This window comes from Pinus tabuliformis, chromosome 1_2, assembly GCF_031772625.1.
Source record: "Pinus tabuliformis cultivar Carrire ecotype Pingquan chromosome 1_2, CPIR1, whole genome shotgun sequence".
Classification (NCBI taxonomy): Eukaryota; Viridiplantae; Streptophyta; class Pinopsida; order Pinales; family Pinaceae; genus Pinus; species Pinus tabuliformis.
This window is the reverse complement of record NC_142298.1, coordinates 220,974,171-221,046,259: the sequence shown is the minus strand read 5'-3', so window position 1 is coordinate 221,046,259 and position 72,089 is coordinate 220,974,171.

Here is a 72,089-nt window from a genome sequence, read left to right as displayed (position 1 = left end):
TTCAGTTATGAAGACCTTAAGTCTTATGACACCAGCATAATTCAACATAAGAAACCCATCAAAGAGGATCTTAAACCCTTTAAGAAAAAGCTTAGGAGAATTAATCCATTTCTTATGCCATTCATTGAAAATGAAGTAAAAAGGATGTATGATGCCCAAATCATAGTTCCCAGTAGATATTCAGATTGGGTCTCTAATTTGGTCACTACTAGGAAGAAAATAGGAGAAATATGACTCTATGTTGATTTCAGAAACTTGAACAAAGTCTCATTAAAAGACAACTATACTCTCCCAAAAACGGACCACATTTTTCAGAGGATAGTAGGCTCATCCAAAATTTCATTACTTGACGGATTTTCTGGATACAATCAAATCTTAGTTCAATAAGAGGACCAAACAAAATCTACATTTACTACTCCTTGGGGTACTTTCATGTATTTGAAGATGCCTTTTGTATTAATGAATGCATGAGCAACATTTCAAAGAGATATTAATATAGATTTTGCCAAAGAAATCCACAACTTTCTAGTTTTTTACTAAGATGACATCACAATCTTTTCTAAATCAGATAACGAACACTTAGATCATCTAAGAAGAGTTTTCATTAAATGCAGAAAATTTGGTATTTCCTTAAATCCCAAAAAGACACTCTTTGGTCTAGAAGAAGGTAAAATCTTGGGACACATAATATCCAAAGATGGAATTAGAATAGATCCAGCTAGAATAGAGGAAATCTTGACCATCACTCATCTTAGAAACATCAGAGAATTACAATCATTTTTAGGCAAAATAAATTTTCTTGGGAGATTCATTTCTAATTTAGCAGAATTAATTAGAGAACTGAATAACATGTTAAGGAAAGATTCAGCACTTAAGTGGACAATAGAGGATAAACAGTCTTTTGAGGCAATCAAATAAGCCCTTACCAAAACTCCAGTCGTCATAAGTCTGAATTTCCAAAAAGATTTTATAATTTTTTCTTTTGCTTCAGAACAAATTATTGGAGTAGTCTTGTTGCAAAATAATGATGAAGGATATGAGCAACCTATTGCATTTTCAGTAAATATTTAAGAGATGCCACACGAAAGTACAGCATAATGGAAAAAAAAAGCACTAGCTTTAGTGAAAGCTATTAAAGATTTCAGAGTATACATATTGTATTCACACATCATTGCTTATGTTCAAAATTCATTAGTAAAGGACATTTTGATACAGGATGGGCCTGAAGGAAAGAGAGACAAATGGATTGCCACTATTTTGGAATATGACATAGAAATAAAGCCTACAAAACTTATCAAAAGCCAAGGTTTACCTAAGCTCATGGCTGAATCAAACTGTCAGGCCTTATATATAAATATCATTGGTGCCCTAGATGATCGGGAAGAGATGATGACTCCACAGATGAGTGAACCTTTTACAGATTCACCTTGGTATGAATATATCATATTTTTTTACTAAATTTACAAGCTCCTCCTGCTTTATCTAGAACTAAAGCTAGATTTTTGAAAATGAAATCATTGAAATATTGTATCATAGACAATGCTTTATTTGGGAAAGATAATAGTGGCATTCTATTAAATTACTTATTGAAAGACGAAGATGACAAAATTATGCAAGAATTTCATGTAGGAGATTGTGGAGGACACCTATATTGGAAAACTACTGCCGACAAGATTCTAAGGGAAGATTTTTACTGGCCCACCCTTTTTGCAGATGTCAAGAAACATGTGACCTCCTATCATAAGTGCCATATATTTGAGGGTAAAAGGAAGCTTTTACCTTTACCTCTCAAATACATCTCCACAGAAATTCCATTTCAACAATGGGGTTTAGACTTCATTGGGCAAATTCACCCATCCTCATCAACACAACATAAATGGATTTTGACATCAATTGATTACTTTACTAAATAAATAGAAGCCATCCCTTCTAGACAAGCCACAAAATCTGTCATTATCTCATTCCTTGAAAACAATATCCTTTCAAGATTTGGATGACCCCAAAAGCTCAGTACTAATAATGCAGCTTCTTTCAAATTAAAGAAAATGGTAGACTTTTGTAACAGATGTCACATTACCCTTGGTCATTCCACTGCGTATTACCCTCAAGGTAATGGAATTGCAGAATCCTAAAACAAAAGCCTTGTTAATATCATTAAGAAACTAGTTGAAGAAAACAAGAAGACATGGAACAAAAAGTTGGTAAATGCCTTATGGGAAGGCATACTAACTACCAAAAAGTCCATTGGTACATCTCCTTATTAGTTAGTATATGGAATGGATGTTGTCTTTCCATCCTCTTTAGGAGTGCCAGTGATGAAGACAATTCAAGTGTTGCAGGTAGAACCAGATAATATCCAAATGAGGATAAATTAGACAATAACATTGTAGAAAACCAGAGAAGAAGTCTATGTCAAATCACAAGTGATCCAGGATAAAATAAAAAAGATTCTTAACAAAATACTAAAGCTGATGATTTTTACATAGGTGACAAAGTACTTAAATGGGATTCTAGAAGAGAAAATAAGGGCAAACATGGAAAATTTTATTTCCTATGGCAAGGCCCTTATATCATTTATGGCTACAAAGGTAATAATGCATTTTTCTTGAGAGAGTTAGATGGAATAGATCTACCACGAGGACCTATTAATGGTAGAATGTTGAAGCACTACTTATCCACATATTAACACTAATTCATTTTAATTTTCTCATTGTACATAACATTGCAGAGTTTAGATTGGATTGGATGGTGTTATAGGGAAAAGTGTCTATATAGAACTGCTCTATCCCACTAAGGTGTGACAGCTACCTTAGAAACAAACAAAGAAAAGCTACTTTCGTTTTTCCTTTATGAATTATAGATAGAGAGGAACAAAAAGACCAACCTCTGTCTTGCGCTAATCTCCTGATTTGATTCCCCTCTTCTTGGATAGTCTTTAGCTACTTGCTCCCTTGCACGCCCAGCTTCACAAAGTACCTGTAAGATCATAGAAGCATAGCACTATACAAAGGCATGGATCTATAATCATAAACAATCTAGGATCAGATGTAAATTGAACATACAAATGTAACAAGCATCAATGACACAAGAGCATGGAGGAAAACTTGAATAGGTTTTATTGATAAAACAAGAAAGAGCCAAGAGGATTTACAACCAGTTGTTCTGACCCAGCATCAACCTCCCAGCAAAGAATCCCCTCTTCACCTCAAACAAAGCTTAGATCACCCAACAATCCGATGTTTGCCTCAAGAAACCAACAACAATTCCTTACAATATGCAAAATTCCAGCCTCCGGATCTCTAGGATGAGGGATCTATATATAGATGTCTGTAATGGAGATGAGTCATCTCATGATTTGATTAGTGTCTTCCCTCTGATAGTTCTTGCTTCCACTTGGAGATTGATGGTCTCTTACTCATCCTTGGTCGAATTCAGTGAGGCAAGTGTCACAGGAGAAGATTCTGGAAGCTTCCATTGCCTCTCCACCTCGCCGAATGATACTGCCATTTGTCATTTCTCGCCCATCGCACCCCACAGAAGGGATTTCTGAAATGCAACGCACCCTCACAGTGTATTTAGGTGAGATGCAATGCACTTGGCCAGTGGAGCAACTGAAATGATCCTGTTTTGACCAATTCTGAGCAGTTTTTCATAGAGAACTTCTGGGATAAGCTGTAATCTGTTGACCTTATTCCTTTAGGGGTTAGAACAACACTTTTAGGGACTTAGGAGCCCTTGGTTTATGGACATTTCATGCTTGGGGTCGTAGGGCCAAAAAATGTCTATAACAGTTGCCCCCTAAAGCATGAGGTCGTTAGTCTTTTGATGTCAGGTGAAATGCTTTATTATGAGGATCCGAAGTTCTTTCAATGCTGGGAGGAGACCTGTAATAAGATACAATACAATACATTATATTCATAATATTTTCATGATCTAGCTGAGGCGGGCATTCCCATGCTCAGCTTTATAAATTCATTTTCATGTACATAGGGCAGACAATCGTCTGAGTGTAGACTGATGATTCTGATAGAGCCATCATCCTTTTGATTGGATGATTATCTGTGTGGCAATGATGTACATTTGATGTCTTTATTTCCCTGAATATATATCGCAGCCCAGATGGATGAAACTAGATCCGGGGTCTTCAATCTCGTTTGATCTTCACTCAAAGTACAAGTCGATCCATGTGAAAGCTGTTCTGGAGTCGAACATGGAAAGACATCACCTGATTACCAGCCAATGATGTAAGCTATTAATAGGCGCGAGAGGAATCACCGATAATGATAATGACCCTCAAGGTACTGCAGTACAATTCACGTGGTGTGAATAAAGGACTTGGCGTCGAACACCATGCAAAATCTTTTGGTCGAAGGCCATTGATGTAAACCTGTCGCCGGAAGTGAGAAACTTGCCATTGAGGCATGCAAGCTTCAAAGTACTGAATGGGGTGTTCCTAGATCAACTTCTTGGATAATGAGCAGATGTCGACAAGAAGTGATATGTCACAGGAGGGCCTTAATGAATCCCACATCAATGACATGGAACGGAGCAAATTATTTTAACGGAGGTGAAAACGATCTGGTGATATAAGGTTCAGGGTGGCGGTCATGAAAGAATGGAGTATAAATGTATGGTAGTGGGTGAGACACAGGTGAATTCTCTGAATGACTTCTCTTGAACATATCGGAGACACTGATGTGATGGATTGGTAGCATTAACCCCAAATTTGGATGGTATGATGGGACCATGGTGATGTGACGGGTGAATGAAACAACCCAACCCGACTCGGACACGGAGTGGAAGTGTCATGTTCAAGAGTGACTTGCTACCAACAAAGTTTCTTTAAGTTTTCTTCCCAATTTTTCTCGAGTCATTGCTGACCAGTACCTCTTTATTTTTGTCAAGCTTGAGGAGGATAACATATGCTTGTTCTATAATTTTCCCTTCGGGCAAACCCATCGCTATGTTTTAACGAGCCTAGTGATAGTGAAACTCGTTCTCGTCTATAGACAAGTTTGTCGCTATTAATCTTTTTAACGAGTTTAACAACAAAGATAACTCGGTCCTTTTCAATTTTAGAGAGTTTGAAAAGGAACGTAAAGGTAACTCCAAAATTCCTTTTTCGTCATCTAATCCCTTAAGTCCAAAAAAGTATAAAACAATACAAAAGGGATGAATTTTCGATACTTTTAACGAGCTGAACAAAACAAGCGCTTGATATTTTTCTGTAATAATCCCTCAGGTCCAAAAAGATTAAAATTTAGAGGAGGGATAACACTTCCTGTCCCTTTAACGAGCTGGAGAGGCCAATGGCTCGGCAATCTTTTCATACTTTATGAGTCAGTTGAAAAGAGCTTAAAGGAGACTCATCTTTTGAGGAACGAGTGATAAAATGGGTAGCAACTGATTCCAGGTAAGGTTTGGAATTTTCCAATCATGGCAGTGTTACAAGGATGGCTAGTGAAATCACTCTTCGCAGCTGTTCCTCAAAATGGGTAAACAATCAAATGGAGGTGAATGATTGGCCAATGCAAAAGTGGAGGTGATGGTGCAAACATGACCAAGGCTTTAATGGCTAAAGTATTACATTCACGATGGTTATTTACCGGGGAATAGTTCATTTTTTAACGAGCTTAAACATGGGGGGAAACATTTGCTCATGGCTTATGTTTATTTTTTAACGAGCTTGAACTATGTGCTAAAACTGCTCGATGCGGGTTTATTTTTTAACGAGCTTGAACCTTGTGGTAACATTGCTCGATCGAATGGTCTCTTTTTGACTTTACCATAAATAGCTTTGTTCTTTCAAAGATTGTACTGTATTTTCAAATGCTTCATCAAACTAGTCAGAAATGAATAATATATGCTTGAAGAACGAGTTAGAACACTAATATTTTACTTTGAACTACGTAAAAAGTAATGAAAAAGTGTTTTTACCTCTCATTTTACCATTTCATTTGAACTTTGGTCTGTTGGAGCTTTGGAGGTGCTTTCCCCCTTTGATTTTCATCAGATGATTTCGGGAGATTCTGTGGATGATTATCGGCGCCGTCTAGACCAGGTAGGAGCTAAACCTGAGCTCTTTCATTTCATGTTTTCCATTTTACATTCTGAGCTTGATTCCTGGTTTTTCTGAGCCTCTGGGTTTGAAAAACTCGTTCTGCCTTCAGCGCACCCTCTGTGTATCGAAAGGTGTGTTGGATTTTGGCCTGTCTAATGGACATCTGACATGCAATGCACCCATAGCACTATTGTAGGTGCGATGGGCGCAGAGAAGGAATTCTGTGCACAGATTTTAATGGAAATTTTTCCTGTTTCTTACCAAAATCGGGATCTAACTCTTCTCTTATTTGTTTTTCAGAGATCTTTGGAGTAAGATGACCATTACATGGCGAGAACATGAACATGAAGAAGAGGACATGCTTTCCCTACATGATCCGGTTACAGTAAATGCACTGTGGAACTGTGGCTTGCTGAAGCTTTTCTGCATTTCTAGCATGAGACAACAGATCAACTTACTGCAGTATTTGCTCGATGCTTGGGATCCTACCAACCAGGTTTTCCAGATCAGGGGAAAATCTATCCCCTTGACTGTAGTAGACATCTATTTCTTGACTGGCTTGTCGAGGCAGGGTGCCCCCATCTCCTTATCGGGTTCGGTCCGAGGAGGTGACTCTGTGAGAGATTATGTTTGCCGGTATTACAGGGAGGGATCTTAGTTGAGTAAAGACGGCAAGATCATCATCTGTGATGTCACTGACAGGTCCCTCAGGACTATTCTGTTTACTTTTGGTAGGATGGATGGTGGTGCGGCTCTTCATGTAGCCAACCGATCTTATATGCAGTATGCCTTGGAATGCCTCCAACCGAAGGTGTTCAACTGGTGCGACGCAGTACTTCTTGTGATGAAAGAACAGTTGACCAAGATAAAGAGCAGGAGCTTGAAGAACTTTGGGTATGGTTCTATTTTGACCGCCTTTACCTTGGAGAAGATACCACTGATGCAGCCGCAGTATATTGCACTCGATTTACCTTCACCTACTGAACCACGTATGTAGAGATGGGTTGACCATATGTCTAGGCATGCCAGTCAGTCTCAGATTTCATTTTCTGATACCTTATTCAGGTGGTTTGATCATCAGGAGATGGTTTATTCCGAGTATCCATATGCTGGCATGGATTTCCGGGGTGATCCAGATTTAGTACTGCCAGATGGCGAACAGTGGGGCGCCATTGGTAAAATCTTTTGACCATATTCTTGTTTATCGTTTTTCTTTTATAATGTCCTTGTGCTTTATTCTATCAATACTTTAATCAAACTCATGTGTACATGCAGATGTTGGTCTTGTTCGGCCCATAGCATGCCTGAGAGTGCCAGCGGCCACCCCAGCAGGAGAGGCTGTTGGAAGGGCTATCCTTCGCGACCTCGACGTGGCCGAGACTCTCACAGCATTACAGGAGCAGGTTGAAGGCCTCACTCTTGGTATTCCAGATGTGAGGACTGACGAGCTGCCCTTGAGGTTGCAGCGGCATACTACTGGTGTGCCAAGACGATGGACTCGTCTCTTGCGCATGATCGCATAGGCTGTGACTTGCTATCACGAGCATCATTAGACTAGGGTGCCCCCTATCATTTTGAGTTTTTGGTCACTTGACCAATTTTGTCTTGGTTACAAAACATTATGTGTAAACCATAAACAGTTATATATATTTTTTATTTTCGGAGTTTTATTTCGGTTAAGTTACATGATCCAAATGCAAACATTGATGGTATGTTTCCTTTTATAAATGTTGCAAATGTCTATCTAACACATAATTTGCCAATGAGTGAGTTAATGTGTTTAAGTTTTTGGAAATATGTTGATATTGAATAAAATCAAACTGTCTTTCCAAAATCTTAACCCTTAGGAACATGCGATAAATAGCTGGATTTCAGACAGAATAGATACCAGTGAGTTGTAGTATTATGAGTTGTGAGTCTATCCTGACAATTAGTCAGCCTATACCATGTGTGATGGCATCTGAGAGAAGTTCTACCAACGCGCTATATTCAGCGATGTTATTTGTTGATCGACCAATACATACCCCTCTGAAACTTACTAACTCGCCGCTTGGATCCAAAATGGCCCAGGCTGCGGAAGATAGGTTCCGCGAACTACGACTCGCTCCGTCGGCATATCCAACACATGACTCCAATGGGTTTGACATTTGCAACAAATGTAAAAGGTGGATTACTTGACCAAAATAAACACTTTAGCGAAAACAAAAACATAACAAAAGCATATAGGTTACCATTACGCATAGTAACGCTTGAGGTACAACCCGTTACGAGGTTGCGCCAGTGGAATTCCGTCATAATCCATTAACTCATAGGCTCCTTTTGCTAACACTTGTTTAACAATATAAGGGCCCATCCATAAAGACTTAAATTTACCTGCTCCTAATTTATCGGATTCTTGGTCATAAAGCAAGACCAAGTCACCTTCTGAGAAGGCATGGGGTTTGACATTTTTGTCGAACTGTGTTTTGACTCGTTTCTTATGGGCTTCATTAGCCAAAGCGACATCACGACGGGTTTCATCCAATTGGATTAGTTCCAAGAAACGAGCTTCTTCTTCTGAAGTTCCGGGGAGGAGATCAATTGCAAGTTTGAGAGACGAGATTTCGCAGTAGATTGGTAAGACTGCTTCCAGGCCATATGCCAGTTGGAAAGGTGTAAACCCGGTTACATTCCTTACCGAAGTTCGGTAAGCCCACAAAGCTGAGTACAGGATTAGGTGCCATCTTCTTTTGTGAATTCCAATCATCCTTTGCAGCATGCGCTTCAGGACTTTGTTGATTGCTTCAACTTGTCTGTTGGCTTGCGGATAATATGGAGTAGAGCTGTTGTGAGACAACCCTAGTTTGGCAGCTAATTCGACCATCATGTGATTGCGAAAATGTGATCCATGATCTGTGACTATAGCTTATGGTACGCCGAATCTGGCGACTACATGATTGAAAAAGAAGAGGGCAGCTGTTTCACCAGTATTATCTAATGTAGGCATCGCCTCGGCCCATTTGGTAAAATAGTCAACTGCGACTATGATATACCCATGCCCCCCAGTCGAGGTGGGGTTACATGTCATGAAATCGATGCCCCATTTGGCAAATGGCCCAACAGCAACTATTGGCTGCAGAGGTGCGAGTGGTCTTCTGGTTTTGCTATCGAAAATTTGGTAAGCATGGCAACTTCTGACTGCGTTTATGCAATCTTTAAACATTGTTGGCCAGAAGTATCCTGCTCGTAAAAAAATTTGCGCTGTAGCATAACCGGATTGATGCCCCCCACACGCCCCTGAATGGCAATCATTCAGGACTTTTTCAGCCTCCTCATGGGTGAGGCACCTTCTCAGAACTGTATCGATACCGCGACGGTAAAGTGTATCATCGACGATCATGTAGTTTTTTGCTTGGTATCGAATACGTTTTTGTTCGGAGCGTGAGGTGTTTGGCCTATATTTTTGGGTTTGGAGATAAATGATTATATCCCCATACCACTCATTGCTTGACGATATCAGAAACAAACTTTCGTCCACGATTGTTTCATCGGATGTTTCATCGTTGGACGACGATGGGAGATCGCATACTAATTCTGTGAAAACCAGAGCTTTCTTTGACTTGGATTTTACAAATTCGAGATCAAACTCTTGTAGGATTGCTATCCATTTTGAATATTTGCCCCCCAGCAACTGTCGCGACAATTTATAAGTCATGGGGTTGCAATCTGATAGAATGGTAGTTTTTCGAAAGAGGACATAGTGTCGAAATCTCTGTATCGCTTGAACAGCTGCGAGTGCTAGATTTTCAACATAAGAATATTTGCTTTCTATATCATTTAAGTTTTTACTTGAATAATATATAGGATGTTCAATTCCATTGACTTCTTGAACTAAAACCATTGCGATGGTCGTATCTGCTACAGCCAGATACAGGTTAAAATTTTTTTGATAATCAGGAGCGTACATTAATGATGCTTTCATTAGGGATTCTTTTAAAGCATCAAAGGAAGCTTGCACAACCTGATCCAAGACAAAGGGTACTCCCTTTTTCAAAAGATGCGTATAACCTTTAGCAAGTTCGGCGTAATTTGGAATGAACCTCCTCAGAAAGTTTGCTTTCCCTTGGAGTTTCTAAATCTGAAGCAAATTCGAAGGTGGAGGAAAATTTATGATTGCGTGGACCTTACATGGGTCGAGACGAATCCCGTCCTTTGAGACTACAAAGCCAAGAAAACGACCAGAACTGACGCAAAATACACATTTGTGTGGATTGAGTCGTATCTAGTAGTGTCAACAACATAGAAATATCGCTCTTAAATGTTGTGGGTGATTAGTCTGCTTTCGCAAATGAGCTGGAAGGTCGTCGAGGTATGGTTGAACGATGTTTTTGATGTCGTGGAAGGAATAATTCATTGCCCTCTGAAACGTCGCCCTTGCGTTCTTTAAACCAAAGGGTAATTTTCGATATGCGAATGTGCCCCATGGACAAATAAATGTAGTCTTTGACTGGTCTTGTGAGCGGATATTTATTTGATTATACCCAGAGAATCCATCCATGAATGAAAAGATTTCGCATCTGGCGCATTCATCAATTATCTAGTCGATGAAGGGTGTAGGGTAGTTGTCTTTTGGACAAGCTTGATTTACATCCCTATAATCGACGCACACTCTAATTGTTCCTTGTTTTTTCATAACAGGGACAATATTCGATACCCAATCGGTTAGAGGAACCAAGTAGATCAAACCAGCATGGAGAATTTTCTCAAATTCTGCCTTAATGGCAGCGGCTTTCTTGGGGTGCACCTGCCGTAGCCATTGTCGTATTGGTTTGACATCTGGATACATCTTAATTTTGTGTTCAATGATACTTGAGTCAATGCCTGGCATTTCATTATATGATCAAGCAAAGACATCTCTGAATTCGCGAAAAAAGAGCGTTATATATTTCCAATTCTGAAGGAGAACAACATTTGCCAACATAAATATTCTCTACAACATTTGTTTTGGTCGAGATATTTATGGCGATAGTCTCTTCAATGTTGGACAATTTTCGATCGAAATCCACCGTGTTTACAGTATTTGATAGAAAATCAAAAACTGAAGGATGATAAAGGTCATCAGAAGTATCTTCTCCACAATCTGGAAGAAGGGAATGATGGTGGGAATCATTCCATGGTGCCCCTTCAATTACCATTGATTGGACAATTCCTTCGTCGGTGACATGCACTCGTGACCAAGGATCTGAAGGGGTACCATATTATTTATACCTATCTATCTAAATGCTTGATGAGCGTTGATTTGGGTATGCCTCCCATGCTAGGAACATTGATTGCTACAATATTTCCGTTGGGCTTGGGAGAAAAACCATTGCATGATCCATGTCGATATCGTTTTCTGAGATCTTTTTAGAAGATATCATATTGCAGGTCCCTACCGACGCTACTTCCGCCAGGTTGATTGGAGGTGGAAGGGTGAAAGTTCCCATTAATATAGGATCTTTTAGTAGGCCTACTCTGATATTTTGAAGTGAATGGGGGCTTCCATGGATAATGGGAATGCTTCCTGTAACTTGAGAACCATTGGGGAGGAAGTTTTGTTGATCGATGATTGTAATCCCTCGTTGAAAGGGAAATGAAATCTTCCTAAAATAGGTCGACACAACAACGGCCATAGCATATATCCATGGTCTTCCTAGCAGGATGTTGTAATCAAGATTTCCATCGATTACTTCAACATCTATTTCTACCGTTTTCCCTCCTAGTTCAACTTTCAAGTTACTTAGATTACCATATGGGGTATATTTCCTTCCGTCGAATGCTTTTAATGTCATCGAAGATCGCGACAAGGTTGGAGATCCTAAAGTTTTCCAGCAACTCATCGACATAATGCATGTAGATGCCCCCTCATCAATAATTGTCTGATGAACAGTTTTGTTGAGGGATTTCACTTGAACAAGGAAAGCTAGTTGAGCTGGTAATTGAGGATCGTATCCTTTATGGTCGAAGGATACAAGATTGGAATCCTTTGGGTCTATCCCACCAATGGCTGATAATAAAGCTTGCCTTTGGGATGGGCAATTCTGTAGTACTTCAAGAGTCGACATAGCGGATGGCAATTGGGCCAAATCTTCCACTATATTATAATGCTGTGCCACTCTAGCATGGGGATTAAATGTCGACTTGTGTACTACTCCCTTTGGCTGTTTTATTGTCAATTCAGGAATGATGGGCGGTGCAACTTCTATCGAAGTTGTTGTCGAACTACTAGGTTGATCTTTATCCTTGTTGTTCGACAGCTGTGGATTCCCATAATCTTTGTTCCTTGTCGATATCAAAGCATCATTTTGCTATTTTGAAATCGACAACATTAGCACTTGACATCGGGAAGCATCTTCACTCTCAACCAGATTTGTTCCTGGATTTGGAAACGGATCAGTTAACACTGCGGAGGTTTTTGAATTCTTGAAGAATTTCTTAAGCTCAGCTCTGTGTGGACAATCTGCGGTCCGATGATCTTCATCGCATATCATGCATGGATTTTTTGGTTTCCTATCTCCAGGAGGGTTTGAAGAAGATTTTTTAGGTGATGATTCCCCCTGTTTCTTCTTCTTCCCTTTTCCTTTCTTCTTGCCCCCTGGTTGTTTGGTTTCTTTGCCTTTATCTGTCGATACGGCATTTACTTCCGAGGCAAGAAGTTCATATTTTGCATTTTGACCTGAAATCTTATGGACCTTTTTGGATGTAGCCTTTGTTGATTTCGTGTCTGTTGTACCAATCACACCATCGCCGGCATGAGAGTAATTGTTTGATTTAGGAGGAGGAGGAATTGAGAATTCCGGTCTAGGGGCGTCAGGTATTTTATCGTAGAGCGTGCCAGACTGAGTGTAAATCAAGTCCAAATATTGCACACGAGCGATAACTTGCTCTTCTGTTACGACTCCCCCCTTTGCCACATCTTCCGTAATGGAAGGTAGTAATGACTTGATAAACCATTCAGCTAAGAGCTGATCGGGAACATACGTTTTTACCATTCTACGATGACGTCGCCACTCATGTATATGATCAGATATGTGAGTGGTCGTTGTCTGTTTGAAGTTAGTAGGGAGTTCTGTTCCCGTTTCGTACCTTATTGGTAATTGAAAATGGGTTAAAAAGGTTGTGGCTAAGGTACTGAAGTTGTCGAATGAAGCTCTAGGCAATTCGATGTACCATTTTGCCACTGGACCCGTTAACGTCCTCTGAAAAAGGCGAAGTCTTATCGAATCATCATTTAGGGTGTTTGATGAACACCACAGATGAAAGGTCATCACATGATTCGATGGATCTTCACCCGGATTTCCATTAAATTTAGGAATATCTAATGGAAGTTTATGCGGAATCGCTGGCCCCAAGCGGCATAAGCAATTGGATCGTTTGTTAACCGATTTAAATCAGGTAACTCTAAAGTTTCCACAAAGGGTAACTGCTGATTCAAGTTAGGTGAAGCATACCCAGGATAAGATGGGATTGCCTGAGTAGTTGGTCTTTGCATACCGGCATAATGCATTTGATGCTGGTAACTTTGGTAAGGTTGGTGGGCATGACCATTGTAAAATGGTTGATTTTGACTGTTTTGAATATACGGCTGTCCACTATTTGCAAAGATTTGTTGCTCAGAACATTGGTATACTTGTTGGAATTGCGGTTGTTGGTATTGCACTAGCCATGGTTGTGAAGCCATGTGCTGTTGCCCGATACTAATAGTTTGACCAAGTTGAGGGGTAATTGTACCCGTCTGAACCTTTGTCATTCCACCAGTCGGCGATTGTGGTTGAGTTGCAGGGTCAAGGGGCTATTGCATTACAACCTGAGAAACCTGAGGTTGGCATACAATAGGCAGTGCTTGAACTGTCGACACTGTCACAATAGCTGGCGTAGTTGGTATATTTGACATAGGTAAGCATTGTTGCATCGAGTATACAACTCTTTGTTGTTGAGGTAGTATTGGTACCCAACCGCTTGAGGTAATTCCAGTATAACCCGAATGTTGTTGTGAACTCCCGTATGGATATCCTCCCGGAGCGGATAGTGAAAGGGTATACTACCCCCCATACGGTGGTAATCCAGAACTCAAGGGAATGGTTTTCCCTTGGGGGCCGGACTGCCCAAATTGACCTCCAAATGGATCAATTTGTTGAGACTCAACATAAGAGTTTCCGGATATTATTCCGGATGAAAAAACAGGAATAGACCATACTGTCGAAATGGCCCCTGAGTGGGCTCCTTCTAGCGGTTGAGAGTTAGTCGAGACAGATGGTATACCGGCGAACATTGTTGGAGTGATTGCAGGGAGTTCTACTGTCGCTGTGTCAGACGACACAGTCCTAGATGTTTTCGGTTGTTCAGACATTTCTAGTCTATCCAAAAGATTACCTAGCGATTCTACAGGAGCTTCCGCTGGCGGTAGACTAACTTCTAATGAAGAAGGATATAGAGTGATCCCGACTCCAAATTGTGGTGGAGTACTCATTGGAGGATCTTCTATAATCTCTTCTATGGCAATCAGACCAGGTGGAAGAGGAAGACCGTCAGGTCCGTAGAATATTTTTGGTGCCGAAGAAGGTATGGGATCGGCAGCGACAGATGTTTGAAGAGCAAGACTCTCCGAACCGGTTGAAAATGGAACTGGTTCGGTAACACAAGTGTTTACTCTCAGACTAGGATCAGTATCACTGTCCTTCTGTGGCTGCTGAACTTCTTCTGTAGAGGCAGGGATTCTAGAAATGTTTGGAGTAACCGGAGTCTCTGATGTTGTTGGAACACTTGTTCTAACTTTAACAGGAGATTTAGAACCGGTTAAACGAGTTCACTTTGTCCGTACTAGCTTCAATTCCAGAGACAAAGATGGTTGACTCGTAAGCCTCCGTGAACGACGGGGTTTCAATTGACTTTCTTCCACGATTGCGGATTACTCGATCAACTAAAAATAAAGGGGAAGTATGTTTCTGAATTAAACAAATTTTAGGCACTTTGACACAACTTGTTTTTTAAAATTTTAAGAGTCGAGAAAAAACAAAAGATGACTCTAGTCTCCTTCGATTTTTAATGAGCCTGAAGTGACAAGTGCTCAGATGGACCTTTTCCGTTAAGGAGTCTGAAAAGGAATGAAAGGGACTGCTCTGGAAATCTAGGTAGAGGGATTACCAAACCAATCGCAAAACTGCAGAATACTTTTTACGGTACAACAGTCAATCTTCCCGAATGTTGTGTTCAGTGTATTGCGATCGATAGGGCAGCAGACACAGCTTCCTATGGATAAAGGATTAAGCCTATTGGGGTCTCCCAAAATATACTCGATGGTACGTGGGAGCACAAGTCCGTACTGGCACTTATCGTCTCAAAGTGGAGGAATAACCCAACCATCACTGAGAACAACAGTTACCAGGCTTTACAACACCGGAATACGTCTCTAGCCTAGACTTCTAAATGTTGTGCGTTAAGTTCCAAAGTGTTGTTAGATTCATTGAATTTATTTTAAGTTGATCTTGTTTATGAAGTTTTCCTTTCAGGTTCACCGCGAGATGTAGATGTAATTCCTAAAATGCAATCTAAGATGATAAAAAAACTTTTTATCTTCTTTGTGCAATGAAAATCCTAGCTACTAAGGAAAAGAAAGACAGAATCTTTTCACAAAGAGTAAAGAGCACACTCTAAATGAACTTTCCTAAATCAAGCCAATCAGACTCTCTATATGCAAATGCACATGCATGTATTTGTTTTCGACTTTCTTAGTATATGAATGCTAAAAACAAAGTTGATGCACAAATCTGAATTTCTTTTCAAGCGACAAATATCAACAAGTTTCTTTTCGAAATCAAAAATGGAGACGATCACAACACCTTACGATTTTAAAATGAATACTTGTTCTTGACACTAGAAAATTACAAATTCAGACCAAAAACAATAGTAACACGATAATCGACCATCAACAGCAATCAAACTCTTTCCTACGATTGAAATCGACACTTGCGACAGTTTCAAATCAAAGGACGACAGTACGATTATGCTACTTTTGCAAAGGTGAACTGTAAATGACTCAACAAACACACAAAACCATCTACAGTTCTTTTCTACAAAGGAGGCGGAACAACAACAAGGAAAAGGGGTTTCAAACAGACATATACTGATCACAGGCAGCAACTGAACTTTCATGCTTGGGGTTGTTGGGCCCAAAAATGTATTTAGGTGAGATGCAATGCACTTGGCCAGTGGAGCAGCTGAAATGATCCTGTTTTGACCAATTCTGAGCAGTGTTTCATGGAGAACTTATGGGAGAAGCTGTAATCTGTTGACCTTGTTCCTTTAGGGGTTAGAACAACACTTTTAGGGACTTAGGAGCCCTTGGTTTATGGACATTTCATGCTTGGGGTTGTAGGGCCCAAAAATGTCTATAACAGATGGTGACCTTTTAAAGTTGAATCCCGAAGAGAAGGCCCTGAGCTTTGAAGAGTTTACTATCATATGTATAAATAAAGCAGAATCATAGAAGAGCAAGTTACAAGCCAGCTATAGTCACAATTTCAAAGGCTATTGATCTTAAAGTTCTTGACATTTCACCATGAAATTCCATCCCCATGTGGAGCCACTGTTAGGGTCCTATAATAATAGGATTCATAATTTTGAATTGGCTATGGTTAGTTTTGTAATATTGTACATAATTTTACTTTCTGCAAAATGCTTCCCATATTAAAAATAAAAAAATGTAAAGAGGGTATGTCCTAAAAGAATAATCAAAGGATAAAAAAAGAAGAAGATAAAAGATAAAAAAAAAGAAGTGAAAATATGAACCCCAAAAAAAGAAATAAAATAGATCATGAAAGTGTGCAAATTCAAATGGCACTACCTTTTATTTTAGTATGAAAAATAAGATTGTGTGTAGCTCGTCAAAAATGGCACAATCCATGATGGTCAAATAGCTTAATCTTGAGCCATTCATGCTTTAAATTTCATGTTAGTAGATAGAGAATAAAGATCTATCCAACTATTTAACCTTGGTAGATCATTAGTTAGGTAGAGAATAAAAATGAGCTCATCAGGTTAATCTGAGCCATTGGAAGTCATAAGGTTAGAATTAGATAGTTTTCTTATCAAAAGAAAGGGAAATAAAGGATCAACAAGATCAAATGCACCCAATAAATGAAGAGAAAATGTTAGGGTAAATAAAGGGTAGGTAAAAGGAGTTTTGAAAAATGCAAGGTTGCTAAGTCAAAAGCACATTTAGTATGCTTAATCGTATTTTTCATGTGGAATTGTGAGAAAGAAAGGATATTCACCAAGCTGGTTTGCTAATTTCCCCTCATTCCACTACACCCCGACATAGTTATTTGCTAATTCCCCCCCTTATCCATTCATTACTTATAAATACCATTTTCCCCTTATTTTGACCTTTACCCCTTGGTTTCACACATTTCCCTATAAATTACCATTCAAAAATCATCCTTCCTTCCCAAAACCCCTTTCCCTAGTGTGAAACCCATTCCTTATTACAAATATCACTTTCCCCGTTGTTAATTTCCCTTTTCCCCCTTACAAACCCACAAAACCCCCTTATCCTAAGTTTTATTTACTATGCCCCCGCATTATGTAATTAACATCCCCACTTTATATTTCCCGATAAAAACTTTTAACCCACCAACCCTTGGTGCAGTTAAAGAAAACCCCGCCATATAACCCATGCTCCTACCTTTATTAGTCCACATATTATATTGAAAATCCCCTGTTATTGGTTAATTAATTACAATTTGTTGTAATTAGATCTCAGGCCCCACCAAATCACTTTCCCAATCCAATCTGTGTAACTCAACTACGCGAAAGCCCTCTAATCTCCTACCCCCAGATCCGATGGTGTAGAGCCATATCGCACAGATTCATCATGCGACTGATAATGGCCTGAAAGAACGCGAGGTTCGTGGTTTTTCTTGGGCACTATTCTGCTATGTGGCCGTACCAGGTTAGATCGTGTGCTCACAAAAAATACCGCCCACCCTCCAAAAGCGGTGCGATGGCCCAAAAAACCACCTCCCAACTAAATCGAAAACTGCCCTCTATTCATTTATAATTTCCATGCCAAAATGTGATCATTACCCGTTAAAAGGCCGATAAAGCCCCAAATTTCTCTTTTCACTCGTTTTTCATTGCAAACTGCTGCTTATCCATTTGCGACACCCTGAACTTTTGTGACCAAATTTGACCACCTTCTGCCACTTGAAGACACTCCGAATACCCAATTGAAGCAACCATTTGACATTTGAAGCTCAATACCTTCTGAAATTACCACAAAACCCAGTTTTCATGCCAAATCGCCAATTTCGAGGTTCCAGAACTAGGAGAGCAAATGAACATTCCTCATATTTTACGAACTCTAGTAAATGAAGATAGAAATGCAAAGAGAACTAGGGAAGAAGGTTCTAGTTCAGCTATGGAAACCATGGATGAACAGTTTGAGATCAGTTACAGGAAGAGGCCCAAGTTTAATCCTGTAACTAAACAGGAAGACACCATTAACTCAGTGGAAATCACTGACACTGAAACAATGGTGGAAAGGAGAAAAATCATAGCAGCTTCAGGAGAAACACACTAGCCCTCTACCTCAAATACCCAACTTATTGATAGACAACTTAGCATTGAGGTCTCTTCATTCACAAGGCCTGTGGATAAAGAGAAGGATATAAAAGATAGATATAAGGAAATTAAGTTGAGGAATGAGAAGTTGAAGGCTTAGACTTATGCTCAATACTTCAAGTAGACACCTGAAAACCAAAATAGGTTGATGTCAGCCTTTGACATCAAAACAAGAAAAATGCAGATGTCATTCATTCAATATACAGTCCAACAGCCAAAAACATCAGCTGACTAAGGAAAACAGATTTTGAGTTTCACAAGAACGTAGGTGAGATGATCTATTCCACCTTGATAGGTAAAGCTATGACTGTACATAAGCTGGAAATTTCATTAGATAACATCAATGCACAATACAAGCTGGAAAAGGCCCCATCACAGTGCAAGGACAACAGAATCAAGTCACTGGAAGACTTGGTGATTGAGTTGGGACATGATCCCAATGATATCAAGGCTGTTGAGAAGTTGATAAATAAAAATAATGAGGACATTGCTGCTCTCAAAAGACAACTCAACTTTCCTCATTCAGAGCACCCACAGGAAAAAGAGGTCTTAGAAATCCAAACACATCAGGAGGAAATGATGGACCTGGTAGAGATGGAGAAGGAGCTGGAAAACTTGATACAGCTGAAGTAGGCCTGCCTTGATACTGACCCTACCACTGTCATTCCAACAGTCACCACAATAGTACCATCCACCTTGGCAGCTTCATTGGCTCCTATAGCTCCACTGGCTGCAACACTACCAGCCTCCACAACATCTACATCAGCAATAGGTTCGACAACAACAACAGCTCAGCCAGGTGATGAGGCAAGTAAGTTGGTTAAGGAAATAGAAGAAATGTCCATTCAGACCACACAAATAGACAAGATTAAGGAAAAGATAACCAACCTAGAGAATGATAACAAGCTTGCACAGATTACGCACAAAGAAGAAGTACACAAATCAACTAGGATGAATGAGAGGATAAAAAGCTTAGAGAAAGAGTTAACATTAAAGGAACCACTTGGCCAAGCTAAGGAACAGTTATGGGCCAATATCATTGACTCTGCCAATGATATTTGGCCATCCATTCAAGTAATTTTTGAACAAATTGACTTAGTAAAAGAGGCTACAGAAGCCATACAGAGAGTTAAGGTAGAATTGGGAGACATGCCAGAGGAGGCCACTAGAATAATTCATTTCCTCAACTCCAAAAACATATATGAATTGCAGGAGCTAGGCATAGCTGACAGAATAGGCACAATACTAGAAGTAAAAAGGGTGCTCACCAAGAGGAATTTGATGATGAACTTGGAAGACGAATGCCAGACCATGCAGCTGGCTATAGACAAGTTCATGGTAAAGTTTGATGTTTTTAGGCAGAAGGGTTTTCCTAATCCCTTGATGATTAATAATAAATTGATGCCACAGGAAGACTACAATAGGAGAATCAAAGAGGTTGCCACAGATTAGGTAAATATTTCCTCCATGAAAGGGATGCCTACTACAAAGGTTCTATATCAGACCTTTGAGAACTTGTTTTACCTCCAGCATGAGTAAAACACTTTTTTGTAAATAAACCCACTTTTACCAAGTACACAAAAGCAGATGAAATTTACAGGAAGATGGTAAACATTGAATTACTAGATGCAGACACATGGGAGAAATTGAATGACTTACTATAAAAATACACAATCAAAATGTAAAAGTGCACAATAAAGGTGAAAACAACACAGTAAAAGGAAAATGATAGATCAACCAAGTAAAAGAGTATCAATTGAAAGTGTATCATTTGAAAGGTCAAAGTACAAAGAAGAGCCAATGTGAAGACCAACAACAAGGCAAAGAATAAGCAAAAAAATATCAGAGAATAAAGACAACACACCCAAATAAGCAGGGACAACAAACATCAGTTGAATATCTTTCTCTATTTTCTTGCATGAAGATATTTCTTTTTCCTATATTAATTCAGAAGATAGTTTGGGATATTTTGTAAATTATTTTTTTATAAATACTTCATAATTCGAAGTATTTAGGTGGATTTCTATACATTTTTAGAGTTATACTGATTAGAAACCTGAGGGTTATTGTACTAATTTTTTCAAGTTAGCAGACTGGACTAAGTAATAAAGAGATTGCATTATAGGATTCATGTGTTGAGCTATTTCAGTGAAGTATTTTCTTTGTCAAATTTGTTAGTTTCTTATGTATCTCACAAACTTACATGTTATCTAAAGTGAATGAATTAACTGGAAATTTGTTTCAGAATTTGTTTAAGTACACTTTGTCTTGAACAATTAATCATTTTTATGTTTTCTTCTGATATCCGAATCTGAGAATCCTTAATTTCTCTCCTATCCTTGTTGACCTCTTTCACTTCATTCAAAATCTGGTCTAAGGAACCCTTAATTTCTCCTTGGATCTAATGGAAAACCACTTCACCATTCTAGCCTTAAGATCTAAAATAACTCAGTTACCTTGCCCTATAGACACTATTTTTAGAACTTGATCCAATCCTACTTTCTTGAAATTTGACCCCATAGCCCAATGGTAAAAGACATCCCTCTATCCATCTAAGTAAGTGATCCCACCACCAAATCCAAATAAAAACCAAGTACCATCATAACTAGCCTAAAATAAATTAACTATACAAAGTTAAATCATAAAGAGAGAACCCTCTATGAGCATTAGGAAGGCTAGATCCTAATCTCCAAAGTAGGGTTGTGGTTACCTCTATCATTTCTTTCCTAACAACTCAATTTTTTTTTTTGGAGTGATAACACCCCTAATACATTGTTGGGTGCTTTGTTCATTGAGGTTGTCTCTTGGATCTCAAAATTTTCCTTGCCTTCATGTTTCTTATAAGGCAAGTAGTGAAGGAGGTGTTTTCTTTTGCATGCCTGGAATTCACAATTCTTTCTATTTGATTTACTTCATTTTTCAGTGACGGTTGATGGTCCTTGTTTTATCGTTGTTGAGAGAATTCATAGATCAATTGTTATCCTCCACAACCCCAACATTCCAATGGCCTTTCCTTCTTTCAAACCCTATGAGGTTATTCCCTTGTCTTGTCATTATGACACTCTTCCATATCTCCAATGTTTGGTGAACATTGCGACAACCATTACATCTATGACATTTTTTGTAGTAGCATCGTACTTAGCTTTGTCTACTCTTCCCGTTCTCTAATGAGTCTTTCATTATTAGCTTTGCAACTCCTCATCTCAACTTTCAAGCTTCTAAGTGTTGTGGGGAAAAATGCCTATGCAGGACAATCCTATCCACCTAAGGTGTGACAGTGCCTTAGCAACAAACAAAGACAACTATTCTAGTATTCTTCCTTTATGCAATTAGAATGAAGAGAGATAGATGGACTAACCGGTGTCTTCCGTTTGTCCCTCGATCCGGTTTCTCTTCTCTTTGGGAGTTCCCAGCTACTTGCCTTCTCACTCCCCCAGCTTCAACAGGTTCCTGCAAGATCACAAGAAGGGAATACTACACAAAGACATAGATTCATATTCATAACTAGTTCAGGATTAGAAATAAACCAAATACACTAATGCAATCATACATCAAAGACACATCAGCATATAGGAGAAACGAAGATAGCTTTATTGATGAATAACAAGGTTCAGGAGGAGATACAACCAAGAGAGTTCCAATCCAGCATCTCCTTCCCAGCAAATGAAATTCCTATCTTCACCTCCCTTCAAAGCATTAAACACCCAATGATTCCAATCTCAAACCAACAGCAATTCTTTGCAATAACAAAATTCCAGCCCCCCAGATCTCATGGAGGAGAGATCTATATATAGATGTTTGGAGTGAGGATGAGTCAGCTTGTGATCTGACTAGTGTCCTCTCTCTCTGTCAGTTCTTACTTCCACTTGGAGACTAAGAGCCTCTTACTCATCACTTAGTCGAACTCATCAAGGCAAGTGTCATGGAGGAAGATTCTGGAAGCTTCCACAGTCTTGACACCTCTCACAAGAGACCCTGACATTTGTCACTTCCCGCTCAGCGCACCCTGGTAATGATTCTACCTGCGTTGCAATGCAACTAGCCAGTGTAACCTCTGTATTTCAACGCAGGCAGCTAGTGGAGCTTCTGAATTGATCCTGAATTGACTTGTTTTTGAGCAGTTTCTGGTGGAGAACTTCTGTGAATTGCTGTGGTTTGTTGGCCTTGTTCCTCTAGGGGTAGGAACAACATGTTTAGGGACTTTGGATCCCTTGGATTATGGACATTTCATGCTTATTACTGTAAGGCACAAAAATGTCTATAACAGTTGCCCCCTAAAGTATGAGGTCGTTTATCGGGTGAAATGCTTTATTAGGAGGATCCGAAGTCCTTTCAATGCTGGGAGGAGACCTATAATACAATACAATACAATACATTATTTTCATACTTTTTTTCATGATCTAGCTGAGACGGGCATTCCCATGCTCAGCTTTATAAATTCATTTTCATGTACATATAACAGACAATCGTCTGATGATAGACTGATGATTCTGAAAGAGCCATCATCCTTTTGGTAGGATGATTATCTGTGCTGCAAAAGCTGTACATTTCCATGTCTTTATTTTCTAAATATATATCGCAGCTCGGATGGATGAAACTAGATCCGGGGTCTTCAATCTCGTCCGATCTTCACTCTAAGTACAAGTCGATCCATGTGAGAATTGCTCTGAAGTCGAACATGGAAAGACATCGCTTGATTACCAGTCAACGATGTAAGTTGTTAACAAGCGCGAGAGGAATCACCGATAATGATGATGACCCTCAAGGTACTGCAGTACAATTCACGTGGTGTGAATAGAGGACTTGGCGTCGAACACCACGCAAAATCTTTCGGTCGAAGGTCATTGATGTATACCTGTCGTCGGAAGTGAGAAACTTTCCATTAAGGCATGCAAGCTTCAAAGTAATGAAGGGGGTGTTCCTAGATCAACTTCTTGGATAATGAGCTGATGTCGACAAGAAGCAATCCGTCAAAGGAGGGCCTTAATGAATCCCACATCAATGACACGGAACGGAACTAATGATTTTGATGGAGGTGAAAACGATCTGATGACATATGATTCAGGGTGGCGGTCATGAAAGAGTATAATGTATGGTAGTGGATCCTGACTTCTCTGAACGACTTCTCTTGAACATATGGCGACAATGATGCGATGGATCGGTAGCATTACCCCAAATATGGATGGTATGGCGAGACCATGGTGATGTGACAGGGGAATGAAACAACCCAACCCGATTGTGGTACGGAGGAAAAGTGTCATGTTCAAGAGCGACTTGCTACCATCAAATTTTTCTTGAGTTTCTCCCAATTTTTCCCCAGTCATTTCTGACCAGTACCTCTTTATTTTTGTCAAGCTTGAGGAGGATAACATATGCTTGTTCTATAACTTGCCCTTCGGGCAAGCCCATCACTATGTTTTAACGAGCCTAGCGATAGTGAAACTCGTTCTCGTCTAAAGACAAGTTTGTCGCTATTTAATGCATTTAACGAGTCTAACGACAAGGATAACTCGGTCCTTTTCATTTTTAGAGAGTCTGAAAAGGTACATAAATTTAACTCCAAGGTCCTTTTTCGTCATCTAATCCCCTAAGTCCGAAAAAGTATAAAACAATACAGAAGGGATGAGTTTTCGATAGTTTTAACGAGTCGAACAAAACAAGCGCTCGATCTTTTTGTGCAATAATCCCTCAGGTCCAAAAAGATTAAAATCCAGAGGAGGGATAGCTCTTCCGGTCACTTTAACAAGCTGGAAGGCCAAAACTCGGCAATCTTTTCATATTTTATGAGTCAGATGAAAAGAGCTTAAAGAAGACTCGTCTTTTGAGGAACGAGTGATAAAAGGGGTAGCAGCTGATTCCAGGGAAGGATTGGAATTTCCAAATCACGGCAGTGTCACAAGGATGGCTAGTGAAATCACTCTTCACAGCTGTTCCTCAAAATGGGTAAACAATCATATGGAGGTGAATGATCGGCCAATGGAAAAGTGGAGGTGGTGGGAAAACACGACCAAGGCTTTAATGGCTGATGTCGCTACATTCACAGTGGTTATTTACCAGAATAGTTCATTTTTTAACGTGCTTAAACGCGAGTGGAAACATTTGCTCGATCTTATGTTTATTTTTTAATGAGCATGAACTATGCGCTAAAACTACTCGGATCTTGCGTTTATTTTTTAACGAGCATGAACTGTGTGTTGGCATTATGATTCAAGTGTTGTCCTTGATGGAAACTCACTCAGAGGTTGGTACAGGTGCTCAGAGGTTGGTACAGGTGATGGCAACTTAATCAGAGGACAGATCTTAGTACAGCATGCCAAGGAAGTTCATACACGCAGGTTCGTTAAGCCCAAGTCGCGTGTACACGCAGGTTGGCTTCAGTAAAAGAGCGTGTATGTGGAAAACGTATCTTTGGTCCGTGGCGGTTATTCCTTGGAAGTTGTGCCTATGGTTTTGGACCATGGTGTCTCGACGGACGTGTTGATCCCTAGTTTCGAGGTTGATGGTATTGTGTTGCTATGGTTTTGGTCCGTGGTATTGTGAAGGGCCTAAGGCTATATAAGGAGAAGATCATTAGGCAAAGATACATGCAATGTGAGTGAGTTGTGAAGATCTGAGGTAGTGTGAGATCCAAGTGCTGGTTATGGGTTGGTGATTTGAACCAAGGTTTCACTCATGTGGAGGATGATGAATGATGGAATGAGATCTCAAGGCTTGGAATGATTATCTTCTTATGGTTTTACTGTGGATAGACTAGATCTACTGACGCATGTTTATGATCTGGGTATGTTTTGAATATAGCTGCGGAATTTTAAGTTTGAATTTACAGATCTATACGCGGGTTGTCTTTGGTAAAAAAGCGTATACACACAGGTTGGGTTTGTCGAAGTAGCGTATACAATGTGAAGTATGAAGATGGAGTTGGATCTGGTTGTTGTTATGTTGTCTGTGTTCTTGACAGGGTTTCAGTGATTCAGTATTGCGTGATTCAGAGATTGATGATGCAGGTTGTTCTACAATGGTGATTGTTTCATGGATCCAGTATGAAAATGTATGAAATGTGGTCCCGGGAAGATTGTAGGCCGGCACCTACATATTGGTAAACATATCAGCCAGTACAAGAGCAAAGGGGGTTGTAGCTCCCTTCCAGGAGCAGCTGGAAAACGAGTGAAGGTTGTAGCCTTCTGTAGGGTTGGCACCTACGTACTAGTAAATGGATCAGCTAGTACAAGAGCTATGAGGGTTGTAGCCCTCTGCAGGTTGCAGCCTGCGTGCTGGTAAAGGACTGCACCAGTACATTGTAAAAGAAGTTTCTTATTAAAGAAGAAAGAGACGAATTGCAGCAGGTGGTTTTCACCCACATTGGGTTTCCACCTTATATCATGGTGTTCATGTGTGTGGCTCTTGTGTGATGTTTTGTTCTGTTATACTGCACCTGTTTACTGTTAATATGCTTAATAATGTTCTAATGCATCTACTGAAGATTAAGATAACTGAATTATAAGATCTCTGGATATACGCTAGTTGCCTTAGACACAGTAGCGTGTACACGCGGGTTAACTTAACTGAAGTCGCGTATATGTTTCTGAGCATGAAATTGAAAAATATTATTGATATGATAATACTGATTCACCCCCCCTCTCAGTATTATTTCCAACAATTGGTATCGGAGCAGGTCCTTCAGAGAAGCTTGATCGCTTGAAGGAGATTCATAGAACAATGGGGAAGAAAGCACGTCAGAAGAAGAAGACAGCTCAAAGGAATAATGACAACCTGCCGTTGAGTGGAAGCAAGAATTCAGATCCTAAATCACCTCATATTAAATATGGACAAGCAAATGAAGCATCATATCAAATCATAGATCAGCAAGATCTACCTAGCAAAAGGGAGAATGCCCTCAAAGAAGAAATCATCATATTAAAAGATCAGTTGGAATGTGCATCCAGAATTCGACAAATGCTGCTAGCGCTGAATAAAGAGCAAGAGAACGAGATCCTCGAACTAAGGCATCAGTTGGATGAAGGAAAGAAAGCTGAAGAGACCTTGAAGAAGCAATGCCTGGAAAAAGAAGAACAACATCAAGTTGAGGTAAATATCTTGAAAAGTAACTTAGAAGAAAAAGATAAACTATTACGATTTCAAGATAGTACTAAGATCTTGGATGTTATTCTTAGTAGTCAAAGGTCTCCTGCTATCAAGACTGGTCTTGGTTTTCATGAATCTGTTGAAGGTGAATCTAGTTCACAAGGTGAGGCAAGGAACTCTAAAGAGAAATCTAAAATGATCAACAAGGAGATGAAAGGTCAACCCCATCAACAATCAAGGAAAGAGACTCCTCAAAGAAAATCTTTTACTCCTCCTATGAATAATGTTGAATGTTATGTATGTCATAATCTTGGACATGTTGCAGCTAGATGTAGAAGAAGAAGGGTTCAAGACCATCATGTAGAAAGATCATCACACTCAAGGTACTTTAATGGATATTGCTTTGCTTGCAATATGTTTGGTCACAAAGCTGCTGATTGCTACAGGAGGAACATGAAACATGTTAGATGTTATGCATGTAACAAACTTGGACATATAGCAAAGGAATGCAGGAACAAAGGATGGACATCACACCAAAAGAAGAAAACCTCATCACACTTGAAGATATGGAGGAAGAAGGAAGTACAGTCAGCACAACGTACTGAGACACAGCACAGCACAGACATATCAGACTCAGGGGGAGCTGAAGGTATAGAACTTCAGTGTTCTAATTCTCATACGCAAGTTTCATGAAGGAAAGCCGCGTATATACGCGAGTTTCACACTGCAAAGTCGCGTATATGTCAGTTTGTGAAAAAGCAGTGGGGACAGACTCAGAAAAGGGGTCTGATATGATCCAGTCCTGTATATGCTCTATTGGTTAATAGTTACAGTCTGCTGAGGATGTCTGGAAATGTCTTGATACTTATGGCACAGGCTCAGGGGGAGCATATACTTCAAATAATGCATTGTTGGCATTATGGTTAGAGGTTGTTGATAAAGTCTATGAAGCTAAATGATATATCTTGATGTTTGATCAAAGGAATGGTATTGCAGGCTAATGCTTATGGTACAGATCATGATGCTGCTGGTGGCTCTCATAAGTCTTGGTCTAGATTTTTTCATCACTATGTCATGTATTTCTTTTGTGATATCTCTCTTATGATGTCTAGGTCATGTAACGGCCTATGTTGGTTTCCCCACTATGCCTGGGATGAATGATGTAATGTTCATGTATTATCATGAGTAAACTCTTAATGTATCTCCACATGGTTAGGTGGATGAGTCAATATTGGTATATCCCCACTAGGTTGGGTGATGAATGTTTGTATTGAGTCTTTTGGTGATAGGAAGGTCTTCTATGATGTATAAGTCTTTGTTCTTCTTGAAGAACATCTTTTGCAGATCTTGCCTACAGTCAAGGGGAGCATGAACAGCACAATTCAGCAAGAGCAGGATGGATAGATTGGTACACTTTGGCATACACAAAGGGGGAGCACATTTGGAGATTTCAGCAGGTACTCAGGGGGAGTATGGACAGCAGAAGGTATACCAAAGAAGAGAATATCTTGGTCCGCCCTTTGCCCTTGATGTCAAAGGGGGAGAGTGACTTGGTGTGGTGGTTGCCATCAAGTCCAAAGGGGGAGATTGTTGGCATTATGATTCAAGTGTTGTCCTTGATGGCAACTCACTCAGAGGTTGGTACAGGTGCTCAGAGGTTGGTACAGGTGATGGCAACTTAATCAGAGGATAGATCTTAGTACAGCATGCCAAGGAAGTTCATACACGCATGTTCGTTAAGCCCAAGTCGCGTGTACACGCAGGTTGGCTTCAATAAAAGAGCATGTATGTGGAAAACGTATCTTTGGTCCGTGGCGGTTATTCCTTGGAAGTTGTGCCTATGGTTTTGGACCATGGTGTCTCGACGGACGTGTTGATCCCTAGTTTCGAGGTTGATGGTATTGTGTTGCTATGGTTTTGGCCCGTGGTATTGTGAAGGGCCTAAGGCTATATAAGGAGAAGATCATTAGGCAAAGATACATGCAATGTGAGTGAGTTGTGAAGATCTGAGGTAGTGTGAGATCCAAGTGCTGGTTATGGGTTGGTGATCTGAACCAAGGTTTCACTCATGTGGAGGATGATGAATGATGGAACGAGATCTCAAGGCTTGGAATGATTATCTTCTTATGGTTTTACTGTGGATAGACTAGATCTATTGACGCATGTTTATGATCTGGGTATGCTTTGAATATAGCTGCGGAATTTTAAGTTTGAATTTAGAGATCTATACGCGGGTTGTCTTTGGTAAAAAAGCGTATACACGCAGGTTGGGTTTGTCGAAGTAGCGTATACAATGTGAAGTATGAAGATGGAGTTGGATCTGGTTGTTGTTATGTTGTCTGTGTTCTTGACAGGGTTTCAGTGATTCAGTATTGCGTGATTCAGAGATTGATGATGCAGGTTGTTCTACAATGGTGATTGTTTCATGGATCCAGTATGAAAATGTATGAAACGTGGTCCCGAGAAGATCGTAGGCCGGCACCTACGTACTGGTAAACATATCAGCCAGTACAAGAGCAAAGGGGGTTGTAGCTCCCTTCCAGGAGCAGCTGGAAAACGAGTGAAGGTTGTAGCCTTCTGTAGGGTTGGCACCTACGTACTAGTAAATGGATCGGCTAGTACAAGAGCTATGAGGGTTGTAGCCCTCTGCAGGTTGCAGCCTGTGTGCTGGTAAAGGACTGCACCAGTACATTGTAAAAGAAGTTTCTTATTAAAGAAGAAAGAGACGAATTGCAGCAGGTGGTTTTCACCCACATTGGGTTTCCACCTTATATCATGGTGTTCATGTGTGTGGCTCTTGTGTGATGTTTTGTTCTGTTATACTGCACCTGTTTACTGTTAATATGCTTAATAATGTTCTGATGCATCTACTGAAGATTAAGATAACTGAATTATAAGATCTCTGGATATACGCTAGTTGCCTTAGACACAGTAGCGTGTACACGCGGGTTAACTTAACTGAAGTCGCGTATATGTTTCTGAGCATGAAATTGAAAAATATTATTGATCTGATAATACTGATTCACCCCCCCTCTCAGTATTATTTCCAACACTGTGTGCTAAAACTGCTCGAACAGTTTGCATGCCCCCAAGCTTCATTGCATTCAACTCGGTGGTTGGAATGAAGGTTTACCTCTGAGAAAGGGGATTTGTTTCATTTTTTAACAAGGTTGACACGGGATAAGAACCGTCCTCGGTACTCCTTGTTTCATTTTTTAACAAGGTTGACACGAGATAAGAACTGTCCTCGGAGTCCAAATCCATTAGATATAGAAGGTTTAATATTCCACTGTGGCCACTTCCGCCAGTTTACTCGGAGGCGGTAGGGCAAAAGTACCCATTAAGGCAGGGTCTTTTAGGAGACCTACTCCGATATTTTGGAGCGAATGATTACTTCCATGGATCATTGGAATGCTTCCCGTAACTTGTGAACTGTTGGGGAGAAAGTTTCGCTGATCGACGATTGTAATCCCTCCTTGAAAGGGAAATGCAATCTTTCTGAAATAGGTCGACACAACAGCTGCCATGGCATAAATCCATGGTCTTCCTAGTAGGATGTTGTAATCAAGATTCCCATCAATGACTTCAACATCTATTTCTACCGTTTTCCCCCCTAATTCAACTTTCAAGTTATTTAGAATACCATACGGGGTATATGTCCGTCCATCAAATGCTTTTAATGTCGTCGATGATCGTGACAAGGTTGGAGATCCTAAAGTTTTCCAGCAACTCATCGACATAATGCATGTGGATGCCCCCTCATCAATAATTGTTCGATGAACAGTTTTGTTGAGGGCTTTCACTTGAATAAGGAAAGCTAGTTGAGCTAGTAACTGAGGGTCATATCATTTATGATTAAAGGCCACAAGATTGGAATCCATTGGGTCAATCCCACCTATTGCTGATAATAAAGCTTGCTCTTGGGAGAGGCAATTTTGCGGTACCTCAAGTGTCGACATAGCGGACGGTGATTGGGCCAAGTCCTCTATTATATTATAATTCTGTGCTATTTTTGTACGAGGATTAAATGTCGATTTATGCACTACTCCCTTTGGCGACTTTATCATTTGTTCAGGAATGATGGGTGGCACAACTTTGGTCAAAGTTGTTGTCGAACTACTAGGTTGTTCATTAGCTTTGTTATTCGACACCTGTGGATTCACGTAATCTTTATTCCTTGTCAAAGCATCATTTTGCTTCTTTGAGATAGACAACATAAGCACTTGGGATCAGGAAGCATTTTGACTAGCAACCAGTTTGGTTCCTGGGTTTGGAAACGGATCAGTCAATACTGCTGAGGTTTTTGAACTTTTAAAGAGTTTCTTAACTTCAGGTATATGTGGACAATCTCTCATCCAATGATCCTCATCACATATATGACACCCCGCAGGGGGTTTCCTTTTTCTCCCTTTCTTTTTCTTCTTGCCCCCTGGTTGCTTCAGTTGTTTGCCCTTGTCGGTCGACACGACATTTACTTCTGAAGCAAGAAGTTCCTCATTTTCATTTTGACTAGAAATCTTACAGGCCTTTTTAGACGTAGCCTTTGTCGATTTCGCGTTTGTCGTTCCAATCACACCATCGCTGGCGTGAGAGTCATTGTTTGATTTAGGAGGAGGAGGAATTGAGAATTCCGGTCTAGGGGCGTCAGGTATTTTGTCGTAGAGCGTGCCAGACTGAGTATAGACCAAGTCCAGATATTGCGCACGAGCGATAACTTGCTCTTCCGTTACGACTCCCCCCTTTGCCACATCTTCTGTGATGGCTGGAAGTAATGACTTGATAAACCATTCAGCTAATAGCTGATCGGGGACGTATGTTTTTACCATCCTACGACGACGTCGCCACTCATGTATATGATCAGATATGTGGGTGGCGATCGTCTGTTTGAAGTTGGTAAGGAGTTCTGTTGCCGTTTCATACCTTATCGGTAATTGAAAATGGGTTAAAAATGTTGTGGCTAAGGTACTGAAGTTGTCGAACGAAGCTCTAGGCAATTCAATATACCATTATGCCGCTGGACCCGTTAACGTCCTCTGAAAGAGGCGAAGTCTTATCGAATCATCATTCAGGGTGTTTGATGAACACCATAGATGGAGTGTCATCACATGATTCGACGGATCTTCACCCGGATTTCCATTAAATTTAGGAATATCTGACGGAAGTTTATGCGGAATCGCTGGCCACCAAGGGGCATAAGCAATTGGATCATTCGTCAGCCGGTTTAGATTTGGTAATTCTAGAGTTGCTACAAAGGGCAACTGTTGATTCAGGTTAGGCGAAGCATACCCAGGATAAGATGGGATCGCCTGAGCAATGGGTCTTTGCAAACCAACATAATTCTGACAAGGTTGATGGGCATAACCATTATAGCATGGTTGCCCATTACTTACAAAGACTTGTTGCTCAGGCCCTTGATATGATTGCTGGAATGGCGGTTGTTGAGATTGAACCAGCTCTGGTTGTTGGACCATTTGCTGTTGTCCAATACTAGATGATTGACCAAGATGAGGAGTCATAGTACTTATTTGAGCCTGAGTTTCTCCAAATAAGGAGGCACTAACCTGAGGTTGTGATTGAGTCGTTGAGACAAGAGGCTGTTGTATTGCAACCTGAGGCTGTTGGGGTTGACATACAACAGGTAGCCCTTGTACTTGCGACACAGTCACCATAGCAGGTATAGTGGGAATATTCGACACAGGTTGGACTGGTTGCATTGAATATACAACCCTTGGTCACTGAGGCAGTATTGGTACCCAACCGCCGGATGTAATTCCAGTTTGACCTGAACTTTGTTTTAAACTCCCATATGGTTGTTCTCCGGGAGGGAACAATGAAAAGGCATACTGCCCTCCATATGGTGGAAATCCAATACTTAAAGGGTAGATTGGCCTTTGAAGACACATTGGATCAATTTGTTGAGTTTCAACATAAGAAATACCAGATGATAATCCGGATGAAGAAATAGGAACTAACCATGTCGTCGTCCCTGATTGGACTCCGGCTTGTTGATGATAACTTGCCGGGACAGATGGTATACCGGTGTACATTGTTGGAGTAGCAACAGGAGGTTCTGCTGCTGCTGTGTCGGATGACACAGTCCTAGATGTCGACGGTTGTTCAGACATATCTAGTCTATCCAAAAGATTTCTTAGCGATTCCACAAGAACTTGTGATGAAGGGAGACTAACTTCGAAGATCAACAAGGGAAAGGTGATGATTATTCCATTTAAAATAAATTTTAACGACGCTTAGACACAACTTGCTTTTTCAATTTTAAAGAGTCGAGAAAAAGCTAAAGATGACTCTAGTCTCCTTCGATGTTTTAACGAGCCCGAAGTGAGAAATGCTCGGATGGACTTTTTCTGTTATAGATTTTGAAAAAGGCCAAAAGGAACTGCTCTGGAGATCTAGGTAGAGGGTGTGACAAACCAATCACAAAACTGCAGAATACGTTTTACGGTATGGCAGTCAATCTTCCTGAATGCTGTGTTCGGTGCATTGCGATCAGTAGGGCGGTCGACACGGCTTCCTAAGGATAAGGGTTTTAAGCCTATAGGGGTCTCCCAATATATACGCGACGGTACGTGGGAGCACAATTCGTACTGGCACTTTTGGTCCCTCAGGAGGAATCACCCACCATCAGCGAGGCCAACAGATACCAGGTTTTACGACACCGGAACACGTCTCTAGCCTAGACCTCTATGTTGTGTGTTATGTTACAAAGCATTATTAAGTTCATTCATTTTATTTTATGTTGATCTTCCTTAGAAGTTTGCCTTTTGAGGTTCACCACGAGATGTATAGACAACTTCCTAAATGCAATCTAAAAGATGATAAGCAAATTTTATCTCTTTTTCAACAATGAAAATCCTAGCTACAAAGGAAAAAGAAAGACACCATCTTTTCTCAAAGAGCAATCAGCACACTCTAAAATGAACTTTTCCTAAATCAAACATGCAAACTATCAAGATGCAAATGCACAATGCAAGTGTTTGTTTTCCGCTTTCTTAATATTGATGCCTAAAAAGAAAGCTCTTTGCACAACTTTGAATTTGCTTTTAAATGACAAATACAAACAAGTTTACTTTTTCGAAATCAGAAAGGGTAGAAGAGATTACAGCACTTAACAATTTTCGAAATGAATACTTGTTTCGACACTTAAAAGAGACAAACTCAAACCAAAAGCAAAAATGAATGTATAACCAACTGTAAACAGCCAATGAACTCTCTCCTAAGATCACAATCAATCAGATCTGAATCAAGGGCTACAGGATGACTATTTCACTCTTGCAAAAGGAAACTGTAAATGAAGCCACAAACACATAAAAACACTCACAGTCTTTTGTACAAAAGGAGGCAGAATTTAAGCAGAGAAAAGGGGTTATCAGACAGGTACCTATACTGGTTACAGGCTGCAAAAATCAAAGATCAAAACAAGGCAAAACAGGGCAGAGAACCCCAGCTGCACAAGGCAAAACTGGATCAGCGCACCTGTATAACAGGGAAACTGAATTTCAACGCAGGTAGCCTTCACGGGAACTGCATTGAAATGAAGATTCTCTTCACAGAGCCTGCGCTGGAAAAGAAATGAGAGTTCTTCTCCGGGTTCTGGGTCACGGTTTGCTATTTAATCTACAGTTTCAGGCCAAATCAAAGCAACAAGCAAGGTGCAATCAAAGGGATGCTTTGAAGAAGGGCTAAGATCTATCACAAAGGATCATCAAATCATTTGTGAGTCCATTGTTCAGATCATAGACAAATCCAGTGATTGGATCAAAGCAACAGCTGTCTACTTTGCATCTGAGAATAGCAGATGCAGTTCGATTGCTGCTGTTGAGTCTATGAAACAAACAATGATAGAAACACAAATAAAATGACTAAACAGATCTCCCCAGCGGAGTCGCCAATTTTTTGTGGGGAAAAATGCCTATGCAGGACGATCCTATCAACCTAAGGTGTGACAGTGCCTTAGCAACAAACAAAGACAGCTATTCTAGTATTCTTCCTTTATGAAATGAGAATGAAGAGAGATATATGGACTAATCGGTGTCTTCCGTTTGTCCCTCGATCCAATTTATCTTCTCTTTGGGAGTTCCCAGCTACTTGCCTTCTCACTCGCCCAGCTTCAACAGGTTCCTGCAGGATCACAAGAAGGGAATACTACACAAAGACATAGATTCATATTCATAACTAGTTCAGGATTAGAAATAAACCAAATACACTAATGCAATCATACATCAAAGACACATCAACATATAGGAGAAACGAAGATAGCTTTATTGATGAATAACAAGGTTCAGGAGGAGATACAACCAAGAGAGTTCCAATCCAGCATCTCCTTCCCAGCAAATGAAATTCCTATCTTCACCTCCCTTCAAAGAATTAAACACCCAATGATTCCAATCTCAAACCAACAACAATTCTTTGCAATAACATAATTCTAGCCCCCCAGATCTCATGGAGGAGAGATCTATATATAGATGTTTGGAGTGAGGATGAGTCAGCTTGTGATCTGACTAGTGTCCTCTCTCTCTGTCAGTTCTTACTTCCACTTGGAGACTAAGAGCCTCTTACTCATCACTTAGTCAAACTCATCAAGGCAAGTGTCATGGAGGAAGATTCTGGAAGCTTCCACAGTCTTGACACCTCTCACAAGAGACCCTGACATTTGTCACTTCCCGCTCAGCGCACCCTGGTAGTGCTTCTACCTGCGTTGCAATGCAACTAGCCAGTGTAACCTCTGCATTTCAACGTAGGCAACTAGTGGAGCTTCTGAATTGATCCTAAATTGACTTGTTTTTGAGCAGTTTCTGGTGGAGAACTTCTGTGAATTGCTGTGGTTTGTTGGCCTTGTTCCTCTAGGGGTAGGAAAAACATGTTTAGGGACTTTGGATCCCTTGGATTATGGACATTTCATGCTTATTTCTGTAAGGCACAAAAATGTCTATAACACTAAGAGTATCCATTCCATTAGCGAAACTTTCTTCTAACCTTTTCCAATCATTTCTTCTTCTTTCTCATGATGGGTTTGGTCCAAACTGTCCTATGCCATTCTTCTATCTTTCCTGCAAATTGTGTCTTCATATGTGTTGTCACACACACACAATTGTCAACTAAATAAAGCATAAACATATTAATTCATTAGCTTGTCATGCCAACACTAAGCATGTTGATTTGAAGCATGTTGATGTGATAATGTTCGCACATCTAAAACCGACATCAGTTACGTAAAATAAAAATACATGTAAGCATTTTATTAATGTTAGAAGCCATGAAATCTACAATATTAAATTCAACATATATAACAATTAAATTATAATACTAAATTTTATCCTTGGTGTGTGATCCTCTCCAATTCTAGTGTTGAAACTAAGCATTGATACCACTCTATAACACTCCTCTCCCCACCATCTTGGGATATATTGAGATGTGGGAGGTGTTACATACTTGTTTTTCAGCCAATATCCAAGATCTATTATGGAGATGGGGTTAGAAAAATATTCATTTTTACAAATATGCAAAATTTAATTTCTGATACTACCATTGTGATTAGGTCATTGAGAGAATTTCTACAATATAAGATTTACCTCCTCTAAGTTTTGGATCAAAAGTTATTCTCGTTATAAGTTTGGCCAGTGAAAATAGGTCATGCCATCCCATTTCCCACATGGAATTCACTGGATCACATGACCTTGAGATGTAATGACTGCAAGTCTTACTATACTAAGTCTATGTCATACAATGATCTGAATTTGAAACTACCTGAAATTTGTTTGCAAGGTATTCAATTCATAATTAAACATGTTTAAAAGATTTCCATGTCTTGTAGAAAGAAAACACATGAAATTTTCAGCTGTTCATGACCCATTTAAGCATAGCAGAGTTATTTCCTTTTACTGTTTAACACATTAAAATGAATTCGTTTTGCAAAATAAATCAACCACAAATGCAAAAGAAGTTGATAAAGCAGTTCACCCCCTCCAGGGCTACATCTGCTGGGTCCAAAGCTCCCAAATGGGCTTGTCCTTGTTTCAATTAAATGCTCTAATTGAATATACAGCTGAACAGAAGCACCTACATTTGAAATAGATGGTAAAAATGGATTCAAAAAACTTGAATCCTTCAGGATTGACTATTGGATCACCTCCAATGGATACCTGCAACCCTATACAGTCTTCACAAAACTGGGCCCTGGTGGCTCTTAGAACTTTCACGGCTCCAAAACCTCTGCCAATGACCTCAGATGGCTGTAAGACCTACACCAATGGCTTCAGAAGGTCGAAAATACCCAAAATCAAAAAAAAAATTCGTCCAAAACCGCCTTTCCTAGCCAAAGTTATGGCCATTTAATGATCCCCTCTAGTTTAGCCTAAAAGAACTCCAGCGAACTTTAGTTAATGTCCAGTTAGCTCCGCCAATTATGGCAGGTCCGCCAAATTCACCATGTCTGCCAAAATTTCTGCCAAATCCTGCAGTTACATTTAATGTTGTGGGTTGCCTCGGATTTTGTGCTGGCAGTTTGGCTGGCGATTGGGGCTTAAGCCCCTGGTTCCTGGGTCGTGGTCATATGAAAGGGGGGCTGGCCCCCTTTGGTTCCCGCCCCACACAATTTTAAAGATTTTAAATATATAACTCTGCATCATAACCAATAGCTGACCCCATGGGCTAACGGTAAGGCATTGGACTATTAGACCATAGGTCGGGGGTTCAAAACTCTGAACTCCCAAAAAACTTTTGCATATGCGCCCAAGAAGATGCTGATGTCATCTAAGGGCCACATGGCAGCCACCGGGCCTACCACATGGCGGCCTGTGATTGGCTGCTGAAAAGGAAATATTCCCTAGAATATTCCAAGGAATATTTAGTGGAATATTCCTTTTTTAATTTATTTTTGAAAAATTAAAATTTCTAATGTTATGGACAAATTCTTCTTTTTGCCATAACTTCCTCATACGGCGACCGTTTTTCGAACCATTTGTGGCACCGAAATTGGGAAGACGAGCACTTTTCATTCATTCAACTTTGAACTAGTTCTGAGCACTTTAAATTTTGAGCATTTTACGACACTTAGGACATGAGCACCTGATCACGCCTCCCCATTGGGAAGCTTTTGGACCCCAAAAGCCTTCAACCACCTGTTAAAGAGGTGAGGGTATAGCTCCCTCACTCTGTCCACCTCCATCCACTTTTCCTTGTTCGGTTTTTTGCCTTTGAAACCAACCCGAACATAATCTACACTGCCCCTCCTTGAAGTGCGTGTCATTCTGTCAAGGATTGTATCTTCTTTCAGCTCATCTAAGAATTCTGGCGAGAAATCTTCTATAGATGGCAGCTGAACATAATTTTCATGATCCGCAATCAAAGGAGGTTCATACAAGCATAAGTTCTCCACATTGACAACATATTACATTTGCATGTAGGAAGGCAAATCTAATTGAAAAGCATTATTTCCAACCTTCTTGAGGATTTTGAATGGACCATAATGAATAGGCTTTAGTTTTTTACCTTCTCCTTGCATCCTTTCCTTACTAATGTACAGCCATACCTCATCCCCTTCTTGAAACTTGTGATCGACTCTATGCTTGTCGTGTCTTTCCTTGTACTTGCCTTGACTCTTCTCAAGATGTTCTTGAATTTGCTGATGTATTTGCTGAATTCTTTCAATGAATGAATGAGCTTTGTCAATATCACTATGTCCCTCAATGGCGACATGTTTCTCAAGAATGAAATCAAGAGGTGATTTTGGCAAGTAACCAAAACAAGCTTCAAACAGTGAGGTGTTTGTGGAAGAGTGCTTGGCACGATTGTAAGCATGTTGTATGTAGTGCAAATGTTCATCCCACAGTTTGGGATGCTTGCTGCAATAACCTCTCAAGAGGTGCACAATGGTTCTGTTCACAAATTCGGTTTGTCCATCTATTTGTGGATGGAAAGTAGTACTTTTCTTCAACTTTGTGTCCATCATCTCCCATAGGTTGGACCAAAAATTCCCCACAAATCTGGAATCCCTGTCACTAATAATGGAAGTAGGCAAACCAAAGTGAATCCATACATGATGAAAAAATAATTCAGCAGTTTGTTCAGCAGTTATAGTTTTCTTACAAGGCATAAGTATACACATTTTGCTGAAACAATCAACTACTACATATAAATAATCATGCTGCTTTCGAGATTTTGGCAAACCTCCTACAAAATCCATAGAGATGCTCTCCCATGGTCTAGAAGGTACCGGTAAAGGAGTATACAAACCAAGCTTCCTATTGCTAGGCTTGCTTGTAGCACATAATGAACAACCTCTTATGAACCTTGAAACAGAATCTACCATGCGAGGCCAATAGCAATACCTCTGTAGATGCGCAACTGTTTTGCTCACACCAAAATGGCCAGCAATAAGAGAAGAATGAGCTTCTCTTATGACATTTATCCTCTCCCCCTGTGGTATACACAACTTGCCCAAATGAAACATCAAATTGTTATTCATGTGATAGTCATTTTCCTCTACATGATTCCCTTTACTCAAGTTAGCATACACACCTTTAAAGTCATCGTCAGATGCATATTGTTCTATGTAACTATCATGTACAATGGAAGCATTCTTAAGTAAAGTAACAACACCAATAATAGGCCTTGAAAGCATATCAGCAACCTTATTCAAAGTACCTTTCTTGTACCTTATTACCAAATGGAACTGTTGCAAGAAGCCCATCCATCTGAAGTGTCGTGACTGTTGTAACTTGCTTTGTGATTGCAAGTACTGTAAGGGTTGATGGTCGGTATGTATAACAGTTTCTTTGCCCATGAAATAGTGTTTCCACTTTTTGACGCTTTGTACCAATGCATACAACTCCTTATCATATGTAGGATAATTTACAACAGCACCATTAAAAGTTTCAGAATGAAAATCAATAGCCTTACCATGCTGTAGAAGAACTGCACCCATAGCATAATCACTAGCATCAGTTTGTATCTCAAATGGCTGTCTCAAATCTGGTAATGCAAGGACTGGAGCTGAACTAATCTTCTCTTTCAAAGATTCGAAAGCTTTTTGCTGCTTGCCTCCCCATTGGAAAGCATGCTTCACACTTGTCATTGCATGCATAGGAGCTACTATAGAAGAGAAGTTAGAGATAAACTTCCTCCAATATTGAGCTGCACCCAAAAAACTTCTTACCCCTATTATGGATTTGGGAGTAGGCCACTCCACAATAGCCTCAATCTTAGCAGGATCAATTCTCAAAGCACCTCCTGCTACTATGTGTCCCAAATAAACCAAAGAAGTCTTTCCAAATTCACACTTTGACATTTTAAGAAATAACTAATTCTTCTTCAAAACATCAAGTACTTTCCTAACATGCATGACATGATCTTCTCTAGACTTGCTGAAAATTAAGATGTCATCTAAGTAGACAATAACGAAATCATCAAGAAAAGGACGCAAGACATCATCCATTACCCGCATGAAAGTTGCAGGTGCATTCCACAAACCAAACGGCATCACAAGCCACTCAAAGAGTCCTTGTTTGGTTTTAAAGGTTGTCTTCCAAATGTCACTTTCTTCAATTCTTAGTTGATGATATCCATTGCGCAAGTCTAGCTTAGTGAAATATCATGCATCTTTCAGCTGGTCTAGCAAATCATCTATCCTTGGGAGTGGGCAACGATTCTTTACCGTTATCTTGTTCAACGCCCTGAAATCAACACACATGCGCCAAGTGCCATCTTTCTTTGGAATCAATACAATCGGTGACCCACATGGCGAAGTAATTGGCCTTATGAAACCCTTTTCCAACAAGTCCTTGATTTGCTTCTTTATTTCAGCATTCGCCATAATAGACATGCGGTACATGCCTATGTTTGGAAGAGGACAATCTGGATGCAAATGGATTTCATGCTAAATGTCCCTCTTAGGAGGCAAACATGTTGGCTCCTGAAACATCTCATGATATGCATCAACTACATCATACAGATCTGATTTAAGTTTTGGATCACAATTGTCAAATGACTCATGATTCACATCAACCTTGGGCTTAATCATAAGAAGAACAAAATTCTTACTTGAATTGACTAGCCTTTTTACCTGTCCTGCATTCACCATCGCTATATTTGTCTTCTTGGGATGAGCTCTAACAATGAACTCCTTGCCATCTTTGAAAATATGATACTTATTTTCATGGCGATGGAAGATAGCTTTCCTGTCAAACAAGTAAGGACTTCCCAAAACAATTCCTGCTATATCAAAAGGTACCACATCAAGTTCAACTGTGTCAATAAAATGTGCAGTAATTGCAAAGCGCAATGTGCACTTTCTTGAAACTTGTAAATTTGCATCCCTGCAAATCCATCCAAGTGGATATGGCTTCGGATGTGGAACGGTCTCAAGTTTAAGCTGCTTGACCAAGTCCTCTGATATAAGGTTTGCTTGTGACCCACTATCAAAAAGTGTGTCAATTTTAGTATGTTTTGAAATCACCCTCACATGAAACAGTTCAATTCTTTCTTCCTCATTAGGAGCTTGTACATGGCAGTTTGAGGTACTAGTGCTGGCTTGAGTTTCAATTTCTTTTCCCTTCAAGTTTTTCAAACCCATGGCTGCAATTTTGGTTTCATCACCTGAGTCATCCCCTAAATCTTGTGGTGCAGATGTAGTAGCAGTAGTTTTCTATTTCCCTTTGGATTTGTTAGATTGAGGTCTTTTTTCAGGATGTAATTTCCAATAGTTTTTCTCCTCATGGCCTGGTTTAGAACAGTGTTTATAGATCACTTTCTCACTCTCCTGTTTGACATATGCATGCTTTTTGCTCTTTCACTTGGAGGTTTTCTCTTTGTTTTTCCCCTTGGGGGGCTTGTTTCTACCCTCTTCAAATGTTTTTTTTCCCCTTGCCTCTAAATGAGTAGCTTGGACACAAACCTCGTCCAGGCTAGTAGGGTTAAACATCAAGATGGTGTGTCTAAGGTAGCTATGCAAGCCACCAATGTATTTCAGCAAGGTTTCTTGGGTCTGTAAATCTACCCCTAACAAGAGAGCTCTTCTCCTGAATTCTTGGGTGTAGTCTTGGACACTCTGACCCTTAAGTTGTCTGAAATTTTTCCAATTCATGATGGCTTTATGCATGTGAGCAAGAGGATAAAATTGTTTTTTAATGGCTAACAGAAATTCAGGCCATGTTAAGGTAACCTTACCAAATTTCTTGATCTCCTCTTTAGTCTTGGCCTTCCACCAGATCAATGCTGCTCCATCCATTCTCAAAGAAGCCAACTGAATCTTTGTGGCATCATCATGCATATTTTGGATCCTCAAGTAAACTTCCAACTACCTAATCTAGTTGTCAAGCTTTTCTGCATTCACTTCACCATTAAACATAGGCAATTCAAATTTTACATCAAGCTTCAAAAAAGGACTTTTTCTAGAGGATCTATGCTTATGAACAGAAGAAGACGAGGATGAAGAGGAAGAAGGTGAAGATGGGGGTGGTGGATCACCATTTCCTCCATGTCCTTTCTTGGAATGATCATCATCCTTCTTACCTCCTGAAGAGCCCTCTCCTTCGTGTGGATGTTTGGACCCTTCTCTAGCCAATTTCTCATTTCTTTCTTGGTACAATATCCTCACCATTTCAGTGAGGTCTAAGAAAGCCTTTCTGAAGACTCTTTCTTCTTCTCTTGGATCTGTCTCTATAGGAATTTCTCCTTCATGTTCAGACATCCTTGAAGCTTCTACTCAGACTCTTGAGGGTGAAATTGAAGTTGGAGGTGATGGCTCTCTGGCCTTCCTTGACTGAGGATTCTCTCGTTCTCTAGTCAACTGTCCTTCCCCTCTTTTAAGTTTCAACCTGGTAAGCATCAATACTTGCAAGACAGTTAGAAGATCTTTGCACAAAACCCTGAGCTCTGATACCAACTTGATCTGAATTTGAAACTACTTGAAATTTGTTTGCAAGGTATTCAATTCAGAATTAAACATGTTTAAAAGATTTTCATGTCTTGCAGAAAGAAAACACATGAAATTTTCAGCTGTTCATGACCCATTTAAGCATAGCAAAGTTATTTCCTTTTACTGTTTAACACATTAAAACGAATTTGTTCTGCAAAATAAATCAACCACAAATGCAAAAGAAGTTGATAAAGCAGTTCACCCCCTCCAGGGCTACGTCTGTTGGGTCCAAAGCTCCCAAATGGGCTTGTCCTTGTTTCAATTAAATGCTCAAATTGAATATACAGCTGAATAGAAGCATCTACAGGTGAAATAGATGGTAAAAATGGATTCAGAACACTTGAATCCTTCAGGATTGACTATTGGATCACCTCCAATGGATACCTGCAACCCTATACAGTCTTCACAAAACTGGGCCCTGGTGGCTCCTAGAACTTTCACGGCTCCAAAACCTCTGCAAATGACCTCAGATGGTTAAGACCTGCACCAATGGCTTTAGAAGGTCAAAAATACCCAAAATCAAAAAAAAAATTCGTCCAAAACCACCTTTCCTAGCCAAAGTTATGGCCATTTAATGATCCCCTCCAGTTTAGCCTAAAAGAACTCCAGCGAACTTTAGTTAATGTCCAGTTAGCTCCGCCAATTATGGCGGGTCCGCCAAATTCACCATGTCCGCCAAAATTTCCGCCAAATCCTGCAGTTACATTTAATGTTGTGGGTTGCGTCGGATTTCGTGCTGGCAGTTTGGCTGGCGGTTGGGGCTTAAGCCCCTGGTTCCTGGGTCATGGTCATATGAAAGGGGGCTGGCCCCCTTTGGTTTCCGCCCCACGCAGTTTTAAAGCTTTTAAATATATAACTCTGCCTCATAACCAATAGCTGACCTCGTGGGCTAACGGTAAGGCACTGGACTATTAGACGATAGGTTGGGGGTTCAAAACTCTGAACTCCCAAAAAAAATTTGCATATGCGCCTACCACGTGGCAGCATGTGATTGGCTACTGAAAAGGGAATATTCCCTGGAATATTCCAAGGAATATTCTGTGGAATATTCCTTTTTAAATTTTTTTTTGAAAAATTAAAATTTCTAATGTTATGGACAAATTCTTCTTTTTGACATAACTTCCTCATACGACGACCGTTTTTCGAACCGTTTGTGGTGCTAGAATCGGGAAGACGAGAACTTTCTAGTCGTTTAACTTTGAACCAGTTCTGAGCACTTTAAATTTTGATCATTTTACGACACTTAGGACATGAACACCTGATCATACAAGCACAACCACTCATTCAAATTCATGCTCATGATAGGGCACAAAAACATAAAGACATAACGATGGGTAGTATCTCAACATCATGGTTTCACAACTAGAACTATAGTTGAATTGGCCTATTCGACATCAACATCACCTAAGTTAGAGGTTAACAATGTGAGTAGTGGTCTGCTTCCCTATTGGAACCATGATGCCCTGAACGCTTGAATGCTCAGTGGGGTCAACCAATATAACCTCATCTTAGTCCATATCTACTGGCCTTATCTATCTATTCAATTTATTTAGGAGCTTGGTGGTTTCAAGATTGTAACACGCCCCTATACATAACCAGGGATGGTGATTATGTTTACCCGAGACTCCTTATGTGGTTTTTTAGTTTTTTATAAGTAGTCACAGGTTCTCCATTCCATATGTATGGTTCCATACTAAACTATATAGTTTTTGCATTTATTGCAGTTCAACAAGGAACTAACCATTACCAATTCAAAGCCTTCAACCAGGAGGGCACAACCCAAAACTGGTTGAACCAACCATATTTAGTTGGAATCATTCTAGATATGATAACATTGGATGTAACTCGTAATAAGAAATAACCACCACATATACTCACATCAAATATTTTTTTTCTTAAATGAGTAGGAACAAATAATACTATGAACATTAGAAGTTAGTTTGTTAAATTGTAGCGAGAAAAGACTTCATTTGAATTATGCCTTAATCAAATGGAGAAATTCAAATTTCCACATCAGCAGGATGACTTGAGTTGCATTTAACATGAGTGACATGACCAAGTCACTTAGTTATGTCAGTTAATTCGAGTTTGTGGGAAAGAAATATAGTTGTGCATGAGTTGATTGCTAAGAACTAGTAATCTAGTGGATTTATAGTTAGTGAAACTCAGTTATCTGACCTCTAGTCATGAATAAAGTTAGTATGAGTTCAATTGAGTGGTTGTTACTGTTCTTAACTCACTGATCTCTTAGTTAACTAGTAAACTTACTAAAAATAGCCCTAGTCATGCATGCAATTCGAATTGTCTAGTTGAGTGGAGGGAAAATGCATATTTGTATTTATTGTTGTATATTTTTAGTGTACAAAGTTTTCATGTAGAAGGTGAGGAATTCTCTTGCAATTGTGCAAGAAAATAGGAACTTTTTCTATTCTTTAGGAACAAGAATTGCACAAGGAAATAGGAGGAAGCATAAAGCCTATTTTGGCTAAGTATTGGCTAGAGAAGACTCAGGAAGAGATCAATATTGTGGTGCAGGTTGAGTTTCAAGGATTGAAGTAGTCATTGTAATAGATCAATTTTTCTTTTTTGATATAATACAAACAAAGGAGGGTTTTTCTTTTCGATGTTAGGTTCCCCAGGAAAAATATTGTGTTCATGGTGATTTAATGATTACATGTCATTGCATGTGTTTCTATTATATGTTTTCCCTTCCATATATTAAGTATAATAAATTTGTATATGTTGTTTTTAGTTTGCAAATTTTGAGTTATTTATACATGGTATGAAAACTATTGAAAATTACATAGAAAATAGGTTCCTGATCATCTCTCAAAGAAATGTTGAATAGTAATTTTGGGTTCAGGAGTTTCTCTAGTGTAAGAGGAAAGTGCGAGTTGTCAGGAGAGAATAGACATATTTCCCACAAGGAGATTGAGATTTTGAGGGAGTCTAGTTTCAGAGGGAGAAGCCCTATGGAAGCTAGTAATTTAGGATATGGGGAGATTAGACTCATTATTTCAGTAGTTGTATTAGCAATGCGAAGGCAACAAAAAAGAAGTAGCAAGAACAATATGAGCAGATCATAGTTGGCTTTGTATGCAACTATACCTCCAGGAGTGGGGTGGGGCGATGTAAAACCTTAGTCCTAGACTTGCAATGATTTGGGTAGGATCTATAGGAGAGAAGTAGTAGTTTCATTATACTATTCTCATGGATCATTATCTTAGCTATAGGGGCCCAGAATATTTAGTAGCAGAAGGATCATTGTCAGTTGATGCAGTCAGATCTTGAGTGACAGTACAGAGGCTAGTAGTAGTCAAAGACTTAGCAGTCTGTTGCAGCTTAGAGACACAATTCATTCAATATTTTGGGTTCTCTCAGTTACAGTTGTTCATAACCCTTTTCTTGTTATAGGCGATTCCTACACATGGGTAGGATTGGGGTTGTTCATAACCCTTTTCTTTCTAAGAGGGAGTATTAAATTGTAGCAAGAAAATGATTCATTTGACTTATGCCGCAGTGAAATGGAGAATTGAAATTTACACATCAGTAGGATGACTTGGGTTGCAGTTAACATGAGTGACATGGCCAAGTCACTTAATTAAGTCAGTCAATTTGAGTTTGTCGGAAATAATTAGAGTCGTGCATGAGTTGATTGCTAAGATCTAACAATCTAGTGGATTTATAGTTAGTGAAACTCAGTTATCTAAGCTATAGTCATCAATAGACTCAGTATGAGTTCATCTTGGCTTGATGGGGCCTCACCCAGGTTCAGCTTTAACTGTGCCAACCACGAAACCCTAATCACTGGCCCTTTCAGCAAAAACCTAAGCAATGCAAGTTGCAGTGTCACCCGAAGCAGTATTGGGGGATCTAGAACTAGGTTTCTGCATCCAAAGGCATGTGTGATGGTTTTCTAAAGTTCTTATGGCTTAGATATGCCTTCATATAGATCCAATCCTTTCGACAGACAACTACTGAAACTCTATCTAAATGACCTTCAGATCTTCTCGGAGGTACTTAATTGTACTTATCAAGCATAAATATTATAGATCTACCAGGTTGACGTAGTAAATAAGAATTCATTATATAAAACACATTATAAAGAAAAGATACATACCCTTTGCGGAAGTAATTAAAAGGACATAGATGCTTCAGTTTTATCCCAAAATAGTATTCATTACATTCAGATACAGACTCTTTATCCGTGCACACTCAGCTACAAGGGATTACACACTCAACTTGCAGAATTACCAAGGTCTTTGTGCACTTAGTTGTAGGAGCCTTCCCCTTTCGCCTAAGTATAGGAAACACACCTTTCCTGCCTTAGCACCTTTCTCTTATAATGATTCTTTTCTACTTGATTTATCCTTAGAATCTCTATCACTCATATATTTATATCATCTTCTTTACAATACCATGGTCCACAGACCATGGGCGAGTCTCAAAACAACTCTATCACCTACAAAAATAATGGAATAGAGCTCCTTTGACTTCTACTAGCTTTACATTCTATGTTTCCACATTTCACAGAGACTTTACATTCGCTACAAATGATAATACAAAATTGACTCAAAACTTAAAAAAATTGACCCCAGGTACCCCATCCTAATAGGCCCCCCAAAAAAATTGGCTGACTTGCCCTCGAGTCACTCAGTTGTCGCCTCTATCTTGTTGCAAAGGTCACTGAACTCCATCTGCAACACAACTATGTCAGCAGATCCTTGCACCGTGACCTACTGTACTTCCTCTACCAACTTTTCAGTAGTCAACCCCTCCATCTTGAGGCACATCATCCTTTGAGTCTATTGGAGTATCTTTAATTTTTCCTGGACTGATAGAGTAATATTACTTGCTTCCCTTGTCCAAGGTTGTATTTTGGCCTTGAGGACGACCTATTTTTCTATAGCTCTTCCATTTGTGTTTGTAACTATTTGCCTTCTTACAATCAAAATAAGTGTTGGATTGGTGTCAAAGTGCGCACAGTCACCCTAAGTTCATCGAACTTCTGCTGCATCTCCTAGATATCTATACACAGTATCTGTAGGTTTGGATCCTCCTACAAAGTCATCCATTGTTACATTGCATGTTCAAATATCAGTGTGCAGCCTGTGACTACTACATCCCAAGGGGCCATGCTCTCCCTGATGGTTTCTCTGCACTGCTTTCAGACATCTAACAGAGTAGTTGGATGAAATTTCAATTCGAGCTCTGAGATTTTCTCTTGGAATTCAAATGTTACTACGCCGACCTCGTCCTTTGATTCTTTGATTGCAGTAGTCGACTTTCAAATTTTTGCTGCCGCTGCAGCATCATTTGGGATGTGAAGTTCTGGTAGCATCTGGCATGCTTGCATAATTGCTTCCTCCAAGCTCTAGCTTCATGCGATTAATTCTACCTTTTCCTTCTGTGCCTGGGCCTTTTCTAAAAAAATCTAATCATTATTCATCTTGACTTCACTAGTAACTAATAGTGCGTGCCACTCCCTGATCCTGAGCTCCTTTGATACCCCTTGATGAAGTGTGTGGAGGGTATGAATAGGTAATGTGGTGATGTTGACACCCACATATTTTATCCGTTCGATTTGGGTATTTGATTCATCTACATCTATGCGCAATGAACTATCTGGTAAAGGAATAACTCTGAGGTCTAGAGTTTTGTTTGTGTCTAGCACTGACGTGCTCGCTTGATGCAAGCTCGCTTGAATCTCACCCGCCTGTCTCACGCTCACCTGAATTCGACCTATTTGAATCTGCAACTCACAGAGATCCTTCTTCACGCTCCCCATCATTTGCATGTACTACTTCTCGAACTATGTCCATAGCTCCATTGTTGTGTCGCAAACCTTGTCTCTAATTTCATCCAAGTTCCCCTCAGCGAGGACCATTAGATCCATGTGGGCATGATTGTGTGATTTCTACTTCTTATTGGGCCCATAAGTGATTCCCTTGGTCGACTTCTACAATTTAAAGGGAGTTCTCTACTTTTCGCCACTGTCCCCTTCCTCCTCAGACCCCTCCTTGTCTGTAGTATGTTGAGAAGCAAACTCCTCAACATCTATTGTGGCCTCCTTCATAGCACACTCCTTGTCAGCGGCTTCCTTAGTAGCAACATCCTTCTTTTACTGTGTTTCTTTTTCTTGGGCTACAACCTACTTAGCCACTTTCATTTTTTGCGCTACTTTCTCTTGAGCAATAGCCTATGCAGCTTCCTTTCTCTTCTGCACTTCTATGGCCTACACGGAGGAACTTTCCCGATCGTGTTGGCTCCTTTGACAAGATCTAATGGTTACTGCCAGTCACTTGGCCATTTTCCCATGACTTCTTGTACACCTGCATCAGTGACTAGGTATGGAAACTTCTACCAAACTTTCCTAGGATTGCACCTTGTGCGGATGGATATGTTATGAAAATCTGCTTTAAACTTCTCATAGGCCTCCAATTTCCCAAACAATGTTTGTGAAGCCTTGGCCTTTGGCTGATCACAGTGAAAATGTACATCTCAAACAACACCCAGAACACTTTTTTCTCCATGACCCTCTCTGGGTCCTTTGTTTCCCATAGAAAAGTGAACTTCACGGCCTCTGGTAAATCATTGTGTTGTGGAGGGAACTAGCTATCCTCTGGGAGCCTCCACGTGATGCGGGAAATCAATAACAACAACCATGCATAATGGAATGCCTTGTTGTCGTCCTATTCTTCATGACAATTCAACATGAACTCTTTGCAGAGGTAGTGCACCCCCTTCGCACATTGTGCAACCAAGGAAATGATTGGCACTGACAGCTCATCCGCATGACACTTTCTCATAATCTTACAAGCCAAAATTTGGTGGAAAATTGCACTGCCCTATCGGTTATGGAATAGATAGAGTATCCGCATGACTTCTTCACTAAGCCATACTCGCACTTCATTTAGTCTGCAATTTTATTCTCTTGACTCTTGCCTCCAAACTCCTTGGTGGAATCCACCCCTTGGTAGAGAATCCTTGTGATACGGTGGATCAACATATCTGTGATGGGGTGTTACAAAGCATTTTTTCACTGTCCCTGTACTCCCCATTCCTTGATCCTGGCAGACCTCTATAGTGAATCCTGCATGCTTTGCCTTCGTGGAGAAACTCCTATTATGTCCCTCTTCATGAGCATATCATTTCCCTTTTGTACCATTTCCCCTGAAACTTATGTTTTTCACAATTTACAAGACTGACGCTAATGGCCTTTGTCTCCCCAGTGCCAATGTGCAAAGATGAACACTGTTCCCCATGCTGATCGGTGCGACTGAGCTGTGTTCGAGTCGCACTGGTCCTATTAAGGAAAGTTTTTTAAAGTATAGCTGAAGCTTCCAATTCTAGAAGCTCCGTAACGGAAGTCTGTTAAATGGTTTAGATGGATGGTGTTGAGGATGATAGTTTGGGATCCTTTCCCCTATAATGATGGAACTACCTCAAGGGATAAGTTCTTCTCCCATAAGAAGAGGATCCATCTCCCATCCATCTTTCCTATAAAAACCTCCCTTCTTCCCAAGCACAAACTACTAACATAGTTAGAGTGTTGGCTGAGTGTGAATATACTATTTTGGTTTAACAAGAAAGTTATTACTAGTTGTAGCCATCTAGTTGTGTGAGGGAGAAGTGTGTTTTGTTTGGAGTGAAACCTAAAGGGAAGAGTCTCTAAACTATTGTTGTTTGAAGGCATCATGAAGTGATAGCAGAAGTTTGTGGGAACCTGGTCTTGTCAGAGAAAGACTACGACATAAAGATGAATGGTTGTAATCTCTCTTTGATATTAATATATGCAACTATCGATTGATTTCCTGCATGTTTTGTAATATTACATATTCATGTCTTGATGCTTCTTGACTCATTAAGTAGGATGGATTGCAATTTGTCTAATATTATGTTTGTGTGTTGTTTTTGTTTACTTGTTTTAGGAGCTTGAAGAAGGAAGCGAGAGATTGTTAGAGCAAGCAAGTGAGGACATCATCAAGCAGGATAAGCGACCAAGAGGTAGGACCTCTTGATTGATCCTAACCTAAGGAAATCTTCCATAGAATGTAACTGTTGTGGCTAGACCCATTAACGGGCTAGAGGAATTCGTTCGTGTCTGCACTTATAATTTTACTTCACCACAAATTTGCGACTCCGCTGGGGAGATCCCATCTTTTTGTTTGTTTTGGATTTCATGATTTCATGAGAACTTTACTATTTTCATTTTTTCCCTTTTGTTATGTTGCTTTTCTCCTACTTAACAGCTTAAGTCTAAAAATAAAAGTAGCAGTTCTGGTCCTTGTTTTGAGTTTTTCTTTTTTCTTAGTTTCCTCGGACATCACATTTAATCGGTCGACAATCACGCCGATCAATGTGAATTGCAGAGGAACAGTCATGCCAACCCGCCTCTAGCACTCATTGTCAGTTAGGCAATCACATCGATTCCTATAAGTGAAGATTAGGGCTACACCCCAATCTTGGCCAGTGTGTTCTACTCTTGTATTTTTGACCCTCTAATATTTTTGACTATTTTTCTCCCTGATTAGAAAGTTACTTTCATTTGGTTTTGCTTGCTTGTAGGCTTGTCATCTTACTTTTTGATTGATCGAGTCGTTAAGTGGCTAGTGACACTAGGACATCTAGTTAGTTGTCCATTCAATAGTTTGTGGACTAATCGAGTCTGGTTGTGGGTGTGTTTGCTCTTTGCATTTTTTTTGGTCCCTTGTACGATTTTAACCTCCTTTTGCACAAGTTTGAAAAGGTTTTGTTTACTAGTTTGAACATCTTTTTCCGGCATAGATTACATTGTCGGTATTGTGTTTGGCAAAGTCGGTGCTTAGTCGATCTAAATGAAATTCTCTTTTCATGTTTTCATCTACTTGGATAGCTCATAATCTCAAAAATTTTGTCATTGAAAGATTGTATGTGAAAGTTTGTTTCGTCATTTTATGAGAAAATATGAAATTCTAGCTTGTTGCTTCATTATGATTCACATCTCTTAGAAACTAGAATTGCATCAGCAATGGAAAAGGAAGAATTTTTTTTTTCATTTCGAAAGGATTAATAGATTAATGCTTGTCAGGAATTAGGAATTGGAATGCATTTTTCATTAGTTTATTTTTTCGAAAAGTGAAGTAGTGGAAAATCATTTCCTTTTTAGTTGCTTGATTTTTTGAATTTGATTGAGTAGTTTCTACCCTCTCTAGTGTAGGCATTTCATTGAATTGAAAGGGTCTTGTCCCATTTAGTTGCACTTTAGGTTTTTTCAAGTAGCATCACTAAGACCCGAAAAATGAAACTTAACTCAAGATCAACTATAAAATGAATCCAATTTACCTAAGGTGCATTTGACATTAACAATCACATCTAGAAGGTCTAGGCTAGAGACATGTTCCAATGTCTATAAACCTAACAGCTATCATTGGCTTCGGCATTAGACAATGCTAGCATGGATTTGTTCTCCTCGTACCATCGTGTATATAATGGGAGACCCCACTAGGATGCAATTATTTTATCATTAGGAAGCCGAGTCAGCCGCCTTGTGAACCTGATACACCAAACACAGCATTCGGGGAGATTGTCTGCTTGTACTTCTTGGTTCGCCAGGAGGTATTCTACAGTTCACAATTGCCTGGTAATCCTATTTACCTAGATCATCTAGATTAGTCATTTGATCTTTTTGACTCACTAAACTTAAAATATCATTTGAGCACTTGTCCTTTCCAGCTTGTTTTCAATTGAAAGTGATAGAGTCATTTTTGTTTCTTTCTCGACTCTTTAAAAATGAAGTCCAAATTGTGAGTTCCCTTAAAAGGAAATTTTAAAGCCTTGATGTTATATGTTCTGTCAGCTAAGACAAGGTCATCGTGGCCAAACCATCTAGTTCACATAATTTCCTCTTCCTCTCCTCTATCTGAAAGGTTGTTTGAGGAGCCACTTCTTGAGTTATCAGAGCCATTTGAGGACCAAAATGTTGAAATCGAAATTTTTTTGAGTGTGCATCCATTATCATCTCGTCCTCCACCTACTTTTGATTCAGGGTCATCTGTCAGTCTTAACCCGGAATCTCTGGATAATCCTGGTCGAACTCCAGAGAACTTGCTGACCACTGATGGATAGCTTAGACTGGTTATCTATCCTTCGAACCCTCTATTTGAAGTTGTTTAGAGATCACCAAAGTGCCCTTACAGTCTGTACGATCAACTGGGTGTTCCTTTGGAACTATCCCCTAGTACACGTTTGATTGTCCGTCATCATTTGTTTCTAGACATGGAACTCGAGGGCACTGCTGCAGTCACTTCTCTGGATGAGTCTAAAGTCTCAACTCCACACACTATTGAGGGAGAAGAATTGCAGTTGCAATTTCCTCCCAAGGGTTTCCCTTACTCAAAAGGTATTCCCACCGTCTTGCCACCAGGCTATGCATCCTTTAGGGCACTTAGTTTCAGTCACACCGAGTGCCTCATCACTCTATCATAACTCTGTTTGGGCATCAAGTGTTAGACCTACATCTAGTACATTAAGTACAAACATGACCTTCCAACCAGTTGTTATTTCAGTCCCAGTGCAACCCACCGTCCAGAACACCCTTGTACCATCAATCCCAGTTATACGTCAGTCGCAACCAGCGGTTTCAAAGATTGTCTCTACCAATTCTTTTGTTTCGTTAGTCAACCAAATTATGCCACTGCTTGGGGGGCAGAATATAAATGTCTCTATCGTGTTGGGTGCCACTAATGTGAGCGCTCAGAAGCTCACATGCTTGGTATAGACCAGCCCTCTTCTGGCATTATCTACAACCCTGCTAACCCTACTGGATCAAAAAATGTCCAGTACCAACAGGTTCAGAATCCTGGTGGTCCATCTAGATTGAACAATGTTTAGTATCAGTAGCCTTATGGGGCTCGCGTTCAATACCAAAATCCTTACATTCCATATGGTTCTCAAGGATTGGTTAATCAACCTTACACCATCCCATCTGGTTAGTACATCCAGCTTGGCTATGGGCAGATTCAATTTGGTAATTTCCCTGGCACTGTTCAGGTACCCTTGCAACAGCAAGGACAACTTTTGCAACAACCTGGGTAACCTTTGTTGCAGCAAGGGCTTTCCGTGCAAAACCAAGGGTAGATTATCCCACAGAAAAGTCACCTACAATAACCGCAAGGTCATTCCTTCCAGAAGTTGTAGCAAACCGCGCAGTAGCAGATGAAAAATACTCTGCATACCTCTCAACCCATACCCTCACAAGGCCAAACTCTGCAAACCTTGGAACAAATTTTGCAGTCGCAAGGCTAGCAAAACCAACCTGGGTATCAACAACCCTTGTATACTTATCAACAAGGGAAACCCTTGTAGGTACAAGTTCGAGGTCAAGTACTACAGCAACAGGTGCAAAATCCTCTTGTCCAAGGCCAATAGTTTCAGAATCTTGCTAGCCAAGGGCACCAGGTACAAAACCCTTATGTCCAAGGGCAACAAGTGTATCAACCTTATGCCCAAGGACTATAGGTCCAGAACCCTCTTGTTCAGGGACATCATGCCTAACAGCCCTATGTTCCAAGACAACAGGTCCCATACCCACATGTCCAAGGTCAACAGGCTCAGTCGCCATTTAACCCATGTGTTTCCTATCAGCAACCTGTGCATGGATAACTTCAAGGTATTCTTGGTCAAAATGCTCCCTTTGGTCAAGGTAACCTGCAATGGGGGTAGCTTCAGATGCCATATGGCCAAAATCCCCAACTGTGGGGTCAAAATCCTTACCATCAGGGATGGGCTCCTCCTTATGGGCCCCCTTATCAACCTCTCATGCCTTTTACCACTTAGTTACCTTTCTTGGATAAACTTGAGTTGCCGGATGTGTCACAACTCACGAATGATCCAATTATTCATTCGACGTGCTAGCCTTCGGTGCCATCCAAGATACCAAGTGATTGCCCCAAGTTCGATGGGAAAGCTAAGGAAGATCCTCAGGCCCGCATGATGACATATCACCTCTGGTTCTTATCAAATTCATATGTGGACGATTCCATTCGTCTTCATCTTTTCCAACGAACCCTTATGGGTGTTGCAACAAAATTTACATCGAGATACCTCGAAGTACTTTTCATGACTTCAATTCATTAGCCATGGCTTTCCTCACACATTTTCAATTGCCAGTTCATTATGAAACAAGCACCTATCTGCTCACATCGCTTAAGAAAGACAAAAGGACACACATCTCTGATCATATCCATGAATGGAGACGTACATATTGACTGATAAAGTTCGAAATAGGTGATCAATCACTCACCAAATGATTTACCAAATCGTTCGTAGCCCCAATTTCTCGCAATATAGCCATGGGTGGATGTGTCACTGAAGAGCAAGTCATCGCTTGTGCTTAGTACTTGGACTTGGTCTACTCTTAGTCTGGCACCTTATAGTATTACCCAATGCTCCGTGGCCATCATCCGATCCCGCGACATCAAAGTCACCTATTGTCCCTCCCGTTGGTTCAGTATTCCACAACCCTGCCAGAAATTCTTCCAAACAGAAATTGGTCTCGAATACTACTCCCAACAGTTCATCTCAAAACCCTCCAGGCCTTGGTAAAACCTTAGAGGTCCACGCTGTCCAATCTACCACAATAGACAAATCCTCGAAAAAAGCAAGGCGAAGGCAAGGCTAAAGCTGATGTCCCGAAACAAGGTCCTCCCAAATTATTTGCCAGTGAATCATTACAACAGAAACCTAAGTATCCTTACTTCATTTGCGAGGAGGATCACTATACTATGTATTATCCATAACGATCCATAGTTAGTCAATTTCTCAAGGGGACCCCTGCTGTCCTCAAAGAACCCTTTCCATCTCAACAGACTCAAATGGTAGACCAACCTTGATCTACTTCCTCTAGATATAAAGTGTTCATGATGAGAATGCCCATTAATGTGGCTACCCAATCAAAGGATTATCAAACTCCAGCTCCCACAATAGGGAAAGAAAAAGACGTTCCATCTTCTTCTTCTACCCCGAGTTCTGGCCTTCTGCAAATCGAGCGCCCTAACCCTGATTCTACTCTATGGCCACCCTCTCAAGGTGTTATAAGAAAATCCATGTGCAATCCATACGCTCGAGCCACTCAAATTTACAATATTGTTGAAGGTTTTCCTCAGGCACCATCAGCTATGTTGGCTCTCAAGGTACTCCAAATCTACCCATCGCAGTGGAAATATTTGTTGTCAGCTATCAGGGGCATCGATCCCATTGATTCTAATTTGATCTGTTTCGATCTAGAGAACCATGTTCTAAGACTCCTTCATCATATTACCTTTCTTATTCAGTTAATCATTAATGAAAATACCATCCACTGCACTATCATAGATGAAGGTTCTTCTACCTGCATCATGTCAACTGCGTGCTGGAAGGCTATTGGTTCCCCTACACTGAACCAGTCTCTGAACACATTGGAAACTTTCGATGTGTGTGTTTCGTGACCCTTCGGTGTTTTACCCAACCTTGCCATCACCCTGGAAGGGAAGATAGTGCAAGTCGAAGTAGAGATTGTTGACGCCAATCTCAATTATAATTTTCTACTCATCCAAAGTTGGACTCATGCCATGCATGCCATGGCCTCCTCTTTGTTTCGTGTGATTCATTTTCCCCATCAAGGGAGGATTGTCACTATTGATTAGCTATCTTTCTTTGCCTTTTCCTCATCTGATGGCAACATTCCATATGTCAAACACTCTACTGCTCCCTTTGAGAGTGTGGGGATAGGTCTCTTCAAAGATTCTACCATAATGGGGATTTTTCCACTCCCACCTCCTCATGTTTCCTCTGTCAACATGATCTCAATCAAATCTGATCCCTGGATCATACTTGCACCAGCTCTAGTTGATGCTTGGGGTGACATCATGCTGCTTAGTCCTGCCGAAGTCAATTACGTGGAAATTGTTCCGGCTGCAAACTCTACATATTTTTATTCTCATGTTTCAAAGATCTCTCTCAATATGTATTCTCAATCCCCCTGTCTTGGCACTTTAGAATCATATGATCCATTAGTCGAGACCTTCCTCCCTAATGAGGGTATCATGGAATTCATGTCTCTCGAGGAACCACCATGGATCGATAGCCATCATCATTCCTCATTGCTGCCTCACCCGGTGGTCATGTCTACCTCTTTAGAAGAGTCCTCTTCTCCATTTCCACCACGGACTGTTACTCATGAAGTATGGTTCGAAGGGAATCGGGGTAATATTAACCAAACGATGCCAATTGACATTTCTATCAAACCCGGTATCGTTGAAAATTTTCACATCAGGGTATCTTATTCTCCAGATGATATCAAGAAATATACTCATCTTTTTCAAGAATTCCATTATGTGTTTGCATCGTCTTACAAAGAAATGCCTAGCATTGATCCCAACATCGTGGTGCATGAAATACCAACATATCTAGATGTGAAACTTGTTCACCAATGGCTTCATCCAGTGCACTCTAGGAAGGCCTCTGCTATTAAGGGCGAAGTCGAAAAGCTTCTAAAAGTTGGATTCCTTTATCCCATTCCCCTTACAGATTGGGTGTCCAATATTTTCCCAATGAATAAAAAACATGGCACAATCCGTGTTTGCGTGGATTATCGAGATCTTAATCATGCATGTCCTAAAGACAACTATCCTACTCCCTGCATTGATCAAATCATTGATGAATGTGCCAGAAGTGAGATTTTTTCCTTTATGGATGATTTTTCTAGTTACAACTAGATCAATATCACACTGGCTAACCAAGAGAAGACAACCTTTATCTACCCATGGGGTACATTCACATATAAGAAGCTCCCTTTCGGCTTAATAAATTTTAGGGCCACATTTCAGCGGGCAATGTCCTATGTGTTTCATGATATTCGCAACATTGTCCAACCTTACTTGGATGACCTTCCTGCCCACTCTTGTAAGTGACAAGATCACTCAAACCACCTTTGGCAGATTTTTCTACACTGCAAACACTAAAAAATTCGGTTAAATACACACGAATGTGTTTTCTACGTGGAATCAGTATCACTCCTCGGCTTCATCATTTCCAAGGATGGGATTCACCTGGATGCGCTACAAGTCAAGGCCATTGTAAACTTACCCCCGCATCGTCACTGCACCAACTCCAGAGCCTCCAGGGAAAGACCAACTTTCTTCATCGTTTTATACCCATTTGCGTTGGGCTAGCTACAGGATTTACCTGGTTGCCCGAACAAGGAACACCCTTTGCATGGGATGAGATAGCCCAAAAATCTTTCGATGATCTTAAGGTTGTCCTCATAAATGTTCCTCTGTTGCATCCACCAGATTATTATCGAGATTACTTCATTTACCTAGCCAGAACCCGTAACACCATAGCTATGGTGTTGCTTCAAGATGATGACGAAGACGCTGAACACGTAATCTACTACCTAAGTTAGAATCTCCTCAACACTGAAACATGTTTTTCACATGTCAAGAAGTTGACTTTGGCCATTGTCCAAGATGTTCAACGTTTTTGTCATTATATTCTCTTACAAACAACTATAGTGATTTCGAAATGCAACCCTATGACCTACATCCTGACTCGTCAGTTGCTGGGGGGAAAGTATTCTAAATGGATCATTATCCTACAAGAATTCAATTTGATCTTCACTATGACCAAATCTAAGAAGTCACTTGTTTTCACAAAATTGGTTTGTTCACTTCCCTCCAAAGCTCTCCCTGCTGGTGTAGATGAGCATCTCCCAGATGAGACCTTTTTCCTGATTAGCACCCTTGATCCATGGTACGCTGATATCATCATGTATCTCCAAACCTCCATGTTTTGGTCCGCATGGACCAAAGATGATTGTCAAAGGATTTGACATCATCCGCAACCCTACCGCATTACTGGTGATAATTTATACCGTGTTGGTGTCGACTCTGTTCTTTGCTGATGCCTCACAATTGAGGAAGCTAAAAGAGTTCTCAATGATTGCCACTCTGAGGCATGTGGTGGTCATATGTCTGGTTATGGTACAGCTCAGAAAATCCTTCGTGCTAGTTATTTCTAGTTTTCCATCTTCAAAGATTTCATTCTTGCTATCTGTAAGTGTCATGAATGCCAAATCTACCAGCGCAAGATGTGCACCCCACCCACTCACCTACACCCCATAATTACCGTTGGCCCCTTTGTCAAATGGGGCATCAATAATATGACATGTAACCCTCGTTCAGCCAGGGACCATGGCTACATTATCATTGATCTGGATTACTTCACCAAATGGACCAAAGCGATGCCTACATATTCGACAGATGGTAAGGCGGTAACTCAATTCCTTTTTAACCATGTTATTTCCAGGTTCAGCGTACCCCAACCATTGTCACTGATCATGGCTCCCATTTTAGAGATTACATGATGGCAGAACTGACATCTGCATCGGGGTTGCACCACAATGGCTCGACCCCATATTACCCTCAAGCCAATGGCCAAGTTGAAGCTGTGAAAAAAAATTTGGTCACCATGCTTCAACGTACTATTGGGATGCACAAGTCAAATTGGCATTTCATGCTTTTTTTAGCTCTGTGGGCCTACTGAACTTCAACCAAAGACGCCACTGGTTTCACACCATTCCAGTTGGTATATGGTCTGGAATCAATGTTGTTGATCAAATGTGAGATTCCTTCACTTAAGTTAGCTATTGAATTCTTCCCTGAAACATCAACTCAAGAGGAACGCCTCTTATATTTGGAACAACTGGACGAGACTCGCCGTCTCACTGCCTTGGTCATCGAAGCACAAAAGAAATGGGTCAAATCCCATTTCGACCAGTTAGTCGCCCCTTGCACTTTCTCTGAGGGTGATTTGGTCCTGCTATATGACCAAGCTAATGATAAGATGGGGGCATGAAATTTCGAACCTATGTGACACAGACCCTATATTGTAAAACGTGTTTCGCAGAAAGGAGCCTATGAAGTTATTGATTATGAAGGAGATCCTCTCGATAAGCCTCGAAACAGGATTTACCTCAAAAATTACTATTCTTAGGTCATCTTGCATGGTTACTTATGTACATTAGTGTGTGATTCATTTCTATACAATGTGGTTTTCTGTGGAAGTTTTTCAAACAACTTTCCTATTTACAACACTTTTCGTGCTTTGAAAATGTCTGTAGTTCCTCATGTCAGTTTCACCGATGGTGCTTGCCAAAGTACCTGGAACCTATCATCTGCGGCATGGGCTATCTACAACCCTAACGCTGAGTTGATTGATATTTAAGGTATCTGCCTAGGTCGTATAGCCAACAACATTGTGGTCATTAGAGTGCTATTAGAAGCCATCGCTCTTGGCATCAGAGAATTGATTGTCAACCTAGATTCACAGCTTGTTGTCCTTCAACTCAATGGGAAATATTCCATTAGGAACCCTCAAATATTACGAATGTATCTCCATATATGTTTGTTGGAAAGACATTTTGATTATATCACATATCATCATATTCCTAGATGCATGAATACATTAAAAAATGCATTAGCTAATTACGTGATGTATAGGAATTTGTGAAACATGTAAAAGATAAGACAAACAATTTTTACCATAATAGATAAGAAATATAACATATATACATATGTGAAAATGTTTGATACATAAAAACCCCAAAAAATAATATGTATGTCTCTAATAACATTGGTGGCTTGCAGACCTCGTACATCCATGGCACACAAGCCTCAAAAAATATGTAAGTACTGGACCTAGGAACTACTCGGCATGGTGGTAATGATAGCACGAAACAGCTCGCACTACGTGACTCAGTGATCGGCGGATCCAATCTAAGACTCCCACTGTGTGCCTCTGTTATAGTCGAGGCATGTCTCCTATCCAACCATACTCAGGGATAACATGAGTCAACCCCTCGAGGTTCCTCACAATCTCCTCCTCGTTATCATTCCCTTCCTAATAAGGGGTGAATTTGTTAATAGCACGAGGATAGCGCCTAGCTATCGGGGAAATCCCGATTGGCTGCTCTGGTCTAACATCTGCATACACAAGAGAAATGTTATAAGCATGCATATACTAAAAAACTATTAAAAAACATCAAAATAAAAATTTGGTTTGGTTTTTTTTACCTTTGTCATCGAAGTCCTCCCCATATGGCAAGGGCATATCTGGGTCTCCACAAAAGTTTGTTTCATTGTACAACCAGTCCTCCACAATGATTTTTTTTCATCGTAACCATGAAAATAATGTTGGTCGGTAGGACATCTATTGACCCCCAGTGATCTTGGGCATAAAACGAATCCAATGGTCCATCTGTAGATCACGTGGCATGAAAGGACTAACCTTATTCAACTGATACTAGAACAATGTCACTCATTCCACGAAGAAGGTCACAAGTACTGATCTGAAGCCAAATTGCTTCATATTTCCCGCCTTCGCCTTGGAAAACTGGCACTTGATATTCATCTACATGGCCTCCACCCAATTAAAGATCATGGGAGTTGTGCAGTCTATAGTGTAAAGGAACTTCGACTTATTAGTCTCATGTTCTACCTAGGACCCTACTACTCTGTTGATGGTCAATAAAAGCACGCTCAGTGTCAAATCCTGTACACTGGAAATCTCAATCTTCCCTCTTTTGGATTTCAAGGCCTCGGGAAAATGTGCAGCAAGCAGGGAAGATATGCTTGCCTTGACTAGACATGATCCATACAAATTCACTGGCTCACCTCTGTGAGACAACTTAGTGATGAAGTAAATTTCTGACATTTTCAGCTCCAACTAGTCCCCAATGACAAAAATCTCACGATTGATGTCCCAAAGGGTTATCAAATACTAAAGCAATTCGGGCTGGGCCCGCATCCCTGATGTAAGGAAAAGTTTGAGGAGCTCGCAAGCCCTCAAAGCCTCTAGGAAATTTGGATCATTCATTGCCTGGATGTCCACATCTTCATGTTCTCTTTCCTTCCAATCCACCATTTTTTACAATTTCTCTCTTGCAAAAGCCATTTATTTGAGCGAATTATCAATTTTGGTACATAAAAATAAAATTTTAATGGTCAGTTCTTGAGAAAAGTTATTTTTTCTCTATCCACGTCACTAATGCACCTATTTTAGAAATAGTCACACTAGTCAACACGGATGTCCGTGCAAATAACCCTTGGCTAGTGCGATCGGTGACCAGAAATCGCACTGACCGAGGGCAAAATGTTTCCTCAAAAACCTCCCTAAAAATCCAAAAAAATGGTTAAAAGCATAAATAAATAACATTAATATGGAGCTCAGGGCTTCGGTTGTTACCTGGAACTGATGGCTCGTTGATTGGCCTCCCAAATCTCCTGCAATTCACTCCAGAAAAACTAGGGCAAAAGAGGGTAAATGTCTTCACTCCAAAGGTAAAAAGGTCAATGGTAAAAATATATTTAATTTTCCCATATTTATTCATTTTTCATGAAAATATCATGTTAGGTAACTATTTTTCACCTATTTTGCCTCAAGGGCTCGATAATACACTTTACCTTGCTTGTGTAGTGATAGGTGGTGGACGTTCGACAATGGCAATGAGTCATATTTCAGCTCTTTTCTCGACTCGTTAAACTCATATGAAAATATCGCCGAGTATTTTTTCCCTTTTTGACTCGCTAAAGAGAATAAAAATGGGGGTCAACTTTCTGCTCTTTTCCAACCCTTTAAAAACAAAAATATGGCCGAGCCCTTGTCGTTTCAAACTCGTTAATGGATGCGAAAAGTCGTGTGCCCGGTATAAGTTTACCCCTTTTTCGGGCTGGGAGGCACTATTTTCGGAAAAGGTACTCCTTGACTAAAATGGTCAAGCGATTCTCTCAAGTATTGTTTTCTACCTTTTCGGGCTCGAGAGACACAAATGTATGAAAAGGGACCATGTGGAGTTTTCTTTTACGTATCTTTTTCAAACTCTCTAAACATGAAAGAAGATATCGAGTTACACCTTTTTCGGACTCGTTAAAATATTAAACGACATCAGATTCATCACCATGACGAACATGAGCTTCTCCTTCCTAGGGCTTGTTAAAATCACTAGGTTGGATTCGTCTGAAGGATGAACTTACAATGCAAGCACATGCTATCCCCTTCAAGCTTGCAATAAAAAATCATTGGGGTACTCGCTAGAAATGGTGGGGGAAAATTTTTAAATCTATTGAGTCTTGTCGGCAGCTCACTCTTAAACATGACACTCTTTGCTTTGTGTCGGGTTGGGACATCTTCCTTTACATCATTGACCTTCTTGGGTTTGGGCCATTCATTTTTTCCTTCCATATGATCTCTGCTATGTCTCCATGACCACTGATCCTATGGATACAAAAGCTGCCAAACTTCCAGTTGTGTCACTAATATGTTCAAGAGTTGTCCTTCTGAAGTTACACTTACCTGTATTTCTTTGTGTCATCCAAAATAATTTTGCATCCTCTCGTCTCGCATCAATGATGTGGGATTCATTATGGCCCTCCTTCGACACTGTCACTTTCCGTCAACATCAACTCATTATCCGAGAAGTTGATCGAGAGACTCCCTTCCAGTACCTTAGAGCTTGCATGCCTTAATGGAAAGTTCTTCGTACTTGACGGCAACTTCACATCATTGGCTTTCGATCGAGAGATTCGCGGATGTTCGACTTCAGTTCTTGTATTCACATTCCATGAATTGTGTTGATAGAACCTTGAGGGCCATTGTCATTATTGGTGGTTTCTCTCACACTTGTTAACAATTTACATCATTAACTGGTAATCAAGCAACTTTCTAGCATGTTCGACGTCAACACATCTATTCACATGTTAGACTTTGTACTTTGATCGGGTCGTGTTGGAGCGCAAGTCCCTGGACTCAGATCACAAAAGTCCAGGTTGCGGAGTTGTGTGACATGGTTTATGATGATGTGCATGTCTATTTCAAATAGCTGGCTACGACCAAACCATGAGTCATCATATGTGATCCTTCTCATTACTAGATGGTTATGACCATACCTTGGTTTCGTTATGATCCTCTTTGATAGATGGTTTCGCCCATACCTGGATCCATTTACATGATCTTTCTCTGGGTAGTTGCATCCATGCCACGATTCATGTATCATTTGACATAGATCTCAGTCTATGTATATGTATCTATACTTTCTTGCAAGTTTTCTGACGGCAGACTAGTTCCCTGCACTGATTTATAAATCATTTCATCCCTCACTATGGTTCAGCCTTCATGCTTTAGGGGGAATCTGTTACACAACATTTGTCACTATCCCTGTACTCCCCATTCCTTGATCCTGAAGGACCTCTATAGTGAACCCCACATTCTTTGCCTTCATGGAGAAACTCCTATTATGTCCCTCTTCATGAACAAATCATTTCCCTTTTGCACCATTTCCCCTGAAACTTCTATTTTTCCCAATTTACAAGACCGGAGCTAATGGCCTTTGTCTCCCCCGCCCCGATGTGCAGATATTAGCACTATTCCCCACGCCATTTGGTGTGACTGAGCTGCATTCTAGTCGCGTTGGTCTTGTTATGGAAAGTTTTTTAAATTAGAGCTGAAGCTTCTAGTTCTAGAAGCTTCGTAATGGAAGTCTGGTAAATGGTTTAGCCTGATGGGGTTGAGGATGATAGTTTGAGCTCCTTTCTCTTATAATGATGGAACTATCTCAAGGGATAATTCCTTCTCCCATAAGAAGAGGATCCATCTCCCATCTATCTTTCATATAAAAACCTCCCTTCTTCCCAAGCACAAACTAGTGACATAGTTAGAGTGTTGGCTGAGTGTGAATATACTATTTTGGTTTGACAAGCAAGCTATTACTAGTTGTAGCCATTTAGTTGTGTGAGGGAGAAGTGTGTTTGGTTTGGAGTGAAGCCTAAAGGGAAGAGTCTTTAAACTATTGTTGTTTGAAGCCATCACGAAGTGCTAGCATAAGTGTGTGGGAACTTAGTCTTGTCAGAGGAATACTACAAAGTCAAGATGAATGGTTGTAATCTCTCTTTGATATTAATATATGAAACTATCGATTGACTTCCTACATGTTTTGTAATATTACATATTCATGTTTATGCTTCTTCACTCATTAAGTAGGTTGTATTGCAATTTGTCTATTATTATGTTTGTGTGTTGTTTTTGTTTACGTGTTTCAGGAGCTTGAAGAAGGAAGCGAGAGATTGGTGGAGCAAGCAAGCGAGGACATCATCAAGTGGGATAAGAAACCAAGAGGTAGGCCCTCTTGATTGATCCTAACCTAAGTAAATATTCCTTAAAATGTAACTGTTGTGGCTAGACCCATTATCAGCTTAGAGGAATATGTTCGTGTCTACACTTATAATTTTACTTCACCACATGGGGATGGGCTCTCCTAACTAGAGACACCCATCATGCACCAGCGTAAGCAATTGGCATACGCACATCATGTTGATAGTGGTTTGGCTAAAGTGTGGTACCCACAACATATTCAACAACCTGACTTTTTCAACCCCCGCGACCCACTTCATAGTCTCTAGTCATGTGACTCCGGTCTCCTCATAGTATATCTTTGCCAAATATCTTTTTTTCGCCAAGTGCGGGAATTTCTCATGATCATCTAGATCCTAATTCTCCATTTTGAGGGTAGAAATGCACCCTAACTTTGCACCTTCAAATGGAAATTTCTCTAGTAATAGCGGTATAGAAACCATAAAATTTCCTGAATCTGGATCTTTTAGGACCTTCACTTTGCCCTTTTGTGGAGGGATATATTCTAAGAGCCTAGTGATAGGCTCACCCTCCTTACCATCCAACTCTTCAACCTTGTCATGAAGCTCCTTTGCATGAAGATCTAAGGGTTCCCTTTCTAACGAACCTCTGTAGGGTTCTTCCTCAGTGACTGCCACAGTGTTATAGCCTCTGGTTTCTTCTATTTCTCCTTAGCAGTGGATGGTTTAGGTCTAGGTGACCTCGGCGCTGTAGGCATAGATGGTGTAGCTTCCATTTCCGATGTAATTTCAGTGGCTACGACATTAGAGATAATAGCTTTAGAGATAGTGACTTCACAGACATCGACTTCTGGAGGATTTGTTGTAGACATTTTCTCGAAGATGATCTCACGAATCCACTCAGGCAAATTTGTGAATGTCGACTGTGACAAAAGTTCCTCCGAATATTCTTAGTGCATATGTTTAAGATAAAAGAGCTTACAAATAATTTTCACAAGGCAAAGTGTTCTACTGAAGGTTGACAGGCCATATTTATAGGTAATTTGGAATTCAAATCCAAGTGTTCCCTCCAATTTCTTCTCATAAATGCATCTTTTGCAGTAGATTGCCAAAATTTTGTGCAATAAATGCAGCCTACCCAGTCCTCCTAACTAGATTTTGACCATCCAATCACCTACGGTGCATCAAACAACTATTCTTGGACTCATTTTCATGACACGATCATCCATGGCACAACTCCTCCTGACACACTTTTGGCTTCCCTCGCGCTGCCTCCTTACTTCATTTTCCCATTCTTTGGGCAGTGTAGTTTATAGTCCTATACTTCCTTGCAGTTGCTTGTAGTGCTAAGACTTTCCCATTATCATGTAGTCATTGTGTAGGTGCAGGATCCCCTTGATATAACTTCAGTCGACTCCCATTGACTCTTCCCAGAAATATTTCCCCATTCAGCTTCACGAGCTAAACTGCACCACCATCTGTAATTTCCTTGACTACATAGGGCCCCAACCAGTGCATTTGAAACTTCCCAGGGAACTTCGTGAACTTGATATTATATAGTAGCACTAAACCACTCACCTTGAAGGTGTGCAACTTAATATGTTGATCATGTGAGGCCTTCTCGCGCTCCTTCTGCACCTGCTGGTGAAATCCTACTAGAAATCGATCTTCTTCTAATTCCATCAACTGCGTGAGGCATTCGTTCATGGTTTCATGGTCTGCCATATTATTTAATGTTGCAATTTGCAAGCTCGACACAATATATTCCATAGGCACCACAACCTCTATGCCATAGACTAATTTGAATAGGGTTTTCCTAGTCAACGTCTTACATGTCGTCATATATTCCCATAGGATAACTGGTATCCACACATCCCAGTTGTTTCTCTGTGCATTGCAGACCTTCATCAATGTGTTCTTTAAGATTTTATTGAATGCTTCAAACGTACCACTTTCCTGAGGATGATGGGGCATATGTTTTTTATGATAAATCTAAAATTCTTCTAACATCACGGTAATAATTTCATTAAGAAAGTGCGTACCCCTGTCACTCATCAGTATCTTAGGACACCCAAACCTTGTCAAGAAATAGTCAAATAGGAACTTCGCGGCTGTAATAAGGCTATAGTTGTTCATCAATTGTGCTTCTACCCACCTTGTCAAGTATTCAGTCACAGTGATAATATACTGCATGCCAGTCGTTTTCACTAGGGTCTGTATTAGCCCCACAAAGTGAATTGCCCATTTGTCAAACACCTGTAATGAAATCTATGGATTCAAGGGAAATTCATCCCATCGCGATGGCTTTGTCATCCGTTGACACACATCACATGTCTTGCAATATGCCTCATAATCCTTATGTAGCGTTGGCCACCATAATCCTGGGCAGAATCTTCTGCATAGTTGCTCTACCTGCATAGTGTCATCCTACCACTCCTCCATGTCCCTCAGTGAGGATACTAGATCATTCAAACTCCGGAATGTATTGGTGCAATATTTCATCGGTACCCATCTTATACAAGTGTCTCGCAATCACATAAAAGTTAGCTGCGCAGACCACCAATTCCTTCTTTTGCTAAGTAGAATATCCTTCCGAGGTTGTTCCAATAGTTAGAAAATGAATTATATCAGCAAAGTGATCATATGCGACCTGTACAACAAAGATCTACACATCCAGCAACCCTTCTTCCAAACTAGTTCGTTCTTTGCTAGTCTCGATTCGGGATAAATGATCTAGTCCCACATTCACCAGTCTAGGTTTTATAATCACCTCAAAGTCATAGTCCTTAAACAGTAATAACCACCTACAAATATTCCTCCCCAACATAGGCTTTTTGACCAGGTATTTGAGAGTGGAGTGATCTGTATACATTTTGAAATGTGCACCCAATATATAATTTTGAAACTTTTGTAGTGCGTATACCATCGCAATCCTTCACGTTTGGTAGTTGAATAGTTCTTCTTGGCCTTTGACAATTTCCTACTCACGAAGGCTATAGGGTGATCTATCTCACCTTCACCTGGTTGGGTCAATACCACACCCAACGCAAATCAAGATGCATCCACATGCACATGAAATTCTTTCTTCGAGTCAAGAAACACAAAAATAGGCACAATCACCATATTTTCCTTTACTACATCTAGACTGCACTGACACTCTTCATCCTAGTAGAGGTCACATCCTTCTTTAATAATTTTTCCATCGGCACAATTCTTTATGCATAAGCTTTGATGAACTTTCTATAGTAACCAGTGTGCCCCACTGTTGCGTGTAGTGGCTTTACATTCTTCAAAGCTTCTAACAATCACTGCTATCTTCGCAGGATCTACCATTAATTGCTTCTTACATACCACATGACCTAACAATACTCCATAAGGCATTCAAAAGATACACTTCTTCAAATTTAGAGAAATTTGGTATCAGTGACAAGTATCCAACATGAGGCGTGGACTTGCAACATGGTCTTTTACCAATCCAAACACAATCCGGTCATAGAAATACACTTCTAAGAATTTATGGATGAATCCTTTGAACGCTGCAATTAGAACTCTTGAAAAGATCATGGGTGCATTCTTCAGCCTGAATGACATCACTTTGTAATAGAAGCATCCCCACTCCATTGTGAAGGTCATCTTACTGTGATCCTCCAGCACGATCTTAATATGATGATACCGTGAGAACCTGTTGAAGCCCCGAAAATCGGGTCGACAACAAGGGGGATACCCACCCGGTCCGGACCTTGGTTGGAAGCTCCTTATCCGTTTGGTATAGCGGGTCCGACTATGAATAATGGGACCAGTTTCCCAATCTAAGGGTGTGTGTGTGTGCAAAGTTGGATGATGCTGATCTAAGAGTTCTAATCTAAGCTACTTTAATCTAATTCTATGCTATTGTAATTTAATGAAAACAACACATCTAATCTATGCTAACCCGGGATGTATTTCTTCTATTATGCGATCTAAAGAGATTTCAAATAATAACTGGTAATAAAGATCATTCAGCTATCATAAGAATGGAAATCAATTAAGATGAACCACTTTGCATAAAAAGTTAGGCAAAACAGTTGTGAACAGCATATCACATAATAAGTTATTCATATATCAAACATAAATAAATGACTCCACCGTACAAAAGTGCCAAATGGTAACTCAAACATTCATGCAATAACATATAAACAACTAAAAATTGTATATCACTTTAAGAATATAAGCAGAAATGATCAAGAGATAAAAGTACCATTTATGACTAGTCCTACTCATAAGCTTCAAGCAACAATGATTTATCTCTACTTGTTATAATATCTACCAAGAGTACAGAAGTGCAACATCAGTAGCAGATATCAAATGCAAACATTAATAAACCTTGATCCATTCATTCATCAAAACCTCCTCTGAGGGTGCAGAAGTGCATGTTCTGAGGACAAGTTTTTGACAAATTTCTGGACCCTTCTCTAAATTCCTGAGAAGGGTTTAAATACTGCGAACTAAATAACTTAATTACATAAATTTAGGATACGGTTTAAATGACTGCCCTTTATCTAAGAAAACTTATTTCTAAAAATTGAATCTAGTTCCTAACTATTTCTGTATTTTCTCCTTAGTGCTGTGAGCATGCAATATTTGCCGGGGAAGAGTCGGCTGGTTGTCTTCTGCTTTTGCTTGAGCTACGAAAATAGAAATGGCAAGCGCTACCACTTTTTAGTAAATTAGAAGATATTTTTGGGAATCATCTTCTGATTGGGCGAATTTACTGCGTGTATACTTGGTAACAAACAAATTCCTCTTAAATTGCCTCTGCTTTTGCTATCTCAGTTTCCAGACTCGTGGATGACTAAGCAAGTTACGGACTTTGCTTTCTGAACAATTTTCTTAGCGATGCGCGATTAGCGCTAGGCGTTAATCGTGCATCAAAAACTGCCTCCATTCATTGATCCGGGCCTTTCTGGTGCGTTTTCCGCCTTTAGCGCTTTTTCCTTTACGGGCATAGGCTTTAGAATTTTGTAAACACGCTGCTTTTGTGAGCTTTTGACCTTGAGTGTCGAATCGCCTATTGATATCAGCATCTGTTCAGTAATACTCTAAAATCTGCGTTTCTGTTGCATGCGGTATCCGTTTATGAGGGCATCTCTTCTTTGTTCTCCGAGCATTGATGCTTTCACTTTTTCCTTAGATGTTTCCTGCACATTCCTTCATGTTGTTTCCTGTTTTTTATTCCTGCAGTTCACGCAAAGGAAAAGAGTAATGATAATAAATTTTGACACGAAATCTTGAAGCTCTACGAATGTATAAAATCATGACACCTCATAGTGAACTGACTCTTTGAAAACACAAAACTGTCCTTCATGAATACCTTGGCGTACATTCATTAATTTTCTTTAAGGCGCGCGCCCAATTTTTTGGTTTAGGGACAACTTTTCTTGAATGCTGAGTCGAGGAAAATTTGAGATGGGTGATTTCTGCGACTCGCATCGAATCATCATAGATCGCATTATCAAGATGTGTCATCGCAGAGTTTCCTGATCAGTTTAGCGCAGAATCGCGCAGATCGCAGGATCACAAGATCGCATTTATCGCAGATCGTAGCAATTTGTTAAGTTATTTGTGTGATGTTTATGCGACGTTGCGATATGCAATGTCGCATATCGGCCATCGGAGATTTCTTCAGATTTTCATTTATGGGCGCTTCTTAATGTATGCGATGCGATGAATTTCGCGTCGCTTCTTCGCAGTTTTTTATTGTGCTTATAAAGAAATGTTTCACTCTTCTTCGTGCGATGTAATTTTTTTTAAAGAGTATAATACAAAAAAAAAATTATAAATTTTTTTGAATTTTTTACTAAGGGTCCCCACTCTTTTAGTGTTATTGCTAATACTAAAGAAGGAGGGGGGTTGTTAGTGGTCACAACAATGGAGATTCACTTGGAAGAACCAGTTATCTCTTCTTTTCTATTGAATTTTTTAAACTTCCAAAACAGAAAAATTTTCATAAATCTAAACTTTGTTATGGACAAATAGAGTACATTATGCCTTATTCTATCAATGATATTTTGTTTCAACCTCTTTCTATTTTGATTGTTTGCTTCCTCAGGCTTGTCCTCGTATCTACATCAGCCATTACTTGGTCTTGTAAAGATAAAATAAAGTCTTCCTTGAGTGCTAGCCTTAAAATATGCTCGTTTGTCGTAGGTAGAGCCTCTGCTGCCAGCAGGCATCCATAGCCTTGACAGGGTTACCTGTTACCCAACAATGATCCTTTATCCTGTTTAAGGTTATCTACAACCTTCAAAGAAAAATCCATATTGACACTTTTTTCTTTTTTATTCTTAAAGAAAAATGTCTTGGTTTGGTAGCCAAATTATGACACAGTCATTCACTTGATTTACACTTTTACTGAACAAGCTGGCTCGTGATGAGACCCCTTGTCTTTTGATTTCAACAATCTTGAGTTGTTGCCCTGTTTTGATGGACAGTGTTTGGCAAAGTCAGCAAAGTTATAATATCTATGATCATGATAAGTCGGCTCGTGATGAGACCTCTTATTCTTTGAGATATAGTGTTTCTTGGATTGTCCCTCTGAATGCTGCGATTCTCTTTAACAGGGAGGATATCATTGTTTTCCTTAAGAAAGCTCTGGAAAACAATAATAGAGTTTGAAAATAGTAGTTTTACAGAGAATCTTTATTTTGTTATTGATACCTTTCATTGTGCTGATATAAAACAATTCCTTCACTAAAGGTTGCTTTCATCAAACTTTTTGAAGTTGAAACTAGTATCATATCTAGGCTAAAGTTTTTAACTGTATCTGTCAATAATAAAGATCAGATTTTCAAAAAATTTCTATTTATACAAGTAAAAAGCTCAAAATCTGAAAGAGCATTGGTGTCTCTTCGCAAATACCGATAGTAACCATTAACAACTGGTTTTATTATGAAAAAGAAAATAAAAACAAAACTATTCTAAAAAATAGAAGAATAATCTTCTATGGAAAATATATTTTAAGGATTTGACCATTAACAGGAAAAGAATCCCTTCTACCTGCTAGATCCTGTAAGACAAACATTGATGGACCTATGACTTCAACAATCTGAAAAGGACAAAGCCACATCTTTTGAAATTTTGTATGTTTTCCCTTTTCTTCATGAGCCTTATCCCATTTTAAAACTAAATCTCCCATCTGAAAAAATTTTCTAGTCATTATGTTTGAATCAAAAGA